General features: G+C 36.5%; 2 protein-coding genes across 2 annotated transcripts in view; one reads left to right on the top strand and one right to left on the bottom strand.

The window, feature by feature from the left end:
- Positions 1-369, top strand: part of LOC117314796 (1-deoxypentalenic acid 11-beta-hydroxylase-like) — a 9,630-nt gene extending 9,261 nt beyond the window's left edge. The window contains exon 9 of the mRNA XM_033868900.1: positions 1-369. This exon is cut by the window's left edge and continues 29 nt beyond it. Coding sequence (XP_033724791.1) covers positions 1-100 — 100 coding nt within the window. The 3' untranslated portion in view covers positions 101-369.
- A 17,274-nt stretch (positions 370-17,643) lies between these two features.
- LOC117345323 lies at positions 17,644-61,113 on the bottom strand. The gene is made up of 2 exons (XM_033908390.1): positions 60,727-61,113; positions 17,644-18,233 (listed from the first exon to the last, which is right to left on the bottom strand). Exons 1-2 carry the CDS (start codon positions 60,841-60,843, stop codon positions 18,021-18,023), a joined length of 330 nt encoding a protein of 109 aa, XP_033764281.1. The 5' UTR covers positions 60,844-61,113; the 3' UTR covers positions 17,644-18,020.
- Between the last annotated feature and the right edge of the window lie 1,272 nt (positions 61,114-62,385).

Raw genomic sequence — 62,385 nt, 5'->3', positions numbered from 1 at the left:
GACGATTACGGGGCCTTGGTTCGAGAAATACCACGTCACCAAACATAACGAACACGTGGACGCCTACAATACCGAGAAGGAAAACAAAACGAACCCCTGAGAAACAAACATATCGATATGGTGATTCGAAATATTAGAAAATCGACACAGACTGAATTTAAGCGTTTCAAGAGCTCCTGAAAACATTGATGATAAAACATAAATATAGTAAACCATCGAAATATAAAAAAAGGTACAACAATAGGAGTTTTAAATGTTGTGTGTGGGTAGATCATACCGCTTTATGTTTGTTTGTTTGTTTGTTTATGTTTTACGGCCCATCGACAACTAGGGTCATTTAGGGCCAAACAATATACTATCGTATTTTCCTATTTTTAACGTTAAAATCAGATAAAATTTGTCATTTTTAAAAGCATTCGAATTGTATATTTAGATCATTATGATAAAAAAGTTGGTTAAAAATGGTAAAATATATATATACCGTTTTATGAGGTGAGCGCAATTGTTATATGTGTAGGACAACAACATGGTTTATTACTTATGTGATGACAGCTTATACCTCATTTTACTTTCAAAACATTGTACAAAAGACACTTGGATATTAGCACTTTTCGAAACAAATTGAGAGTTGAATAAAAACAGTCAAATAGATAAACTCCATCATAGAGCGGTATCAAAACCAATTGACATTAGAGCGAAAATGGACTAAACTTCACCATACAGCTCCTTCGTCTTTCTAGGCCACATCAGGGAGGAATGATGAAATCTGGAATCTCAATTATCAAAAATGCTCTTATAAGACACTATTAAGAACTCTGAACAATCCAAGAAGACCCATTTACGAAACATTGTTAAACGGCTGAGTTTGAGATAATAGATGCAAACTTCTATGTCTCTTGAAAGCATCTTTTTTTACTATGAGCAGATGTCTTAGTAGAATTCAACAGGCTCAGGCTCAAATTTGTGTAATATTATTCACAACTGCCATTTGCATTTTAAGGTCAAAATCTAATTAGTGTTTACCCGTATATAAAGTCAAATAAGGTAAAGCAAGTGTGTTTATTTAAGCATTGAACTGTTATCAAATGGTAGTATACAGTCGATATGAATACAATTTGGGTGACAGATAAATAGAATGTCGCCCGTTAAGATTTTTTTATATATATAAATACTGGACTTTTAATGTTGTCGTGTCTTATTACATTGATGAAAATTCGGAAACGAGCCCCTGTGAGTGTGACGACATTGACAATTTGATAATTCCTAGATCAAGAACGGCGCTTATAGTTATTTTGTGTTGACTACATTTTGTTTTAATTATAAAATATTACTCTCATTACTTATGAAGTTGCTTTATTTTTTATGTTGTGGATTATAAATATAAATGCTAGCATTCGAAATCTCTCCAGGCCGAAAGTAACTGGCGGCCATTGTTTTGACCAGCAACACCTGGGGCTGTATTCCTACTCTGACCGAATCACTGTAAATTGAAGCATACAGTCTCATGAATACAATTTAGTTTACTAACGGCATATAGGCAAATGCAACACAGAGTGTAAATATTGTATAACCTTATTAACAAAAACATCGTTTGCAAGTGTGTAAACATCAAATTTGACGCGTAGGTATACATGTTTAGGTCACCTGTGACGAAGTCTTAGTTGACCTATTGCGATCGCCTTTTGTCCGGCGTCGTCCAGCGTCCGTCGTGCGTCGACCATCGTAAACACTTGACATTTTAAACTTCTTCTCAATTCCCAACAGGCCTAGACACTTGATATTTGGTCTGAAGCATGCTGGGATGAAGGGCTACCAAGTTTGCTCAAATGTATGACCTAGACCTTCATTTAAGGTCATATGAGTCAAATTAGTGTGAATGCGCAATAACTATGTTTATTTCTGTTTGACTTTTTTTCCATGTCTTTTTCTTCATCGCATAAATGTCCACGTTTTCACCATCACTCTTGTTGGCCCACGTGAAAGCGAGGTCCCGGACACTTAAAAACACAAGTAGTCGGAACGTTGTATCGTCATTTAGTAAAAGGCGAATGTGTTCACTTTACCGCCGGACCAACCATACGACTTGTTATAATAAGGTGTAAATCTGGATATTATATGATAATGTGGTATAAACAATACAAGGATATACATCATGCTATAGACACATCAAAACAATACAAGGATATACATCATGTTATAGACGCGTCAAAACAATACAAGGATATAACTATTATTATAGACACGTCAAAACAATACAAGGATATACATCATTATTATAGACACGTCAAAACAATACAAGGATTTACATCATTATTATAGACACGTCAAAACAATACAAGGATTTACATCATTATTATAGACACATCAAAACAATACAAGGATTTACATCATTATTATAGACACGTCAAAACAATACAAGGATTTACATCATTATTATAGACACGTCAAAACAATACAAGGATTTACATCATGTTACAGACACGTCAAAACAATACAAGGATTTACATCATTATTATAGACACGTCAAAACAAAACAAGGATATATATCATTATTATAGACACGTCAAAACAATACAAGGATTTACATCATGTTATAGACACGTCAAAACAATACAAGGATTTACATCATTATTATAGACACGTCAAAACAATACAAGGATTTACATCATGTTATAGACACGTCAAAACGATACAAGGATATACATCATGTTATAGACACGTCAAAACAATACAAGGATATACATCATGTGATAGACACGTCAAAACTATACAAGGATATACATCATGTTATAGACACGTCAAAACAATACAAGGATTTACATCATTATTATAGACACGTCAAAACAATACAAGGATTTACATCATGTTATAGACACGTCAAAACAATACAAGGATATACATCATGTTATAGACACGTCAAAACAATACAAGGATTTACATCATGTTATAGACACGTCAAAACAATACAAGGATTTACATCATTATTATAGACACGTCAAAACAATACAAGGATATACATCATTATTATAGACACGTCAAAACAATACAAGGATTTACATAATTATTATAGACACGTCAAAACAATACAAGGATTTACATCATTATTATAGACACGTCAAAACAATACAAGGATTTACATCATGTTATAGACACGTCAAAACAATACAAGGATTTACATCATGTTATAGACACGTCAAAACAATACAAGGATTTACATCATTATTATAGACACGTCAAAACAATACAAGGATTTACATCATGTTATAGACACGTCAAAACAATACAAGGATATACATCATGTTATAGACACGTCAAAACAATACAAGGATTTACATAGTTATTATAGACACGTCAAAACTATACAAGGATATACATCATGTGATAGACACGTCAAAACTATACAAGGATATACATCATTATTATAGACACGTCAAAACAATACAAGGATATACATCATTATTATAGACACGTCAAAACAATACAATGATTTACATCATGTTATAGACACGTCAAAACAATACAAGGATTTACATAGTTATTATAGACACGTCAAAACTATACAAGGATATACATCATGTGATAGACACGTCAAAACAATACAAGGATATACATCATGTTATAGACACGTCAAAACAATACAAGGACTTACATCATAGTTATAGACACGTCAAAACAATACAAGGATATACATCATTGTTATAGACACGTCAAAACAATACAAGGATATACATCTTTATTATAGACACGTCAAAACAATACAAGGATATACATAATGTTATAGACACGTCAAAACAATACAAGGATATACATCATATTATAGACACGTCAAAACAATACAAGGATATAAATAATGTTATAGACACGTCAAAACAATACAAGGATATACATCATATTATAGACACGTCAAAACAATACAAGGATATACATCATTATTATAGACACATAAAAACAATACAAGGATTTACATCATATTATAGACACGTCAAAACAACACAAGGATATAAATAATGTTATAGACACGTCAAAACAATACAAGGATATACATCATTATTATAGACACATCAAAACAATACAAGGATATACATCATATTATAGTCACGTCAAAACAATACAAGGATATAAATAATGTTATAGACACGTCAAAACAATACAAGGATATAAATAATGTTATAGACACGTCAAAACAATACAAGGATATACATCATGTTATAGACACGTCAAAACAATACAAGGATTTACATCATTATTATAGACACGTCAAAACAATACAAGGATTTACATCATTATTATAGACACGTCAAAACAATACAAGGATTTACATCATTATTATAGACACGGCAAAACAATACAAGGATTTACATCATTATTATAGACACGTCAAAACAATACAAGGATATACATCATTGTTATAGACACGTCAAAACAATACAAGGATTTACATCATGTTATAGACGCGTCAAAACAATACAAGGATATCACTATTATTATAGACACGTCAAAACAATACAAGGATATACATCATGTGATAGACACGTCAAAACAATACAAGGATATACATCATTATTATAGACACGTCAAAACAATACAAGGATATACATCATGTGATAGACACGTCAAAACTATACAAGGATATACATCATGTTATAGACACGTCAAAACAATACAAGGATATACATCATTATTATAGACACGTCAAAACAATACAAGGATTTACATCATGTTATAGACACGTCAAAACAATACAAGGATTTACACTATCAGTATTACCCATGGGACTTTGAACTGGTGATCGACTCTGTATTATCACAGGAGATATTACATAATACACCGACCCCTTGATGCACCTGAACTCGATCTAGATTACAATGCTTATGTAAGTATAGATAAGATATGACTTGGCTAGATCGATACCCCACGTTTATATTTTCCTCTCAAAGTGATATGTTACTACATTAAGCTAGATATTATAGTAGAAGAGTGTTTATATTGAGACTTCAATCCTGCTGCTATCTAAATATGCCAACAGGACTCCAAATACCAAGAAAGAAGAATTAAACAAGCATAGAACCTCTTTTATGACTCTGTCATCAACACACCGTATCTTACAATCAGGGCGATGGTAGTGATAAAGGTATTTTAAACACCATCTTAGATCTTGTTGTGGGTAATCACACTAACTGCATCCTGCATCACTCAAATAATTGTCTTCACCAATTAAATCTGTCTGGGTATTGTAATTATCTAATTGAAGGCGGCATCTAAACACAATGGGTTTAGAAAGCTGGATATTTCTCTCTAGAAATGGGTTTGGCTTTGTTTGGTACTTTTGTACTTTCTAGCATTACAATAATTCCATTTAAGGAAGGTGTACACGAACGATGGGGTTACTGATGAACTAATACATGTTCTTCACATAGAACTGCTGTACCTGGACACTTAAGAGAGATAATCCATCCTGCCACATCGACTGACAGCGGACAATTTCAACCTTACTGCCACATTGACTGGCAGCGGACAATTTAACTCTTACTGCCAATTTTGGAGGTGAACACCAACGTTTTTAGCTTAACCAGTTGTCAAAAAAGACAGAAAGACAACAGACGTTTAGAAAAGGATGGGATCCCAAATATAGTCGCCTTTGATGAACCATGCAATGTATTCAGCAGGTACATATATTATTAAATAGAGCCGCCATCAAAAGCAGCAATTTAGAGAGATTTGCTGTTTGTGATTATTTATTTTCCTTTGAGCTTATGTATTTATCAAAATGTTTCGAAATTTAAAAAAAAACAAAATACAAACTGTGGTACTTTTCACGTATATAGCGCAGTGTTTCCACAGTCAGGTTTACATACATATATACCTTGTGAGACAAATAGCTAATGCCTGTTACTAAATTGGAAAAGAATAATCTTTGATAAATGGCACACATTGTATTAATATCACCTGTGAATATAAATACCCCATTCGAGTGAGCATATATCATCAAAATTATTATGACAGAAAAACAATCTATGGATCCAGACTGACACAAAGGCGATCGGCAGACGTTGTTATATATCTGATACCGCCAGCTCAGTTTCTTTCAATTTTGATTTTGAACACATCATCGATTTACCATTGTGATGATACAGTTACATTTAATGAAAATACTTTTAAGGGTTCCAGAGTTACCCCCCATTAATACAACTATGATCGTTGATTTCATGGACGTGTTTTTTTTTTTTTAATTTCCAGTATTTTTGTTTACGTGTTTAAACATTACGCACACAGGCCATCAACAAAATTACTAACATCAATAACTTCAGTATCATTCTCTTCTATGTTAAAAACTGTTGATAATTTTATTAATGTACAGTTAAAACAATATAATTAAAGATCCAAAATACATGTTTTGCCTATGATTAGAGGTTTACTAGGGATTAACAAGTTGACATGAGTGGTAGGGTGGTGCTACACATGTCCCTTATATCATGACTGTCGGGGTTAGGTTCCTTAATCAAATATCTAAATGCATTGGTTCATTTATCAGACTATATGGGTTACGTCTGGTCCTCGAACACCAAATACCCATGCACACTACCGTCCGTGGAAACAATGTGTAAAATGACAACACGTTTGTTGGTTGATATTTCTTTCACATTCTAATCAATTGCACTAGGACGAAATAAAGCATATTAACCCATGAGTGCAAGGTCGTGTGCTGACATTTTAGGGCAAACGGTATCTGGAGCATCGCGATATATCTTTGTGCTGGCGAATCTTTGGCTTTTATCAGAGTATTATTTGGTTGTGCAATTATCCATTTGGCATCTAATTTTCAAAAGCAAATATTATAAATGTATTATTGTACAAAAGAGATACGTAGATGGCCATTTTAATGATACATTCTGTAAAACAGTAAAACATATATGTCTAATACTGTACAGCTGATTCGTCCTATAGTAGCAGGAGGCCGCGGTGGCCGAGTGGTTAAGGTGTCCCGACACTTTATCACTAGCCCTCCACCTCTGGGTTGCGAGTTCAAAACCTTCGTGGGGCAGTTGCCAGGTACTGACCGTAGGCCGGTGGTTTTTCTCCGGGTACTCCGGCTTTCCCCCATCTCCAAAACCTGGCACGTCCTTAAATGACCCTGGGTGTTAATATGACCTTAAACACAAACAAACAAACAAACAAACAAACAAAAGTAGAGTAGCAGATTGTAACGATGTTAATGCGGTAAACATGACTTTTCAATTCCATAGCTGATACAAGAGCTTAATTCCCAGCCACTATTAAAATCTGTATCATAGATAGTAGTGCAAAACATGTGATTTTTCCAGTTCAAATTTAATATTTTGGTAGATTTAATAGTCTTTCTTCAATTTGATAATTTGATAGATTTTGATAGTCCATGTTCAATTTAATAATTTGGTAGATTTTGATAGTCCATGTTCAATTTCATATTTTGGTAGAAATCAATCATTTCATAGTACTTCCCCATAATCGTATTTAAGCCCATTTATCGTAACAATGCACCACCAACCGTCTTCAATAGTAGTTATTTTCAAAGATGACTGTGATGGAATATTCTCAGACGATTTCTTCTTAAAATGGTTCTGATGATGCTTATTTTTGTCCTTTAATCTCTTTATATGTGACAATTTGGTTTGGTTAGATTTGTCTGAGATTCTACGTCGTCATAGGAAGAACATAATGATTGTTCAGTGTCGGGAGCTTGTATTGTGCCATCAGTCTGACATACCTGGACACGATAGCATGACACTCGTCATACTAAAAAACAGGCTAACCAGTCTGATCTTGATCTTGTTTAAGCTGAACGTGAAGAAACAAGTGCCATTGTTAAAGATTTTTGTATATTTTTGTTTGTCTTGGTCAGGGGACAACGGCATTCCCCACAGGTGCAAATTCTCAGCTGAAGGCAAGACAATAACAGAAGAGATATAATAATTGATTGATTGATTGATGGGGCTTAACATCCTTGTTCGGGTTATAATCGAGCCTGGGACACAGAATAGATATTAGGGAGGGGAAGTTATTTATAAATAAGACTCTTACGATCACACACTTAGGAGCAGTAGGTATGATACTTACCTGCATGACTAATTGTAGATATATAATGCCAATACACATCCTAACAGGGGATACCTGTTGTATTAATAGAGATAGACAAACACGTCCCGGTTTCAACGTTCCTTAAATGAAATTCCTTAACTTAACCATGGGGAGATATTAACGCATTTAAGAGGAGAAATAGTCACATAACATTACTCAAATATTGTAATGCTTTCCAGTGGGAAATTTGAAGTTAAGGAACCTGGATGAAACTAAAAGATAAAGCATATGATTTACAGCAAACGCAAATATTTTCGCGGAAATATATATTTATATTTTAGGCATTTTCATTGGGAAACCTTCCGTCGAATTAAGATTGCGATTATTGACGTTTGTGTGTATTGTTTTCTACGCCCAGTACTCGTCATTGGGTTCATCTGAGTACATTTAGATATGCGCTGAAATTTGAGCGCGCCAAATAGGTACCTTTGTAGTAATACGATTTACGTTGTAAATGAAGTGAATTTTGCGTCACATTGCCACACACTATGAGTAACGCTGGAGGGGAAGCTCAAATGAAGCAGATGTTTTTCTCGGAATATGTCCACGAATCAGAAAAAAATCATCAGCTCCACTTTATCCGCATGGAAAGGAAACACCAGATGCCAATCACACAGCCAAAACTGTCAACCAATTCACCAAGTGATACTCGCACTACATGTGCACATGTCGCTATGTCATCTTCATCCTGAATAGGCTTTTAGTTATCAATGATGTCATCTGTCACCTCTTGAAATTTAACGAACACCATGTTTTCTGACTGGACATTTAATTCCCATATTAGATTTAGCACCAATTAGCACTTAAACTAACCATTTCCTTTCCTACTTCTAACATTCCGTCTAATAGTGTTTGTATGAAAAGTTTCGCCTTTATCTGGAATAATGCTTAGCATTAATTTAACACACCGTAATATATATATATATAAAAAAAAAAAAAAAAACAGTGGTAACGACACGAAAATGTGGACAATATATAACTTTTCCATCTCGTGAACTATTTTTGTTTATTGACTTACTGGCATTTTCTTGGGAATTGGTAACATCATATGAAGCCTATTTTCGAAATCCTGTAAAACTCAGACAATACTATTCAATATAACCTCTGTGATTATTCTAAAGTCTGAATCAGCTAGGACGGTTCATTTAAGGATTAAATTGTCTTTCCTGTGGATTCGCTGTCCATTCTAGATATCGATACCATACCACAATTTATCATTTGATAAAATCGCCAAAATGACACTTTAATCCTTAAATAAATCAATATACGATGCATCCTATATAACAACCTTCATCAAATACAACTTCGCATGGTTTTATGCACCTATTCAACTGATCAGACTTTCGTAGGTTCTGATCGAGACAAAAACTAGGGAATGCTTGCTGATGTATCATTGTCTTTGTGATTTTTTCGCAAAGTGTCAAGCATGTGTGCCAGTTATTGTACACCTTTGCACCGAACGAAAACATTTGTATGGATGACATGTGCTCTAAACACGAATACTCTTAATACAGATGGAGAGCCGGGTTATCTGTGACGAGGAGACGCGACCGTCGCGTGCTTTCATACGCCATCGTATGTCGTATATCAGCTGTAGTGATAGCACGTGATGGCGATTTGCTCTCGTGCCAGCACAATGCACATAATAGGAAATTGGACTAAATCGTGAACTACGTCTTGCTGTGTCTTAAATGTAAATATGTATTAAATGAATAAAGTTTTGAATAGATTATTGACTTTCTCAATTTAATCTTGGTCAATTTCTGCGATTGAAATGAAACGTTGACAGGAACTGACCGAGGTATCATTCATTGTTGCGCTGATCTGATCGAGGACTTAACGATAGATAAGACTCGGAAGCCACCAGCTTACCTCACGGTTCATATAAACACAACATCTGTATGTTCACAATTGACAGGTCAGCTTATTTTTCTGAATGAAACTGTTTCAATGTTGTCCTCGAGATTTTTCAAAGGACGTTCTTTCGTAGGAATGGTGAGCCTTTTGTCAATTGTTAAAGATTGGGTTCTTTTGAGTATCTGAGTAAACACCACAAACATTAAAGTACATGTTTTGTTGTCTGGAAAGTGTAACCATACTTCATACTTACTAAATAATATTTACATGTAAGGCTCTTCTTCAGTTAATGACGTTTCCTCTATCCGTTATATAGCTTTGTGATGAATCGATTGAACTCAATATTCACCAGTTCACTATAAATTTCCCGAGATATTTTTTCATATATGTACAATGCTATTTATAATAACAACTGTATAAATATCTGTATTGACATACGACGCGGACACTTAATCTCGCTACAATTTACGCTATATGTCTTCAGAAGCTTATAATGTATATCCAAACCTGATGTGAAAATGGTATTACATTCGTATATATTTCCGTACAGTTCTCATAATTGACAACAACAGAAACAATGTTTCATTAGCTATGTCTCGCAATCGTTTTGTTTGTTTTGCCTTGTTTTACAGCCTGTTGACATATTAAGGTCTTTTTCTGACGGTTTCCATGAATGAATGCGCGATTAACGAATAGTTTTACAGTGGTATCATACCGAAATGCCACGACCTAACACTTTGGAACATGATCCGGTAACCAATTAGACCAATTAGCAACAAGCGAACCATTCACTATTTCCATCATCAACCAGAAAGCAGTAAGCACCAATTCCATAAACATTTGGTGTATGGGAAACCAAAACAGAGACTATATAGTTCTTACTTCGGTATGTGTTTACATCAAACTTCTCAAAAACTAGTATTTATCATCGAGAAAGTTAAAAGGATACCATTATTTTTGCTAAAATGTTCATCTAGAGAAGCCTACGAAAGAAGGAGACAATGTAATAGCTTATTTTGTATTCGAAATGAGTACATGTTTTAAGTTCAATACAGCTACGTATTGTTGAAGCATCGTCTCTATAGCACGTACAGTCTGCCAGAGACAAATAAATGTAATATTTTAACATTTAGGTGTGGTTGGATAAAGATTCATGAAGTCGTTGGACGATTCTGAAGAGGCACTGAAAAGTATCGTAGACTAGAATGACATAATCCGCTCACATTATACAGAAAATGTTCAAAATAATCCATACCACTTCATATTGAGATCTTAATGTCACGTAGAGAGTAGTAAGGTTCATTTTTACAGACTTTCGTTTGTTCTTGTCACGTGATATAACTCATAACTTTAATTCTTTAGGCGAACACCGAATGTTTCCAACATGCGCATTGGGTGAATACATAGTAGATAGGGAGAGGAAAGAAATCACGCTTCTTTGTCCGGTATTTCGTTGGTTTTTTTTTGTGTGTGTGAGATGATGGGACGAATAGTTCTATCAATGTGAGAAACGGATACATCGCCTCCTGATCCCCAAATATGGTGTTTCAATATTGTAGTCACTATGACCTGAATTGTGATCTGCTATTTCACCAAATAAAATAATACTTGTGATCTCTATATTTGTCTATACATCATCTTTTTAGCACGCTGCTGGTGAACTGGTACTGATTCTGGAAATACGCACACATTTCATGCTGTTTTTAAGTTTCAGCGATGAAAGGAAAGACACAAAGAAATTGATTGTTATTTAAAGAAAAAAAAATTGCCTCTCCTCTGTTCTTCTTTATTCCCCGACATCGCATATGGATTAATATACATTTCTCTCCTTGGATCACTGACGAGTCCTAAATCCATCTCCACGGAGCAGCTGTTGTCTCCTAGGATCACTGATGAGTCCTGAAAATACCTCCTTGTTGCAGTTTTTGTCTCCAAGGACAACTGACGAGTCCTAAGATAGGTCGCCATGTTGCAGTTTTTGTCTACTAGGAACACTGACGAGTCCTAAAACATCTCCGTGGCGCAGATTTAGTTAACTAGAATCACTGACAAGTCCTAAATATATTTGCAGATTCAATATTCGGTATTTTTCTATTACTTAAACCGTTATTGGCTCGTAAATAGTTGAATGATGGGAGCAAGTGTATTGTTACTATTAATGATATATTTGACACGTGTTCAAAATAACAAGGCTAGGTGCAGTGTTAGCACCTCATATTTATATGAGTATATTCCGCACAAATCGGAAAGTGTCTGGCCACTCTATTTGTTATTGTCAGCACCAATTTGTTTTCTGTGGTCACTTCGGACAAGCGAAATTGGTGGGAACTCCCCGGCAAGTATAAAATTAGACCACCTAAAAATCCGGAACCGGCATCACAGATTCTTTTGGAAGAATGGGGTAAATACACAGATGTGCACGCTGTTAATTTATCATTTAAGTTGGGATCGCAATTTTGTTACGTGTATATCTTGTCATTCTAATTGTACACAAATATTTTACACAGTTCTACTAATAAAACGTAAACTTGTTGTGACGCAATGAGGGTGGGCATGACATAAAATCCATGCTGTGTGGAGTATCCCTTTAAGAGTGCTTACATGTATGTGCCTTTTGTAGCATCCTTTGTTGAGACTGGCCCGATTTCCCTATGATTAACCTTTGTAGTTTCAATATGTGAGGTTTAATTTGTGAAAATAGAAATGCGTTTAAACATGTGAACTAATTGGGTGTCTAGAGTCGCTACGAGCTATGATACGTGCGTGTAAGTTTTCAGTCAAATCCCTAGTAAGTACAACATAGCCACACTTCATATATTTTTTCACTCATGCTTTGTAATTTAATAGGAAATATGGTCCTTGATTATATTTTGTACCTTAGAAATAGTTCATGCATGAGAAACACGGGATTTTTGGATTTATGAAATTAACATTAGTAGACTTGAGACAAAATGGCACCTAAAACTTGTTTATAACAATTTGTACAACGTCACGCGCTATAAAAAACAATCATTCTGATGCTATGGTTACCAGACATGGAGGCACCACGCTCTTGTAATCCATTAATGGTATAATTGTTTCTAAGTCTTATCTACTACTTACAGTGTAAATGTCAACAAATACTTTGACGCTCACATGCCTTTCTAAACAGGAATACGTCTGCTCAAGTCGATGAATACCTAATATTGGACCAGTAAAGAGCACGAACGATGTGGGCCCGAGTGGATCCAAGTGAGACATCTGTTGACATAGCAAGCACGTACATGATTCTATTGACGACTCATTCATGCTGCGGAGGAGAGAACAAACACTAGTACTGTTGAAAACCGTATACGTTTCCTCCTAAACAGTGAGACGGGGATGCCTCCTGAACAGGATCTAATGATTGAAGTTTCTCCTGGTTATCGTATGGATACATGACCTATATACAAAATTGTAAAAGATGATATTTATTGACTTTTCTTTTCAATCGTGCCATTTAGGCATATAGACGAGTATGATGCGTTCGAATGAGGGGTCATATTACCGTTTGTTTGTTTTTGTTTAACGTCCTATTAACAGCCAGGGTCATTTAAGGACGTGCCAGGTTTTGGAGGCGGAGGAAAGCCGGAGTACCCGGAGAAAAACCACCGGCCTACAGTCAGTACCTGGCAACTGCCCCACGTAGGTTTCGAACTCGCAAGGAGGGCTAGTGATAAAGTGTCGGGACACCTTAACCACTCGCCCACCGCGGCCCCTGTCATCATATTACCGTACCACGAACTTAAACAACTGATGTTAGAGACCTTATCCTTTGTGGACACTCTCTTCAAATTGAGTTATTTGTTTCGAAAAATGAAAGCAAACACGTAATCAGTGTTCGTCATCAGTGTTGGAAACAAGTGCCGATATGGGGGAGAATGTCGTTGTTGCATCAAACTGCGTGTTGTATGTAAGAGCGATGTCAATGTACCCCAACCGTATTCCTGCGGACTTCTGGGAGGGTCCCCTTTCACAACTGGAACATCACAGAGAAAAATCGATGTGATGCCCTAATTTCAACATCCCTTTTGCCTTTACCTCCTTTTTATGTGTTTCCATCTTTTCATGGGTATTCCCCTGTTTCTGTACACACAGCCACTCGTTATTCAATTACATTTGCAGTTTGTGGCGGCGTAAAACTTAAATATACAAATGCCCTGTCGAATATTAGAGAGCTAAAATAAAACAGTAAAAGCTTTTCCCTCCGATACAAATTATTTCAACGGAGAGTCGCCATTACTTTGGGTGTCTGTCAGCCAGTATCTAATTTCATTATGTTTTCAGCATTTTACCTTGTGAATGAGCAGTCCAGTTATAATGTTCATGGAGAAGAATCTTGATTTGATGTATCATTAATGATTGTTAGGAATACAGCTCATTTCATTATCTGTATACATAAAGAAAAATTCCCGAAATTCATATTTCTTTCAAATAAGAGAATATATATGAATTTATCTTAATAGTATTTAACAGGTAAACGTACAATATACTGAGAGCGGCATCATTTCCTTATTTTCCGTACCAGCTACCAATAGAACAAAATTTAGGTCAAGGTCTTAAGTGTTTTAAACAATAGTTTGTTCTAGGGAATGAAGTTATTGTGAAAGTTGCTAGCCATGTTAATGGAGTTCGAATAACAGCAATTTCATTTTATCAATTAATTATCACTAATCAATAAAATTCACTATGAAATATCGTTCGAACACATTCATTGACATTAAAACTTGGTCAGGAGAATAATAAATTAATAGAGAACTAAAACAATCAAAATATATAAACAATCATATTGTCAAAATAAAAAGTCAAATATTTCCTAAAAAAAAGGTGAAAAATCATTTCAAAGTGCGTCTCCAATTCCATCGAACGACTGATATGAAATAAATTAAAAACTCTGTACGCTTTTCCCTTCCGGAATCCAGATACTCATAAGTAACAGAAACTCACTATTATATATGTAGAATGCGTTCCGCGAAGTCTGTAAACCTTCGGGATTGCAGAGGGTGTAAGTGACTGCGACTCACAACTGGATCTGTGAACCTAATGTGACAGTCAATAAAGTATTGTTGATGGTTTAACAAGTGGCCAGAAAATATCAAGTTTCCATTGATGCCATTTCGGGGAAATGATAGACATGTTTATCACTATTAAATTCCACATAGTATTGCTACATATTACAGGAAAGTGTTGAAAAGATTTCAAACATTCTTCCCGGGGTCTTCTATGACACCTTTATAGATAAAGTTTTGATTAAGGTTCTAAGTATCGGTAATATTTTATGTTAGTTAACTGTTTTACGACAGAGAGAACCTCGATGGGGTACCTTGGGGTTTTAGTAATCGAGACAGTCTGTGATAAACGGAATGTTATAGCGATTTGATTTGTGAGGTATCCAGTAGTATAGCAAACGTTAGTCTATACAGGAAGTACCTATTGTTGTTCTTAGGTTACTAGTCAACTAAAATAGGTTACGGCAAGGACTGATTGGCGCTATGTTAGACGTTCCAAGGGTGTTCTGAACAAGAATTATAAAATAATAAGAGCTACTTAGTGTGTATCCTTTTAACTTCAGTAAAATGTAATTTTCTGGGGGAGGGGGTGGGTGGGAGTGGGGGAGGGGGTTATGAAATGTGTACCTTTGATTTTAATTTCTTATTCATTTCAAAGTTGAAAAAATTAACATTGTTAAAGGAAAACAAAGAATACCGACATAATTACGAAACCAATTCAGAATCGATAAATAGGAGGAACACCTGAACATAGATATATATTTGTATGAACACCATTAAAAAGTACCAGAATAACTTATGACTCTGGTTGTTGGGAGGGCGTTAAACCCCTAAACAAACAAACGTGGAGAATTAGATAAGGTGCATCGGAACAGTAAGCGTCCTCTGCTTCATCGACGACACCCGCCATGCAAATCTGGGTCAAATCAACGACACCCGCCATACAAATCTGGACCAAATCAACGACACCCGCCATACAAATCTGGGTCAAATTAACGACACCCGCCATACAAATCTGGGTCAAATCAACGACACCCGCCATACAAATCTGAGTCACGACGACACCCGCCATACCAATCTGTGTCAAATCAACGACACCCGCCATGCAAATCTGGGTCAAATCAACGACACCCGCCATACAAATCTGGGTCACGACGACACCCGCCATACAAATCTGTGTCAAATTCGGGTAAACGATCCAGTTTGGTCCATTTTCAACTTCATACTTCATACTCAGCCCTAGAGTTTACTAAAAAAAATGAACTCATTGTGTAACTTAATAGTGCTTTATAAAAAAAACGTTTATACAATGGGAATGTTCACATCATGAAGTGTTGATATGATTTTTGTTGATTAACGCTTCCATAGAAGTGCTCTTCGAATTTTGTGGAATAACATCTAAGCCATAAATGACATTGTGTTTTATGGACTTTGTCAAATAACACCTAAACCTTGAAAGTATTCATGTGGCCTGTGTATACTATCGCATTTACCATGAAAGTTTCAAATGGACTTTGTTGAATAACATCTTAGCCATGAAAGTGTTCATATGGACTTTGTAGAATAACAACTATACAAAGAAAGTTTCATATGAACATTGTCGCTTATTCCCTGCAATGCATGATATGAATGTTTTTTTTTAATAATGCCTTAATCATGTAGCGTTATATGTAAACATTGTTTACTCCCACCTGTGGTTGGAAAGAGATTATTTCGTGTTGAATAATAATAGAGCCCATATTATATATATATAACCCTGTGGAGGAGCAGTAGACTGGTATTATTTTGATAATTAGTGGAGGTATTGATGGATTGAAATTCGAACGTGAATCTGTGGTCTTTAGTGCAATTGAACAACACATCAAATTACTTCATTAAATGTTCTTTGTACGCACATGAAACCTCACGCACACAGCTGGTCAAAGACGTACTACGGTAATTTCTTTAAGACTTTAGTGTCGACATAATTAACACCTTCGTCATAACACAATGCAGCTGAAATTGGAGATCAGGAAAAATGTGAATGGCACAATTACTTCAAAGCCAAACTCAGGAAAATGCTTTGGTAATTCAAATCGTGCTTATATGATCATTTCAGTTTATACAAAGATGTGTTTCCAGTAAAGATAGAACGAAATGATGGATTAGCGTATTGATGTATAGACCGAACGGAACTCTGAATAAACCTCGAAAAGTGTGTAGAGGATTTCAGTTTATACATAGAAAGACTGATTTAACATCTAGTTCCATCAAAATAATTCAATCTTGCTTGTAACAGGCATTTTCATTGACTTAAAATAATCAGTTCATTATGTAAATCGCCATCTGTAACGCCACATTTGATTGGCTGATACAGCAACGTAATGATTTCTAAGCGAATAGAGTTCGTCAACAAAAGTAGAGTGAATTAAATTATGATTATTAACCTGACTATCTTAATGTTTTGGAGCTATAACGCAAAAAATAAGTGTATTCTTATCATTATCTAGAGGACACTCCGTTTTCATCTCCATAACATAAAAAACAGTCAAGCCAATCCTTAGATAATTCATTTTTATAAACAGTCAGAAACAAAAAATTCAAAGACAAACGACGTATGTCAATGTTCAACAATATCTGTGTTTAGAAATCTCAACAATGATAATATAATGAATTGAATTTTTATTCAATGTTACACTTGAAGCAGACATGTGGCTTTTCTGTAGTGTGATGACATTACGATAAGATAACCATTACACCCACACTTTAAGAGAAAGTACATACGTATTAGGATAGTTCAATAACAAAGCTAGGTTGAAATCACTCCTTTGGTCTTATATCAACAAATAATCACAAAGAAAGTCAGTATTTGGTCTTACTTAGACTGAAAATTCAGTTTGATAGTTAATGGAGTTTCATTGTCACTTGGAAAGTAATATCTTCTTGATTCAAAAGCTCTAACTGCATGATAAAATGTTTTGTATAAAAAAATATCGGCTGTATGAATAGGGCAACATGTCCAATCATGCACCATTCCGAAATTTACTTCCTCCCGTAACACGCCACAAGATTCACGAGACACTGGATATGACCCCTCTTCCGGACTTTCACATGTTCCATTCTGGTTTTTAGATTATCCATCATGCGTATTAATGTATCTTCCTCTTCCTGTATAAGTGCTAATTGCCGGTAGGCATATGCGGCATCCCGTAATCCCCCTCGTCCTCCCACGTCCATCATCCCGCCTTCACCTGCCTGAAACACGTTAATACATGCCATATTTAAGATTTGTACAAAAGACAATTGGGTACAATTTCAAATCAGTAATAGATAGACCATATGTAACAGTATGAACCGATTGATCAAAATATAGCTGCTGTTACGTCCTCCTTGCGAAAACTCAGTCCAGTGTTGCTAAGGGAAGACAGAAAAAATAAAAGAAAAAAAACCCAGCTTTAACAAAAAAAAAACCATGTTTTCAATTTCTGATTTGGTATATTGGATAATTTGAAAACTTTCATGAAAATGGTTTGTCTGTTTTGAGCCAATGCCATTTTCATACGAACTTGGCATGCAGGGTAACGACAAACCGCAGACTTTAGAGTATAAAGTTTTCCACTAAGACATAGCTATGGATACAATGAATGAATGAATGAATGAATGGTCATATAGTGTGGATTTATCAATAGATACATACGATAATAAATATTTAGTAATGAATCGGAGGGAGTAGATCATGTATTGCTGTTGTTTCTTTGTTGTTATTTCTTTATTTGAAGGTAACCATCAGATGCAAATAAGGACTGGTGCTTAATTTGACGTAAACAAAAAGCAAAAAGAACATATTTCGAACAACAATTTTATTATGATGTTTGTACAAATAGTTCTTTATATTTTATTACACGCCACAAATGAATGATATTTCAGAATTGGGTTGATAGGAGTGTATCGTTCTCACAACATCCGAGGTCATAATAATTGTGAGGATGAATGACACCGAAAAAAGAGTAGAGGGGAAAAAGCAGATGCAAAGTGCAGTAAGACATCATTTCTGTTGTCCCCAAGGCAAAGAAAAGTAAGGCGCTCCAACGTTTATCATAGACGTCTTGAAGACCCCCACACGCAGAGCAAAGGGCAGGGTAGACGGTATTAGAGGCAAATACGCAAAGCATCTAACGTATGATGTGAAGTGAGATAGATAGAGCACGGGCTGAAGGATTGTTGCTGAGTAAAACAAAAATATATCAATGAAACATTGATTTTTTATTTTATTTATACTGTGACTAGTCTTGAATTTTTATCTAAAACCTATATACATGTATCACAGCCAGTGTATATATAGTATGAGTTTCACACAGAACTTGTATACATTATTCATTCCTACAGGTAATCTTCTCTGTTCAAATGAAATGTAGGAGAAATTCATATTTGCCTGACCAGGAATTTACGAGATAAATCTACAAAATCATTTACAGACATGGTGACAAATCAATAATTTAACAATACCAAAGTATTTGATAGGAGAATCATTGATGTTAGATTATCATGGCCTTTCCCACAAGCACGTGTTTCTATTTTCGTGTCTACTGATACCCAGACCTATCCTTTTACACTATAGACTACTGAGATGTAAAGTATTTACAGATTATACAAGCCATCTAATGTAGATATAATAATTATTTGTTTAAGTATGCATTCTAGTATTAATTTTTTTTTCTTTTTGGTGAGGTCTTCACCATATCGAAAATGGTGATTTTTTTGATTTTTTTTTTTCAAATTATAATCAAGCCATGTTCTGGTTTTGCTTTTGGGATTAAATTAATTGCAGCAGCAAGGGTCAGAATAAGACAAAAGTTGGAAAACACCAATAAAGTAAAAAAAAAAAAAAAAAAAAAAAAAAGTAGTGAAGGATAGAGGACGAAAATGTAATTCAGGTAAATATCTCTGGATGTGTAACATTGAGGATAATAGAGGGCAACCAATGGGACAGAAATGTTATATAGGTAAACATCTCGTGAGTTTTAAAAAAAAGGAAAACAGACGGAAACAAACAGATCGGAAATGTCATTAAGGTAAATATCTCGGGAGTTGTAATATAAAGGAAAATAGGGGGAAAGAACAGGACAGAAATGTCATTAAGGTAAATATCTCATGAGTTGTTATACATGCCAAGGAAAACAGGGAAATGGACAGGACAGAAATGTTATTAAGGTAAATATCTCGGTAAATATTATGATGTCTTCAGTATTCCTTTAAAGGAAGCCACAGACGATTCTGCAGTGGCAAGTCCTTTGGGGTTTATCATGCTGGATAGCAACCAACAGAGTGACAGTCCTTATCTTACAATAACGAAGATGAAGTCTATTCACGCATTTGTCGACGGAGATGAAAGCAGTGTTTACGTGTTAGTCCTCATCATTTGTTTTTCACATGTTACTATTAGATCGATTAAATAGAAATCAAAGTAAATACTTTCTTCATATTTTTACGAACACATTCCAGAGGCAGGAGTGTCGAAAATGCATTGCATGTTTAGTCTTATTTATGAGACAAATTTTCTGCCAATCATGAAATAATATTCGTAAGCTATATGTCTACTGCAACGATCTGCCATTTATATGACACTATAATGCCACACCAAGACATTTTCATCTCATACACCTTTCGCTACCTTGTATAGTTCATGATTTGATTTTAATGAATTTATTTAGTATAAACAGTTTGAGCTAGCTGAGCCATTTTACTGTGCACCATCACTATACCTATCGGTATAGTTATGACGGCTCCCCTACAGGATCAGGAGTGGTTCCACCGATAAACCTGCTGTACCCCCAACGCATATTGATAGTAGGAGACAATTATTAGTAGGTCAATTGATAATGATTCTCTACTGACGTTAGGAGACACGCGAGATGACAAAAGTTAGCCTTATCTCCATTACAAAACTGATTAATTTCATCCTTATATTTTGTCCCTGTCTTCTCTTTATGTCTGTGTTTTAATTGTTGTTATCACGGTTGATATCCGCTTTCCTTTAACCATATATGTCGTGATGACGTCAAACCCGCACAGACAGAAAAATTGTTACGGTATAATGAAAATACAATATACTGTTAGTGTGCCTAGTGTCATTACAATACAATTGTACATTTGTATGTCTTTGTTGGAGATACTATGGCAAATTTAATGGTTCATTTTTGCAAATGTGTTTGAACCCTTCAACAAGGCTAAATATGTGACGTAGCAGTATCTTAAGTGCGACTTGGGTGGGTGTACATTATACCATAAAGGGACGTGTTTAATTGTATTGATATTGGACAATTAGCTGAGGCTGATAACCGATATTTCTTTTGTCCTTGCTATAATGGCGGTCTGTGTACATTTATGTATAACTGTGCGATACATGGAATAATTTATCATATTAACAAAACAAATTGGTTGCTATGATAAAGTTTAGATCATTAATAAGCGAATTAACATGTGATACAAAGACACAGGTGGTCAGGCAACTATAAATGACACGTCATTACAGTTCTATCTTTTGTTTTGTCCAGTTAACTAATAAAACTAACCCCTTATATATATTATTATACGTGTACTCACCATGCCCAAAGAGCCGCTTTATCTTACAAAGACATAGGATTGATCGGCCTTTTGACCAGTACTTACAGTTGTTGCCATTGTTAGCTATCTAATTTTGTATCCTGTAACCCAATAAGATAATACCATTATCTATTAGCGCTTCTGTCAGGTAAACAGCAATAAACATTGTCAAATTAGATGCTAACGAAAGGTTGTTTACTTCAGCACAAGAAGGATGGCCAGAATGATTCTATTTCCTACTTTATCCACACTCAGAAGCTCTACTAACTTGTATAAGCACAAGCTCTAAAGTTCTGTAATACTTGTATGAGCGCCATGTACAGACATTCCATGTTACATTATAAGCGCTACGCTCGGACGCTCTACCACACTTCTATAAGCGCAACATCCGTGTGCTTTACAATATGGTATATACGCCACATACAGATATTTCAAAATTCTTACCTAAGCGCCACGCTCAGACATTCTAAAATACATGTACAACCGCCAACCTAAGTCACTCTAAAATACACATACAAGAGCTTCACCAAGACATGTAAAGACGCAGTAGTAATCGTTTTTACGGCGTCCGTTCGTGTTTTACTATAGACGTTTGGTTCTTTAAATACTGAAAATGCACTATATGTATTATAGACAAGGCGGCCTCATATATGTCTGTACGAGGTTGCGAACTATCATGCTATTACTTATACAGTTATATTTTCAATGAATGATTACAAATTGAAGGAAACTAATGGTAAAATGTAAACTTTATTCATTTTATATCAATTTTGAAACAAGTTATACTAACTTATATAAATCACTCCTGATGGCCAAGACGAAAGCGTGTCAGGGGTCTTGGTGTGGAAGGAAACCAGAGTACCTGGAGAAAACCCACGTGGTCGAACAGGTGACCCCATACCTTTTACCCAAACCCCGGTCGCAAAAGGTGAAAAGAGAGTGTTAACACTGTGCATCATCTGCAAAGGGGTTAGAATGAGGCCAAAGAAGTAACATAAATGGACAAGTAAGTAACAAACGAAATAGATAGCTATTTACATATATATTTTAAGTTGTCTTTCTATTACCATGTTATATATACATATAAGTATAGTATTATTTCCGGTCATTTTAAGTGCATCATTTATACATTGGTTTGACCGTGTACATTAACATGATAGTGCCCACTAAATGATATCGTTATTTTGAGAAGCCCGTATCTTCAGTACAGAAAACAGCTATTAATAATCAGATTTACAGATAATTTTAGTCATAAACATGTAACAGTCGGTATAAGAGCTTACAAAACAGAAGATTTCTGTTACTTAATTTTAAATTCTCTATCATATCTTTAATTTATTTAATTCCATGTTAGCAACCCTTATCACATTTTTATCCTTTTCAATGTTGACACTAACGTTAATGCTGTGTTTAGATACGATGACGTCAAGATTAGCTTATTGCTATTCTTTTTCATATACAGCGACATGACTTTAAATGGAAATACATACGAAGAGATTGTATCATAAAAGTATGCAAGTGTACATTCTTGAAAATAATGGATAAATTATGTCAACTGTAAATTTCAAAGAGAAACTACACATCGCTTTAGTTTGTTACAATTAAGATATTTATCTGTGATTGTTTTGTTCATTTTCTAATGGGCATTATTGGATGATGTATAAGATTAATGTTACTCAAACCTACACGTAACGATCAATAGCAATGTGTCGTCTGTGTTTAAGTCATTTGTTCTTTACCGAATCGTAATAATCTGGAATCTGGAACCCCACTGCCCTAATGAAGTCACACAACCCTAATGAAGCCCCACAACCCTAATGAAGCCACAGAACCCTAATGAAGTCACACAACCCTAATGAAGTCACACAGCCCTAATGAAGTCACACAACCCTAATGAAGTCACACAACCCTAATGAAGTCATACAATCCTAATGAAGCCCCACAACTCTTATGAAGTCACACAACCCTAATGAAGTCACACAACCCTAATGAAGTCATACAATCCTAATGAAGCCCCACAACTCTTATGAAGTCACACAACCCTAATGAAGTCCCAAAATCCTAATAAAGTCACACAATCCTAATGAAGCCCCACAACTCTTATGAAGTCACGCAACCCTAATAAAGTCACACAACCCTAATGAAGTCACACAATCCTAATGAAGTCACACAACCCTTATGGAGCCCCACAACTCTTATAAAGCCCCACAGCTCTTATGGAGTCCAACAACCATAAAGAAGTCACACAACCATAATGGAACCCACAACTCTAATGAAGCTTCACAACACTAATGAAGGCCAATAACTCTTATGAAACCCAACAGCCCTAATAAACCCCATAACCCTAATAAACCCCATAACCCTTATAAAGCTCAACATCCCTAATGAAGTCAAATAGCCCTAAGGAAGTCGCATAACACTCATGAAACCCCACAACCCTTATGAAGTCAAACTACCCTTATGAAGTCCCACAACTCTAATGAAGCCCACAACCCTTATAAACCCACAACCCTAATAAAACAGACAACCCTATAATCAACCCTTAAACCCCACAAGCCTATTAAACCCCACAGCAATAATGAAGTATTTAAAGATGATTTAATAACAAACATTCTATCTTTTATCTAGTTATGTTTGAAAGGGGGACTTAAAACTTCGAAAATAACGGTTTAGTATGTGAAAATGTAAGAATGCCTTTTGTTGCCTTTTGTTGTCATATGAATATTTATAGCATTTTACCGCAAAAATGTAATATTACCATTTCAACTTAGAATCGGTGTAACAGAGATCACCATTTAACTGATGCTCGAGTTTAACATTACATTTAACATTCCATCAATCATTTCTGGTCAGGTCATTAAACAATGAATCTTTTTTATCCAGTCATTAAAAGTCATAAAGTAGTGCAGGATTGAAATACAACCGAGTAAAAGGCCTATTGGAGAACAGATAACATACGATTTCTTCTGTTTTGACAAATCGCTAACAGTTATACCTTTTACGTGATGAGTTATAATGTCTAAAATGAGCTGGTGTTTTTAGCGATTCACACTGGTCGCTATTTGGTATTCTTTTCGAAACGTTAAAATCTAATATAACATCAACATTCACTGTCGATGTACTGGTCACATGTTGAAGACAGCCGTAATGATAAATTGTAGGATAATCAAATATTGCAAGGTCGTAAGCGGCTGCGGTAAAGCATACGAAGTCGTGTTATATCTTTTATGTTTTTGAACAATGATTGATGTGTCATATCTAGCGGTCATGTTGCAGATAACAGCTTTGACACAAAATTGTAGAATAATCCTTCAAATATTGCAAATTATATAATATTGCTGTTCTTCCAGTTTGCTGCTGTATAGCACATAAAGTCGTGTTATATCTTTTGTGTGTTCATATTTCATCACTTATATATATCCATATATTGAGATGGTGTACTCAATAAAACTGAAATGACTTTGTTAATTCTTTTACGGAACATGCTTATTATCAACATCAATATATTAAAATGTCACGCTGTCAAATATTGTCTTGAATTTAATTCTGGGCATCAGCTATCATTATAATTATAAACTATTTAAGACAGAAGGCAATATCAATTTGCAGCCGCAAGAATCCGCGATATTAAACAAGGACTTCTTTCTCCATACTAACCTACCAAATATGATCAATACAAGGTATTTATAAATGTTTCAAAACAAATAAAGTAATGTATTCATAGTACACTGGTAGTATACATATACGTTGAAAACCTCACATAACAGCTTTTTCTTAGTTTATAAAAATGCATTGTAAAATATATTATATGTTGTCCTAGCGGTTGTCTTACCATCTAACTAATAACAAAACGTACGTTTTAATATCCGGAACTTTAAAATACCTTTTAGGTAGAAGCCGTATTAAGACATGTGTGTCACAAGTAACGAGACGTATGTATATTGCAGTCAGTGGCGTTCATAGTAGAAATGCAATCATAAAAAACAAAAACCCCATGCTGCTTTAACGAGGTACATAGAAGCTAAAGCAGAAACACCAGTATTACAGTATTACAGCTCCACTGTTATACATGCACTGTAATGGGTTTTGATAATTGAGTTGCTATGAAGTGGGAGCAGTAACGATAACATCCATGCTTTAAAAACTAGATCTTGTCTCTGCGGCCCTATTCAAGCAGGCCTGTTTCCGGGAATGTTCTTTCACACATTCCATAACACCTTAAATCTCTTTCCACTCTCTCAGGCTATTTGGTGTCTCTAGACGCCTGGATTCTAGGATTAGTATTAAGATGACTTCCAACACCTGAACAGAATCATCAGGATAGCATGTGACAGCTATAAAGTTTGTACCATTCGAGCCATTATTCATAAAGTAGTTCATTGCACACATTGGAAAACCAATATATTGATTCGGCTGTCATTAAATCCAGTAACATGTTTCAATGTTTTGTATAATATGAAGAATTCTCCATGTAAGGTTTCCCTCTTAATACTTCATAGACGTTTAATGGATGTCGTATATGCAAAACTTCATCAGGAACATAATATTCTGAAGATAATCTGTTATTTGTGACGGTGTTAAGTAGCCGGATTAAGTTGTGAACAGTTTAATGTAAAATTAGTATTTATTATTTCAATACTCGTTTTCATCCCAAAAATCCTTAACATGCTGCATACAATTTCTTAAAGATAAGGGGTTAATGTCAGATTTTATCCTTTAAATTTTCCGGACTTCCTTTCTGGACTTCAATAATATCGGCGCCTAGCATCACTAACATATCCTAGAAAATGCAACAAAAACTGTATGGCAGTTTTATTCTCATTATCCTCCCTATACTGCATCTATTGTTAAAATCATATTTAATTTCAATTGCTTGTTCGCCAAATCTACCGTTGAGAAACAATAATTAGTCCTATATATATATATATCTATATAATATTGTGAGATGTTTTTCCCTCCCTTTCTCATTTGTTTTGGCAGTGACACATCATGATCTGCCTTAATCCCTGAAATGTTTGCCAAGTGCGACCACGTACATGTAATTTATCAACTAGCTTCTAAACTTAGCTTTAATGGATGAAACATATGTATGGTGTAGTTTAATTTATTGGCCCTATCGTAACTAAATTCATATTGAAATTTGCCAATATTTTGTGTGTCTTTTGTACCACCCTTTGGGATTATTGGCGGTAGACACTGCTGATGGACTTCAGTACTCGAGGCTCAGCGTAGCCTGGCATCCCACATTTGTATTCATTCGAATAGTATCAAGGCTAAAAAGTTTTGTAAGGCGTTCGAATAAAACTAAACTTAAAAAAAAATGTTTTAGATCTGATGAGAATAATTTTGCTGGAAACTGTGAAACTACTTAAGTCCATAAAACCAAACAACAATCAAACATGTACACAAACAATCAAATCAAATTATGACACTACTTTATGTTATGGCCAACGCATTAATCTGATAATGAACTTATAATTAAAATATCTAATAATTTTCTATGGTGTAAAGGCCGATTTACATTTAAACTCCATCGTTAAGAATTCGTTGGCACTCTGATATTCTTCATCAAAGACATACGTTCGGTACGGGGCAGCGGGTGAAAATTGAATTTTCTTATTTCATATCATGGATTATTTTCTAGTAATATCCCAAGAGAATTCTTATTGTTAAATATTCCGAGGTTGATACCGATGAAGGCGTATAGGGATCGTGATTGTTGATTTTCCTTTTCCCCAGTGTATCAGCCAACCTACATATATGGAATAGTGTTAAATTGAAAATGTTATGCCCGGTGACATAAGAGGTTATACCATATGATGTATATTCTGATCCCAAAGTTCTTTTGGTTACATAACACTCTGAGATTTACATTGATTTATTCCTTGATCTATTGTTAAAGAATGTCCCTGTTGTTACCAAAACTAGTTTTATATCCCACGGAAATGCTTTAACCTTTAAAAAATAATCAATGTAGAACAGTTCATCGGGGACTTGAGAAGGCTTGATGATTTAATGTTTTCTTTACCGTTTTAAGATTTGATAAGAAAAATAATAATGATAAAACACATCAGGTCACAAGCATGAAAGTAACAGTATAATATCATATCCCAAGACTACCTAACCAACATCCTTGCAAACAATTAGCCGTATTCCCATACTCAAACAATCAAACATTTCAGGTAACGAGATGGACAAACGACACATACGACCCTAAAAACATTGCATGGTAATACACTGAACATTGAAAGAAATCATGGTAATACACTGTACATTGAAATAAATCATGGTAATACACTGTACATTGAAATAAATCATGGTAATACACTGTACATTGAAATAAATCATGGTAATACACTGAAGATTGAAATAATCATGGTAATACACTGAAGATTGAAATTAATCATGGTAATACACTGTACATTGAAATTAATCATGGTAATACACTGTACATTGAAATAAATCATGGTAATACACTGTACATTGAAATAAATCATGGTAATACACTGTACATTGAGATAAATCATGGTAATACACTGAACATTGAAATAAATCAAGGTACTGCACTGAACATTGAAATAAATCATGGTAATACACTGAACATTGAAATAAATCATGGTAATACACTGAACATTGAGATAAATCATGGTAATACACTGAACATTGAAATAAATCAAGGTACTGCACTGAACATTGAAATAAATCATGGTAATACACTGAACATTGAAATAAATCATGGTAATACACTGAACATTGAAATAAATCAAGGTACTGCACTGAACATTGAAATAAATCATGGTAATACACTGAACATTGAAATAAATCATGGTAATACACTGAACATTGAAATAAATCATGGTAATACACTGAACATTGAAATAAATCAAGGTACTGCACTGAACATTGAAATAAATCATGGTAATACACTGAACATTGAAATAAATCATGGTAATACACTGAACATTGAGATAAATCATGGTAATACACTGTATATTGAGATAAATCATGGTAATACAATTATATAATGTCATGGTAATACCTTGTTATAATGTTATAAAATCATGATAATGCATTGTTATAAAGTCATTGTAATACCTTGTTATAAAGTCATGGTAATACATTGTTATAATGTCATGGTAATACACTGTTATAAAGTCATGGCAATACCTTGTTATAAAGTCATGGCAATACCTTGTTATAAAGTCATGGCAATATCATGTTATAAAGTCATGGCGATACCTTGTTCTAAAGTCATTGTAACACATTGTTATAACGAAATTAATGCTGAATAAAATCATAAGAGGCCATGGCGTATAGAGAACAGTTATGAATACAATTTTGCTAGTAACGGGTCCCCTACCCTCCCACAACAGTATCACTATCCTCCGTAATGTTTGATCAAATTTGATTAAAATCGTCTTTTAAGAGAAATAAGGAGTATCACTTAAAAATAGCACCCTCCCCCGTCAACAACTTGACCCCCGAGATCAAATCAATGCTATGCAAGGTATGTCCCCCTCCCCAGAAATAATGAGACAAGGTATGTCCCCCTCCCCAGAAGTAATGAGAAAAAGATAGCAGTTTGGAGGGAGATTTAAAAACGCCTCACAACGATGGACGGTGCATAATTGCAATATGTCAATTGCGAACATTTTTATTCCCAAAATGTTAGTTTTTTATTTCTAGTAAAATATACTATAATCTCTGATTTACTGATGATTTTTATCGGTCAAGATGAGTGAAATCACTTATGGAGAGGTATTAGCCTCTTAACTATAGGATAAAAATAGCAGCATCATCATTATTATTATTTAACCATTGTCATGTCTTGTTTACTAAGAATTGCTTTTGTAGCAACTGTATGTTAAAGATTTTACCGATAATGGAAAGTGTGATAATGACATAACTATTTTATGATAGTGCTATTGAAAAGAGTACGTAACTTGATGGCAATCTTTATCATTATAACTGTTGGTTTTTTTGTTGTTGTATTTTTCCAGAAATGGAGGGAATCTGATATGATGTGAGAAAGGCAATAGAGTACGAATATATTTTAACAGCAGCAGGAACCTTAATCATTTCGTTGGATTACAGGGTTCCAATTTATCAACCCAAGGAGGACAGAAAACTTTTTCGGTAAAATAAGATTGGACATATTATTTTATCAGTTTCAAGGATCGTAAGCAATTCTTCGAAACACAGGTATCCAAACGACCTTTCCCAGAAGGACAAAGGGAATATGAGACCAAGGCATGTGTCCCATTTATTAGTAGATTCGACAGAATTATATATCAAAATTTTAGCAGCCCTTTAATTTTAGTTTATTTATCCCGAAATAGGTAAGATTGCTGGACCCCGAATTAGTTAAGTGATAATTCTTACGGTTATAGCCGCACACATGAGTCTTCGCTATCTACCTGTATAAAATCCTTCAATATATTTCATAAAACTACACATCCCTTTAACGCAATGTGATTTTACCAGCTAGTTCAAAGTAAGCTAGGTATCATTACCACACGGCATGAACAGCCATGTGGGGATTGAGGATGGTAAGAATGCCACATTAATTAACTGGGGAGACCCGAGCGATTTCTAGTAACACATTACCACGAATCATATGCATTAGCATCACACCAACTTTGTGCATAATTCATTGTATTATTGGCGCAGATTTCTGTTCACCGACACGGAGATCCCATTAGTTGAAATAAAACTGCCATACCTGGCGAATTGTACACATTTGGATAGCAAACAGTGGTAGTTATCTCCGCAAAAATATGATTTAAATGTTGCAAAGAGGTTGAAGTAACAACTAATGTGTTTCTTGTTATGTGGGTATGATGAGGATAGGGAAGTGTGCTTAAGAGTTCTTCTTAACAAAAACATATTTCAGTTATTTCATTTCATATGTCACGTTTCATATTTTAATGATCTCGTGAGGGTTTCAAATCATGAACTTAACATTTTCAATTAATTTTTAGGATTACTGTTGTGTTCTGTTACTTTTCTTCATCAATAAATATCATAGAAAATCTCCCGAAATGTTTCATGAGATGCATATTGAATGTTTTGCTAAAGTTGGTAAATTTATAGGGCAGCTATGTCTAGGGAAAGACAAAGGGTTTAAAGTCCTCACAGTTACAGCCAAGGTCATACAGGAAAGAGGGCAAAAGGCTTTGGTTTGGTTTATTTTGTTTAACGTCCTATTAACAGCCAGGGTCATTTAAGGACGTGCCAGGTTTTGGAGGTGGAGCAAAGCCGGAGTACCCGGAGAAAAACCACCGACCTACGGTCAGTACCAGGCAACTGCCCCACGTAGGTTTCGAACTCGCAACCTAGTGGTGGAGGGCTAGTGATAAAGTGTCGGTACACCTTAACCACTCGGCCACCGCGGCCCCTGGGGGTCAAAGGCGACGAAGGGGAAAAATGAAGAAAATGATAGCACACACGAAAGAAAGAAAGAAAGAAAGAAAGAATACCTGATACTGCGATTGAGGCACCATCGGTACCCTACGGTCCTGACGCTCTCAGATAATGCAATTGCAGTTGTGGCAGCATATCAGTTGGGGTTTTACGTTTTTGTTTTAATTGTTATCTCGGAAGAAATTGTTTGTTTAGTATTTCATATCCTCGAAACGCCAAGGTTATTATAGAGACGGCATTCACATGGGCCTCTGACGAACATCTGAAAATATTGAAATTCTTAGTGTCCCTTTGATAATGGACACTCTTTTATTAGCCAACACGTTTAAAGTGCTACATATGAAATAAAAAGGAGTTCCATTTTGCTGAAGTTTATTCCCTCAGTCGACTGTGTAAAAACAAAAACAAAAAAAAACTGGATTTATTATCAGTCTTTAAAAGCAATAGTCTGACTTTCAGGTCATTGTGCAAAATATTTCCGCTGCCTTTAAAGATTTCTAAACAGTTTAAACACCAGCTTCCGATTTTATATGGAAACACATAACAGGTCTTTGTACAGTGATCGTGAGTGGTTCCCTATCGGAAAAGAATGATAATTGGTGCTAATTTCGATAGGTCTGGTGATATCGATTTCCAAATTATGTGTCAAATATATGTCATATAGCCGTCTATTTAACCGAACACTTCCAATAACTAATGTAATAATCAGCGCTAATGCTAGAAGAACTTACCGATAAAAACGCCAATTTACCAAGTGTCAACAAGGGGTTGTCGACATATCAATATTGTACTTTAAAGGAATGGCACCACAGCTTAGTGTAACAACAAGGTTACTCTTGCTGGTTAAAGACACCAGGCAGCTAAACCGACGTCTATCAAACCTAAACACTCCTTACTTATCCTTAACGTATACATGCGTGGTCCTAAACATCAAGTATACAAATGTGGCAGTAGGGATGGAATATTAAATTCCAAGAATACATTTGTATCCCTAGAGAAACGGTCATGTAATGTGCAATTTTCAAATCGTCTAACCAGTCTGGAGATTTTTTATTTCTACCGTCTATGATAAATGGATTTTTTCCTGTAAAATTAAACGGAAAAGTGATTCCGTGAAAACACCATGGACACTCCTTTCAAAAGGAAGACACAATGTCCGATATAATCATTTTCAATTTTATAAGATATTTATAAAACGCCACATGATACCAGTCGGTGGGAGAAACACGCCTGGTATCAAACACTGCATGTGCAAATCAACACATTTGACCCCCTCCCCTACAAACTACTTTCGGTTTAGAAGACATTTCAGAAACCACAAATGATTTGTTACTTCCATTAAATTATAAAAAAAAAAATCATCTTCAGCTTCTCATTGAACCACGAAACACGATTTTCCAACAGTCCCTTTAACTGAAGACTCAGAAGTATAACACGTTTGAATGTTATTCCATATTCTGCAATGGCAGAAAAACTTTTGAATTTGCCCATTTGAGCTCCTTATACGAGAAGTAGAAGGACGATATAGCTTCATGAAGCAGATTTGAAATAATTAATATTCGATAAATGCTTTTAAATATGTTTGTGTATTTCTGATTCCTATCTGAATGTGTATTCATTGATGCCGTTTATATAATCTTTGTTCGTTCACCACTAAATCACATTGTATGTCGTGTTATCTATACAGTCGCCTTTGATGTAGCTAACTCGCTGATCTGAATATATTATGGCTATATATGTACAGGGATATCAGTGATATCGCCATTACGGATATGCTTATGACCGTTACAAATTACACAAATTGGTTTCATTTTTCGGAACAAGCAGAAGCCGATGGTAAGTGTAGAGCACTTTTGTTCGATATTAAGATAACTGATATAATTTGAAAGTCTTTATTAACTGACGAGTATCTCACGTGTTGCCAATGTTCGCAATATCATCATATATGTGATGAGCGTCAACTCATAGATACGGTTTGATGGAAAACATCGGCAATTTCCAGGACTACAAGCATGGCCTCACGTGCTAGACTGACAAGCAGTCCAAATAAAAGAATGGTCCATCTATATTTGATACTTGGCCAATAATATGATATCTTCAACAAATTCAAACTGAAAGTTTTCTTTGTATAGTAAGCATTATGAAAACATCGAAATTTACATTTTAATAACGACATTTTTCTCAATCTAGTTTTTATACGTTGCGATTATATTGATATTCTACATGAACGATCGCCTATGTTGATCGCTTATACCTTAAAATCGATGACACCAGAGGCTATTTTCAGGCGCTATTTTCTCACAACGTTACCAGGAGGTACATATTTCACAACAGCAAAGCTGTGATTAAGTTCCAAATTTGTTAATTTTCCATTTCTAGACAGTTACATCCCTGCTTCCCCTTCCTTATGTGCTAACATATCTCAGTCTATTCATTATCCAATGGCTTGTTAGCAAGCAAACTGACAATGGAGGCTTTCGATTGATGCATTTTCAAATACATAGTCAGGATCCATAAGCAGAAGCATATATATCTGATATTTTGTTGTCCTTACCCAGGTTTTCAGTTTTCAAAACGTTGCTTGGATTTGACATGCATGCACATTATGGGCGTCGCCGATGAACAGAAAGGCTTCTTACTTCGGAACGCATTATCTTCGCTATTTTGTCGGTATATGTCTTAAACACTTTACAAGTTTCCTGAATTCTGAGATTATACCGTTGATTTTTTTAAACATATTTATATATTGTAAAATCCATTATCTAATGATTCAGGGATTCTTTTTTCACAATTGTAACGACATTGTGGTGTTGATAATGCCATAACGTGGGGAAAGCCATTACTTGTGATAAATGTCACGCTGAGGAAAATAAACATAATTCTTACACACTCTACACCTTACATATTACACACTCACACCTACATATTACACACGTACACCTTACATATTACACACTCTACACCTTACATATTACACACTCACACCTTACATATTACACACTCACACCTTACATATTACACTCTCACACCTTACATATTACACACACTCACACCTTACATATTACACACTCACACCTTACATATTACACACTCACACCTTACATATTCACACTACACCTTACATATTACACACTCACACCTACATATTACACACTCACACCTTACATATTACACACTCACACCTTACATATTACACACTCACACCTACATATTACACACTCACACCTTACATATTACACACTCACACCTTACATATTACACACTCACACCTTACATATTACACACTCACACCTACATATTACACACTCACACCTTACATATTACACACTCACACCTTACATATTACACACTCACACCTTACATATTACACACTCACACCTTACATATTACACACTCACACCTTACATATTACACACTCACACCTTACATATTACACACTCACACCTTACATATTACACACTCACACCTTATATATTACACACTCACACCTACATATTACACACTCACACCTAACATATGACACACTCACACCTTACATATTACACACTCACACCTTACATATTACACACTCACACCATAACATATTACACACTCACACCTTACATATTACACACTCACCCTTACATATTACACACACACACCTTACATATTACACACTCACACCTTAAATATTACACACTCACACCTTACATATTACACACGCACACCTTACATATTACACACTCACACCTACATATTACACACTCACACCTTACATATTACACACACCTTACATATTACACACTCACACCTAACATATTACACACTCACACCTTACATATTACACACTCACACCTTACATATTACACACTCACACCTTACATATTACACACTCACACCTTAAATATTACACACTCACACCTTACATATTACACACACCTTACATATTACACACTCACACCTACATATTACACACTCACCTTACATATTACACACTCACACCTTACATATTACACACTCACACTTACATATTACACACTCACACCTTACATATTACACACTCACACCTTACATATCACACACTCACACCTTACATATTACACACTCACACCTTACATATTACACCACACTTACATATTACACACTCACACCTTAACTATATTAACCACCTACAACACACCTTACATATTACACACACACACCTTACATATTACACACTCACACCTTACATATTACACACACTCACACCTTACATATTACACACTCACACCTTACATATTACACACTCACACCTTACATATTACACACTCACACCTTACATATTACACACTCACACCTTACATATTACACACTCACACCTTACATATTACACACACACTCACAACCAACCTTACAATACACACCACTACCTACTATAACACACACTACACCTACTATAACACACTCACCACAATCACCTAACTCAAACCATAATATCACACCACACACTCAAAACACACCTTACATATTACACACTCACACCACATTCACCAACACTCTACAACAACTACACTACATATTACACACACCACACCTATACACCCTACATATTACACACTCACACCTTACATATTACACACACACACCACACATATTATTACACACTCACACCTTACATATTACACACTCACACCTTACATATTACACACACACACCTTATATATTACACACTCACACCTTATATATTACACACTCACACCACACATATTACACTCACACCTTACATATTACACACTCACACCTTACATATTACACACTCACACCTTACATATTACACACTCACACCTTACATATTACACACTCTACACCTTACATATTACACACTCACACCTTACATATTACACACTCACACCTTACATATTACACACTCTACACCTTACATATTACACACACACACCTTACATATTACACACGTACACCTTACATATTACACACTCACACCTTACATATTATACACTCACACCTTATATATTACACACTAACACCTAACATATTACACACTCACACCTAACATATTACACACTCACACCTTACATATTACACTCTCACACCTTACATATTACACACTCACACCTTACATATTACACACTCACACCTAACATATTACACACTCACACCTTACATATTACACGCGGTTGACTCGTGGTCGGTAGGCGCACTGGTACAGCTGTGGTAAGGCACATGCTTTCCACCTAGGTAACTAGGATTCGAATCGCTGATCGGACCTGAAAAGAAACGGCGTTACTGCCCGACTTCGGGGTTTACTTCGGTTTCTTCCGACAAGGCCCTTCAATTCGTGTAGAGATTGACATAAAATGATATCACTTCTTCCGCAAATAATTTTAAAATAATTAGTTGGTAGTTTTATTTAATGTTTAATTAATAGAAAACACGAAGGTACTCGATAGAACTAAACCCTTATAAAATATCCTGTTCCATTCTAAAACGCCTACCGACTTATATCAGACAAGGCCTTGTCAACGTGTTTACATATCTGGGGTTTGATCTGTCCCTGTTGACTAGGTTGACAAGAGCGTATTATTATCTGATGCGACTGCTGATAAAGATTATCTATACAAATGATAGCAGTTATATCCGCTGACAGTATTAACACAACATTTAGTTTTATTGTTTAACATTTTTAAATATTTCATAAAATATAATGACTTGGCGTATCCGCCACAACATTAAATACAATTCACTATTGACATGCGATCATATCACTCAGACCTGTTCCGGAATGAGCTACGCCTAACCGGTTTTAATTTTATATTTATATAATGATTGAAAGTAAAATGCAAGCGACACCTGGTGCTTGGGGCAACCGGGACCATCACCATGCCTACAAGCACCAATTTGTCGGATATTGAAAGCACTAAGTCAACCGAGGCTTGTATAATCTGTCATCGGTTAGGATTTTAGATTGTATTGTTGACAGTTTTAACATACGACCTACAATAAATAAACACTGGAGTGACAGTATTGACACATTAAGTGATTTATATAATGTCGGAGATTAAAACATGCTGAAATATTTAGAAAAAAAAAACTCATATTGCAGCGGTTAAAATTTCTCTATTTTATTCCTCTCGTTGGATGAAAAAAATAAATAAAAAACTATGCATCAGATCATTCATCAACATATTATATCAATCAGAAGAAACAAATATAATTGTAATTCAATGTTGCCTGTAACTAAGAACGCGTGGTCTTAATATAAAAAAAAAGACTTCATTTTTAAAACTTCCCTTACAGGTACGGTTTAATATCAAGAAAGACTTCATTTTAAAACTTCCCTTACAGGTACGGTTTAATATCAAGAAAGACTTCATTTTTAAAACTTCTCTTACAGGTACGGTTTAATATCAAGAAAGACTTCGTTTTTTTAACCTTAAGTAGACTTATCTGTTTTTTTAGCATTAACAGGCTCGGAATATACACGTATACCAGTAGTATGCCCTTTAAATTATGTATATTATTCATGGTATTAGTATACCCCCCCCCCGTATAACTGTATAATGACTATAACTGTATTATGGCTATAACTGTATTATGGCTATAACTGTATTATGGCTATAGGCTATAACTGTATTATGGCTATAACTGTATTATGACTATACCTGTATTATGGCTATAACTGTATTATTACTATAACTGTATTATGACTATAACTGTATTATTACTATAACTGTATTATTACTACTATAACTGTATAACTGCATTATTACTATAACAGCATTATTACTATAACAGCATTATTACTATATGTGCATTACTACTATATGCATGTAGTATAATCCTTGGTACAAAATGTAGTTAACCATTCAACGTAACAATGTAAGAGGTTGCCATGATAGGCTAGTATGTGTGAGTATCAACTGCAGTTCATCACTTTCCATAGTGATGAAACCTTACCGTGAGGTTCATTATCCCATGAACTGCAGATATTGATAACATGTGACTATATTAACAAGTTAAATATAACCAGGTTGTCTTTTTCATACATTCCTTTAACAATTAAAATGTCGACATCACACAATCATTATTGTACCCGTGCATTACACAATCATTATTGTGCCCGTGCATCACACAATTATTAATGTACCCGTGGATCACACAATGGGTACATGAAGGTCCGATTGAAAAATTTAACCAAAAGTTGAACCGCGAAATTTATATCTGCAAACTATTCAAATCGTAATATGAAACAGTTACGCACTGAATCATCGAAGCGCATGCTATTAAAATAAATCTTAAACATGTGTTAAGACTGTTATAAATCTGATATCGTATCGCCATAGCGTTACAAGGAATCCCCCTTTCGAAAAAGTATACGGTTCGTAATTGCGAACTCTAGATAAAGAAATATTTTTCTCATCAAACCTATTGAATCAAAATTCATGAATTTGAAGAGTTAACTCACAGCATTAAAGTCTTTTTTATTTTATGTTGTTTTTATTTAGGGAAGGCGGGGAAGGGGGTATCAAATCAATATTTTATCAAATAACGTATATTCAAAAGGTTATTAAAATATCTAATCACCTCTTTAGAAACTTGCATCCTTGTTAACTAACTGAGCTTTCGATTCTCCCAGCAGAGAATCTCAGCTACAGATACCAGTACAATCCGATAATCAGCACCATATTGTCAAAGCTATAGCCGATCTCCATTAAAGCTAATTCCATTCAGCAAACCAATGGACATACAACCCCAGAGGTTTACCACTCCTCAATAAACTCTAACGAAAGATTATCTCGTCACTGCTGAAGCTTATTGATGTCTCTGTCGCAAGCTTTCCTCGTCTTCCTCGCCGTTGTATTTAAGACACAACATCATGTGTATATCTCAATGACGCTCAAAGTACAATTTAGGTACTTTTGATTTTTTTTTTACCTGTGTCGTAACTTCTGTCATTTAGTTACCCGGATGATGGTCCTGACAAATGTGCCATTAATCCCTCCCAATGAACCAGCAGACACGTGATTGCCTGTATTACAACGTTCGATAGCCTTCTAACAACACTGATATAACAACGAAAGTTTGGTCAGCTTCATAAAATATCTCAATACCGATTTCAAAAATATTAGAAAATGAAATATATAATAACATCAGAATTGTTGATTTGATTGTATGATTTGAAACAAATGGAGATTATTTATGTGACTTGATGAACTTTTTAACGGTCTGTTTATGTGATCTTACGAAACTTTCTCTATCTGAGTACATGTACGTACGTTCCAGCCTCTGTCCATACGGATGCACGGACAAATTAAGGGTTATATGTACTTCTCTAGGATAATGCGACATCGTAATAGAATGAGTTTCATAAAGCATTCCTAACGGAATCATCCTTATATTTACATGATCTAGACTTAATCCAGTGGAAAGGTACTTTAATTAAAGTATTTGACAGCAGAATTAAAGAGCTAGACAACAGTTGTAGATAATTGAAAATTATGGCGTTTTAAGGAAAATGTATATTGTTACTCAGACGACGGAACACAAGAAAGTAAATGCCAAATGTATTTATTTCACAACAATTACGAAACAAGATATAACAACTTTTATTTATCACTGGTGTTGGCCCGGATAGAAGTGCGCGAGAGGCCTCACTGTGGTGGATACTGGAGTACCCGGAAAAGGCTCGCATTGTCGGGCAGGTGACCCCCATACCTTTTGCAAGTCCGATCGGGGAATCGAACCCCGGCCGCCTAGATGAAAGGCATGTTAACTACCACTTTATCACCCGACCAACCAAGACCTTGAGGAATATAATGTAAAATATGTTTATTGTGGTAAATTTTTAGACAAAGGACTAATAATATTAGATAATATACAACATTTATACAGCGCACTATCTAATTGGGTAACTTAACTTTTACTACTATTATTATACATATATTATACTATTACTATGTGCTTCACATTTCACAATATACTAATATATTTTATTTCAAATGTTACACAATGTACAGAACATATATAACCTTTATATAGTAGTGATGGTGACGGCGGCTTGTAGAGAGTGACAAGTTCCTGTAAATATTCCGGAGATGTTTTACTGACTTGTATATGTACATCAAAATTGTATACTGTGATCTGAAACGCACAGGTAGCCAATGCAATGAAAAGCACACTGGTGTGATGTGATTCCTCTTTTGGTTACTGGACACCAGGCGTGCTGCAGTGTGCTGAACCCTCTACAGGCGGCTAATCACAGCATCATATATACCAGCATAGCCTAATTACCATAGTATAATACAGAAGGGACAAGCGAATGGACCAATGCTTTGCATGCATTTGTAGTGATGAATTGTCAGATACACCTCATGTTTCTGATTTGGTGATAATCTTCAGGGAGCTATCCAAAGGTTTGCCAAGGTTTCTCACAGCTTGGACAGTCCCAATAGTTTGGACATTCTCACAGCTTGGACAGTCTCAATAGTTTGGACATTCTCACAGCTTTGACTGTACCAATAGTTTGGACATTCTCACAGCTTGAACAGTCTCAATAGTTTGGACATTCTCACAGCTTGGACAGTCTCAATAGTTTGGACATTCTCACAGCTTGGACAGTCTCAATAGTTTGGACATTCTCACAGCTTTGACTGCCCCAATAGTTTGGAAACCAACCTTTAGCTGGAGACCTTTAGTGTGCTAACACTTACAGGACAAAACTGTTAGTTCTGTCTTTTCCTAAAGTAGCTGGAGAACATTGGAGTTCATTCAAGAACTGATTTCCTTTAGCCATGCTTCTAGACTTGCTGTTATCGTGTCCCAGCTGTCTTGTGGTCTGATAACCATGTAGTTTTCGTCGGTATAACCATGGTACCGAAGGCTTTGACGAAGACAAATCTCCCCGATTGGTTTTAAATAAAGACAATATTTTCTTGGTTCCAGTCCGGACCCCTTGAGAACCCCGAAGTCTTATATAGAGTTATAGGAACATCCATGTAGTGTTTAAGTCGTAAAACAGAGAATGCGGACATGCAACTGAAATCGTAATTCTAGCTCATGTCGTTTAAAAGACGCTAAAATATGAAAAAATATAGACAGAATATAAGACTTCCGCGCTCGTATTGATGAAACCGTTCTCATGCTCAAAAAAACATTTTGTGCTCAGAATCGAATACTGTTTTTGTGATCAATCTGATATCTGAACAAATATTTTTTTTCAATGATTTGAAGGACTTTCGAAAGACTTCAAGTTTGGTATTATTTTCAATGTTAAGGATTTCTTTAAAGCTGTTAAACTCTTCTCGTGGTCTAGTCCACTTAATGAAGTCCCTGACACTCCCAGCTACCCTATATGCCACGTTTTCATTTTTTCCTCTTATTTTCCTCTATCATCTTGTATCAAAACATAAAAAATATTAAATTGTGAGGTTAATACTCCTCGCCTAATGGATATCACTTTTGTTATAATTATAAAAATCCTTTTCTACAATAACAATTTTCTACACCGCCGTACGAAAGCCGGTTGGGACCATTTTCGTAGAAGAAAATAAATATTTTTTCGCGTTATATCGCGAAACTAACGCGTTATATTGCGAAACTTTCGCGTTATTACGCGAAACTATCGCGTAATATCGCGAAACTTTCGCGTTATTACGCGAAACTAACGCGTTATTTCGCGAAACTTTCGCGTTATTACGCGAAACTAACGCGTAATATCGCGAAACTTACGCGTTATTACGCGAAACTAACGCGTTATATCGCGAAACTAACGCGTAATTACGCGAAATATTATTATATGACTGTGATTTCCCCCCTTTCCAGATTGGGCAATTCTAAACATTATCCCTTTGATCAAATATTATTATCAACCCCGAATCCGTGCCTCAGTGTAGGACAAAACACCCCGTCCCTTACCCCCACCCCCCGGACAAAAGCCCCTTCTATATAAATTTAGTTGGTATACGTTATATACTATTAGTAAATCTGTATTTTTTAATAGTATTTTATCAATAATCATCGATTACATGGTGCCATCAGGTTCCTAAAACATCTCCTTTTTCAGTATCTGTGTCTCAAGTTATAATATAATGACTGCCTTACCAAACATGTTGCTCTGTCTTGTAATCATTTTAATTTTAGAAATGATTAAAATCAAAGAAATGATATAAAAAACAAATTGATACCTGTGCAAATAAAGACATTTCACTGTTGATACACATGAAGACATTAATGATATATTTCTTTTCATGAGAATTTTTTTTTTTATATATAAAGGAGCTTTTGTCCACTTTTTGATTAGTATGAAGGGGCTTTTGTCCTAGGGGCTAATGTCTAGAGGGGGGGGGGGGGGGGGGGGGGGGGGGGGGGGGGGGGGCTTTTTGTCCGTACCCTCTCTCGCTACAGAGTGATACAACCACCCAATAACTCGAATACGCACCCAAATATAATAACAGGGACTCTCCCGCAAACCGTGACGTCAAATCCAGGGTGACATAACAATCCAACAACTTGATTACACACCCAAATATAGTAACAAGGGAATTTCCAACTATCCGTGTCGTACGTCGTACGTGTAGGTATGTACTCCCGGACAGAGTTTAATAGACTGAATTTTTAGATGTTTTAACATTTACATTTTGTTGAATTTCAAGCAATAATAAATAATGAAGTTTAAATTCATTGTTGACTTTGACTTTTTAAATGTCATTTTGAACCTTTCTCCAGTCGATCACTATTATTTTTTCAATCCTATGACAGGTAGTGATAATCATTCTGTAATATGAAAATGTTGCAGTTTTGTCATATAATAAAGCAGTTATCAACCTGTTTTCAGGTGAATACGATGACCTTCGGCCTCGGGAAATATCATTTTCTCGAGTTGTTTATAAATCATCATATTTACCTGAAAACAGGTAGATAATTGTATAATATCACGAAACTTTTGCGTTATAATGCGCAGCAGGTTATATCAGACAATGAAATGGTTTCAGAGTATCAGATACTGACTGTAAAGATGGAGGGCGAGAAACAAGATTTTTTTTCTGTCCAGAATTTTGTAATTCTTTGAGAATGAATAATGCAACATCGTATATATCCGAGAACTAATTTCCTTATTGTTAAACACTATCGTTTCAAAGTTCGTTTACGTGTTGAATTGCTTAAAACAGCACTATCCACTATTGTTAAAAAAAACCTCAAAATTTCAGCTTGGGATAGGAGGCTAAGCTCAAAATAAAAACTCACTAAACTGTCGTGCCTCATGTCAATACTCTTCAAAAGTAGCCGATACTTCTTATAACTATCAATATATATTCGTGATATAACGCGTTAGTTTCGCGTAATAACGCGTAAGTTTCGCGAAATAACGCGAAAGTTTCGCGTAATAACGCGTTAGTTTCGCGTAATAACGCGTTAGTTTCGCGTAATAACGCGAATTTTTTTTTATTTTCTTCTACAAAAATGGTCCCAACCGGCTTTCGTACCGCCGGAATTGTCGTATTTTGGAATATTTTTATATTTTCGACTTCAATTTTATTTCAAATTGCAATCAATATTTATTTTTTGTTAGTTTTCGTATGTTTTATATTATTCTCTCCGTCCACATTCATTTTCCTGGCGGCCACAACATTGGTCCTTGATATCGCTAGATAGCCATTACATAACGAAACACCTATAGGATGTAATTCGGCATCACCTGTATATGTAAAGGTGTTATTTACATCTGGCATGGAAATGTGTCATTTGATCAAGTGATTTCTCTCCTATTAATTTCTTTAAATTTAGAAATCACACAATGGGATCTTTGTTAGGACTGTCTTAATTGGACAGACACGAGATACGAACATCGTCATTAAGATGCTATTCCATTAGTGAAATAGGATGTTTGATATGGAAATAATGAACAGTGATGTAAGTATCCCAGGTTCCTAATACCGACCATCACATAGCATGTCATTACAGGCTAATGTGTGGCGTTAGGATGGGCGTCAATCTATGAACACTCTGCTGACAGTAAAATAGTATTATGATGTGAAACTAAAACGAAGCCTTTTACGTGCAGAACCGATTTGTGCACATTTTCCCCCTTGTCCGTGTTCATTTTTTAATTTCATTTTTTTTAATCAACCGTTTCAATTGTGTCATGCATGTTCGTCGATTTTAGATTATAGAGTCCAAATCGGTGAGTTATATAAAGAAAACAATTTATTTTGAAAGATGCCAATATATTATGTGTCTTTTGATCTATGTGGTCCTTAACGTGATCTATTCGGATAGATGGCGAGGACCTATGTAATTAATCTGGTAAGAAAGTCTTTGGCACCAATCTATGTTATCTTTGCTGGTATGTATTAATTGATGAGATACGCTAGTTTCGAGTATTTTTAATTGAATTCCTTAAATAGAAATGTTGTCATTATGATCCCATCACAGAACAGAGATATCATAATTTCAAATCAATTCCCATTTATGTCGTCTTTGATTTAACATTAAAGATACCGCCCCGCCGTGGCCAGTACACGATTTTAGATTTATGCCTGGCGTATTCGTTTCCTCGCGGCTCTGTGTTGTAATCGGAGTGGGATACTTAGTATCCTTCAGTTTAATCTGTGAATATCTCCAGAACAGACCAGATGGGTATTTCTCTCATGATATCCATCAAATACAAATTTATCCTTAATTGCCTGTGTGATAATAGGGAATGATAACTAATGTTACGTTAGGAACCAGATACAATTTTGAGGTATTTCATTCATGCGCACATCTCAATTCTAAATGGACGAACTGTTATATCTTATTATTTTCCTTTAAAAGCAATTAATCACGTGGAGTGACGTCATTTTTAAAGCTTATTACTCAATAAAAGTTTGCGACTAAAACCGTTCAATGCATAATCGTCCGTATAAAATAAAATAAAAGCTATTAGGATTAAATGGCTGCTTTTACTCTCGGCCTGAGTGTTAATAGAGGAGATTTATGTGTACTGACTTCAACAGGATTGACACGTTATGGCTATTTTAGAAATGTCAGTTTATTTACATTGCACAAAATTGAAAAAAATGGCAAACGTATCGGTAAAGTTCGCGATTGTCCCTGTCAGAACTAGTCTGTTTGGTATTAAATTTCGTACAACACCGGTTTTGTTTACATTCTGCAATAAACACGTATGCCCGCTTGAGCACGGACCACCTACACCTGAGGTAGGAACTAAACCTGTTCCTGTGGTCTCAACTTTGTATGTCGTCAAAGGCAAGTAAAGAGGTCTGCCTGATATCCTAAAATATTTATATTCATATTGTTTCCCTTGGCTCTGTCACACTTTTATCAGATCTCTTCCCAGGACGTGCAATAACTCATTGAAATGGTACTTTTGTGCGGCATGAAAATATTAATAGAAAAAAAAAGAAAAGAGAAGCGATGAAGCGAAGAGAATATTATAGTCGCCACTTACAAATTACCCAATGAGGAGAGCGGGATTAATTATGTGTCCTACCCCGCGGGGAAGGTTGAGCGTATGTACATGTAGATGGATTATTATGAGCGATCTCAGGGGAGTCTTATGGGGATCTCAGGAGGGTCTTATGGGGTCTTATGGGGATCTCAGGGGAGTCTTATGGGGATCTCATGGGGTTCTCAGGAGGGTCTCAGGAGGGTCTAAGGAGGGTCTCAGAGGGTCTTATGGGGATCTCAGGGGGATCTCAGAGGGTCTTATGGGGATCTCAGGGGAGTCTTATGGGGATCTCAGGGGAGTCTTATGGGGTCTTATGGGGTCTTATGGGGATCTCAGGGGGATCTCAGGGGGTCTTATGGGGATCTCAGGGGGATCTCAGGAGGGTCTAAGGAGGGTCTCAGAGGGTCTTATGGGGTCTTATGGGGTCTTATGGGGATCTCAGGGGGATCTCAGGGGGTCTTATGGGGATCTCAGGGGGATCTCAGGAGGGTCTAAGGAGGGTCTCAGAGGGTCTTATGGGGTCTTATGGGGATCTCAGGGGGATCTCAGAGGGTCTTATGGGGATCTCAGGGGGATCTCAGGAGGGTCTAAGGAGGGTCTCAGAGGGTCTTATGGGGTCTTATGGGGATCTCAGGGGTTTCTCAGGAGGGTCTCAGGAGGGTCTCAGAGGGTCTTATGGGGATCTCAGGGGAGTCTTAGGAGGGTCTAAGGAGGGTCTTATGGGGTCTTATGGGGTCTTATGGGGTCTTATGGGGTCTTATGGGGTCTTATGGGGTCTTATGGGGATCTCAGGGGTTTCTCAGGAGGGTCTCAGGAGGGTCTTATGGGGTCTTATGGGGATCTCAGGGGAGTCTTAGGAGGGTCTAAGGAGGGTCTCAGAGGGTCTTATGGGGATCTCAGGGGTTTCTCAGGAGGGTCTCAGAGGGTCTTATGGGGTCTTATGGGGATCTCAGGGGTTTCTCAGGAGGGTCTCAGGAGGGTCTTATGGGGTCTTATGGGGATCTCAGGGGTTTCTCAGGAGGGTCTCAGGAGGGTCTTATGGGGTCTTATGGGGATCTCAGGGGAGTCTTAGGAGGGTCTAAGGAGGGTCTCAGAGGGTCTTATGGGGATCTCAGGGGTTTCTCAGGAGGGTCTCAGGAGGGTCTCAGAGGGTCTTATGGGGTCTTATGGGGATCTCAGGGGTTTCTCAGGAGGGTCTCAGAGGGTCTTATGGGGTCTTATGGGGATCTCAGGGGTTTCTCAGGAGGGTCTCAGGAGGGTCTTATGGGGATCTCAGGGGGATCTCAGAGGTTTCTCAGGAGGGTCTCAGGAGGGTCTCAGAGGGTCTTATGGGGTCTTATGGGGATCTCAGGGGTTTCTCAGGAGGGTCTCAGGAGGGTCTTATGGGGATCTCAGGGGGATCTCAGGGGTTTCTCAGGAGGGTCTCAGGAGGGTCTCAGAGGGTCTTATGGGGTCTTATGGGGATCTCAGGGGTTTCTCAGGAGGGTCTCAGGAGGGTCTCAGAGGGTCTTATGGGGTCTTATGGGGATCTCAGGGGTTTCTCAGGAGGGTCTCAGGAGGGTCTCAGAGGGTCTTATGGGGTCTTATGGGGATCTCAGGGGTTTCTCAGGAGGGTCTCAGGAGGGTCTCAGAGGGTCTTATGGGGTCTTATGGGGATCTCAGGGGTTTCTCAGGAGGGTCTCAGGAGGGTCTCAGAGGGTCTTATGGGGTCTTATGGGGATCTCAGGGGTTTCTCAGGAGGGTCTCAGGAGGGTCTCAGAGGGTCTTATGGGGATCTCAGGGGAGTCTTAGGAGGGTCTAAGGAGGGTCTCAGAGGGTCTTATGGGGTCTTATGGGGATCTCAGGGGTTTCTCAGGAGGGTCTCAGGAGGGTCTTATGGGGTCTTATGGGGATCTCAGGGGTTTCTCAGGAGGGTCTCAGAGGGTCTTATGGGGTCTTATGGGGATCTCAGGGGTTTCTCAGGAGGGTCTCAGAGGGTCTTATGGGGTCTTATGGGGATCTCAGGGGTTTCTCAGGAGGGTCTCAGAGGGTCTTATGGGGTCTTATGGGGATCTCAGGGGTTTCTCAGGAGGGTCTCAGGAGGGTCTTATGGGGTCTTATGGGGATCTCAGGGGAGTCTTAGGAGGGTCTAAGGAGGGTCTCAGAGGGTCTTATGGGGATCTCAGGGGTTTCTCAGGAGGGTCTCAGAGGGTCTTATGGGGTCTTATGGGGATCTCAGGGGTTTCTCAGGAGGGTCTCAGGAGGGTCTTATGGGGATCTCAGGGGGATCTCAGAGGTTTCTCAGGAGGGTCTCAGGAGGGTCTCAGAGGGTCTTATGGGGTCTTATGGGGATCTCAGGGGTTTCTCAGGAGGGTCTCAGAGGGTCTTATGGGGTCTTATGGGGATCTCAGGGGTTTCTCAGGAGGGTCTCAGGAGGGTCTTATGGGGATCTCAGGGGGATCTCAGAGGTTTCTCAGGAGGGTCTCAGGAGGGTCTCAGAGGGTCTTATGGGGTCTTATGGGGATCTCAGGGGTTTCTCAGGAGGGTCTCAGGAGGGTCTTATGGGGATCTCAGGGGGATCTCAGGGGTTTCTCAGGAGGGTCTCAGGAGGGTCTCAGAGGGTCTTATGGGGTCTTATGGGGATCTCAGGGGTTTCTCAGGAGGGTCTCAGGAGGGTCTCAGAGGGTCTTATGGGGTCTTATGGGGATCTCAGGGGTTTCTCAGGAGGGTCTCAGGAGGGTCTCAGAGGGTCTTATGGGGTCTTATGGGGATCTCAGGGGTTTCTCAGGAGGGTCTCAGGAGGGTCTCAGAGGGTCTTATGGGGTCTTATGGGGATCTCAGGGGTTTCTCAGGAGGGTCTCAGGAGGGTCTCAGAGGGTCTTATGGGGTCTTATGGGGATCTCAGGGGTTTCTCAGGAGGGTCTCAGGAGGGTCTCAGAGGGTCTTATGGGGTCTTATGGGGATCTCAGGGGTTTCTCAGGAGGGTCTCAGGAGGGTCTCAGAGGGTCTTATGGGGTCTTATGGGGATCTCAGGGGTTTCTCAGGAGGGTCTCAGGAGGGTCTCAGAGGGTCTTATGGGGATCTCAGGGGGATCTCAGAGGGTCTTATGGGGATCTCAGAGGGTCTTATGGGGATCTCAGGGGGATCTCAGAGGGTCTTACGGGGATCTCAGGGGGATCTCAGAGGGTCTTATGGGGATCTCAGGGGGATCTCAGAGGGTCTTATGGGGATCTCAGAAGGTCTTATGGGGATCTCAGGGGTTTCTCAGGAGGGTCTCAGGAGGGTCTCAGAGGGTCTTATGGGGATCTCAGGGGGATCTCAGAGGGTTTTATGGGGATCTCAGGGGGATCTCAGAGGGTCTTATGGGGATCTCAGGGGGGGATCTCAGAGGGTCTTATGGGGATCTCGGGGGGTTCGCAGGGGGTCTTATGGGGATCTCGGGGGGTTCTCAGGTGGTCTTATGGGGATCTCGGGGGGTTCTTAGGGGGTCTTATGGGGATCTCGGGGGGTTCTCAGGGGGATCTAAGGATGGTCTCAGGAGGGTCTCAGAGGGTCTTATGGGGATCTCGGGGGATATCAACGTATCTCGGAGGGGAGGGGTCTTAGTCCAGATGGGGAGATTGTAAAGTTGTCAAACACGAGGTAAAACTGTGGCTATCCCTGCAAAGGGTAAGAGGATACTGTATTGATATTTACAGAACACATAGAAAAGGACAGTTAAGCTGAATTAGATCTGTTGTTTACAATGTCACAGATATGTCAGTTATTTTCTGTGTACATAACAAAATCAGTCGAGGTTTAAAATGTAGTCGACGAATAAATCTGATTTTCTGTGTTAACAAGTAAACAAACGACTTCCTAAGAGTATCGATAACTGTATGTACAACACCTACAGGGAAATAGAACGTGTTAAATAACCATCCAAATAGGAATTGTCCAATCAATTATCGTTACATATTGTAAAAGCGTAAAACTTAACTGAACAATGTCAATTACAATATTAAATATTCAATATTTATATACAGGCAAGCAGTAATGGTGTTGAATCTACAATTCGGCGTCACATGATTCGTTCTTAGATTTAGCTATATTCATAACAGAATCTGTAATTGAACCTTACACGAATATCATAACATCTGGACTGATTATTTCTTTATTTCCTCCAAATTGAAGAGTTACAAAAAGAAATATACATTGTTGTCAAAAATAAACATATCAATTATTTACAGAGATGACCGGGTAAATGAATACATAATGAAATAGTTAAATAACTACATAATGAAAGGTCACGAAAGTAGAAAATGATACTAAATCATTGCAATGCATGTGAAGCCTGAGGTTTCCAGCGGTTGGAGAGAGCCCTACCTGTTGTTTGTAGTACCCACGCCTCATTCCAAATTTCTGATTCGTCACCCACTTGGTAGAATTACTTGCCAATACTTCTAGGTATTTCGCAAATGATATTGATTCCAAATGTAAAAGTTCAACAGGCATTCATTTAATTCATGAAATGCACTTTGTTTTCAAGATATGTTTTAATGTACATCGAGTTAACTGCCTAACTATACAATATAATTGTACACGAAGTAATTGAAATCGACAGAAAAATATGTTTATGCATGGAAGAAAATGAGTTCGTCTGGCTTCGTCACTGGTAGTGTTGACCCATCCACGAAGGCAACGTCTGAGGTAAGGTCTACAGGGTGTTTAACAATTTCACCCAGCCATCGCGAGACAAATTATAACAATCATGTCTCTTTTGTACAATCTTGTCCGAGACATACCGAAGTCGATATAATTGATAAATGCTGATCTCTGTCTGGTGTTCAGCGTTCAAGTCACGGCGATAAAACCTTAGTCGCCGAATGTCAGTTGAGGGTTACCGGATGAGCTATCACGCCAGAAGTTTCACTTGTTGCATTTCAAAATGATGGCACTATAGAAGCGTCCGTCAGTGTCCGTCGGTGTCCGTCAGTGTTCGTCAGTGTCCGTCAGTGTCCGTCAGTGTCCGTCGGTGTCCGTCAGTGTCCGTCGGTGTCCGTCGGTGTCCGTCAGTGTCCGTCAGTGTCCGTCGGTGTCCGTCAGTGTCCGTCAGTGTCCGTCGGTGTCCGTCAGTGTCCGTCAGTGTCCGTTAGTGTTCGTTGATGTCTTCACTATATCGCCTTACTGTGTCAACCGGGCACAAAATGATATCCAACAAAACGAAACCAGTCAAGGAGAACGGACGCCGCTACGTAAGAATCTAACATTTCTTTACCCAAAATTGGCAATGTGTGATAAAAATAGCTCGATGATTATGAAATTCTTCACATCATTATAAACAAAACTCAAAACGTTAACAATTCTGAAATATTAATTTGCAATCAGTGACAAAGCATATTTAATTTTCTTGTGCATGAGCGACTGGTATAATGCGACGTCACGTGGTGCAAAATTGAGTAGAGTGTCACTAGTTGTCAATTTCATGGTCTCTTGACAGACTGGCGGTATTTTTACCACTGGGGATTAATCAAAGTCTGCCATCACCGAGTTATCATTGATATGGAACTATCATGAATGACGACGTTTGAAGGCAATATGTTTCCGCTATTTCGAATTTTGCTCGGCGATGAAAGAGTCATCTGGTTGTTCTATGTCACATTTGTAGAATAAAGAATCTTAGATATATTATTATGTTGTTTGTCATCGACGTGGCTCCGATTGTTCACTCTGGTGATTACGTTGGACGGAGGAATATTATAATGGCAGAATTATTTGATAGCGTAGAAACCTATTCACAAGCTAAGCATGAGTATACCTGCTATACATCACTACATGTCGTAAGAGATTACAAACTTCAGACCTTCCAATCGGGGATGGTTTATTCGATGTCCCCTTGGAGGGATCATAGGATGGCTAATTGATAGGGTCCGTTATATTCCTCGGTATGTATTGGTAGCTTTAGGCGATTTAAAATTTATCAGAATCGGGGAATGTCTTTTGTGTCTTCAAAATAGGGGACATTGGTGCTTCATGAAATAATTTCATTCCCAACACCACTTTTCCTTTCTTTCCAATCAACTCTTTAATTATATTTCCCTGTGTTGTTTTCTTTTCTAGATACCCGTCGTCATAGACGTTAAGCTCTCATCAAACAAACATTTCATATCGTAGATCCAATTTTTTTCTTAGTGAAAAATAGATCTTTTCTTGAGTGTCTGTTATTGTGACAAATGAACTTACACGTGTGTAATGAATACAATCTGTGTTTTCCTCATTACCCATCACAACAGGAGACACCTCATGTGTTTTGACCTGTAGACTATACAATATTATACATATATCAGGTCAAGAGGACGAACGCGAAAATTCTTCAAAATTGATTGAAGTCTTTCATGTGGAAACCACAGCCAAGCACAAAGTTATCAGGACGCATCTGTCTGGAAAATGATAGCTTATGTCAGTTCTGGCATTATGTCAATTGAATGACAGGACATACAAAACAAATCTCATCTTACTACAAAACAACTCATCAAGCCGTGTTCTATACCGACCCCCGTTATATGGCCGACAGTCTATTGAGACATTATTTTACCAAATTCAACATTAAATTTTGTCGGAAGCATTGACCAAATATATAATTTCATTGACCCCTCGTGCTTATTATACGGCTCGTAGAGTAAGGTCAAAGATAAACTACGTCTACACTAAAATGTGGGCTTGGGGTTCTTCAGTATTGTTTGGAGGTTTGATAGCTGTTGTTCCTTCTATCAGTAGCCTGTAAGCTACGTCTACACTAAAACAGGGATTTCCAGAATTTCTGTAGTATTGTTTAGAGTTTTTGCAGCTGTTGCCCTTTATAAAGATGACATTTAAATGCTTTGCAGCCTTTGCTAACAACATGTTTCAAATCCCAGGAATTTAATAGTTTAAGTTAAAGACGGAAGAGAAAAAGGTACAGATAATTTTATTCTTGAGCTCCGCCCTAAATGAAGCAAATTCAGCCCGGCATTTGGAGAGGTAGGGGTACAAGAAATCGCTTCGCGTGACATAGAGTAGACTTATTATATCCGTGTGATACACCGATGGTGATAGTGTTTGAGAAACCAGTCCTGCGGACTGGTGTGAAGACACTGGTATTAATTTCGACCTTGGTCAAGTAATTTCGTCTTTTAATATCTCTATCGAGGATTCCCTATTGTCCGTCGAATGAAGTCGTTTCCCCGACATAATGGAAAAGTTGAAGATTTTGAGGTGACCTAAATCACCAATGGTCACCTTAACTGTATAGTAGCTGTAATAACATTATAAAGTCTGGCTAGAAATACCGATAGACGTACGCCACGTATACCTGGGGGCCCATCATCATTCAGTCGGAAAACGGAGAAGGATTTATGGCATGTTAATTTCACATTTTATGGATACTTGAAGATGTCCTTCATGCTACAGTTTCCTCGTTTCCCCCCAATTTATCCTCGTATCAATACATTACATCATATCTGCTGCCTCGTAACCTCATGTTCCCGACCTACAGATGGCTTCATGGTGTCTCGAACAGTTGAACGATCGTAAAGTGCTGTCGTTTCGTGGCTAGTAATCATTAGAAGGCGATATTTGTCGCCATTTCAATGCTATCGCCTTACAAAGTACTGTGGAACTCACATTTATGCAAATATAGCATACTCAGTTCTTTACTAACGTTTTTATATCTTTACAAAATGTTTACAAACACAAAAAGTGTTATTTATGTAATACATAGCGATGGCAAGTATGTTTAACAATGGTATGTTAGCGATGGTAAGAATATTTAACAATGTTATGTTAGCGATGGTAAGAATATTTAACAATGTTATGTTAGCGATGGTAAGTATGTTTAACAATGGAATGTTAGCGATGGTAAGTATGTTTAACAATGGAATGTTAGCGTTGGTAAGTATGTTTAACAATGGTATGCTAGCGATGGTAAGTATGTTTAACAATAGTATGTTAGCGATGGTAAGTATGTTTAACAATAGTATGTTAGCGATGGTAAGTATGTTTAACAATGGAATGTTAGCGATGGTAAGTATGTTTAACAATGGTATGTTAGCGATGGTAAGTATGTTTAACAATGGAATGTTAGCGATGGTAAGAATATTTAACAATGTTATGTTAGCGATGGTAAGTATGTTTAACAATGGTATGTTAGCGATGGTAAGTATGTTTAACATTGGAATGTTAGCGATGGTAAGTATGTTTAACATTGGAATGTTAGCGATGGTAAGTATATTTAGCGATGGTAAGTATGTTTAGCGATGGAAAGTTTGTTTTGAATTGGTAAGTGTATTTAGAGATGGTAAGTATATTAGCGATGGTAAGTGTATTTAGAGATGGTAAGTATATTAGCGATGGTAAGTGTATTTAGAGATGGTAAGTATATAAGCGATGTTAATCATGTTTAGCAATGGTAAGTATGTTTAGCAATGGAAAGTTTTACCATTACCGATTTTAAATCTATAAGACGCTGGATATTAGCGTAGTATCTACAGAACCCCGAAGTTTAACGATCAAGGTTTTACAGGACGCCGAAGATTAACTATTTAGGATCTGCAAGATCACTAGAGGGGATAAATTTCACCGATTTAAGGTCAATTTCTTTGACTGTAAAGTCCGAAAGAAGTCTAGAATGGATGTGTGAACAATGAAGTACTCGCCGCCAAAGCTACTTAGATAGCATAACCACGAGAATGTTGTCGCCCGTCTTCAAAATCAGTCATTCATTTCTCAATCATTTGTATCCTCTATTAGGAAAGCATTAACTTAAGCAATGAGCAGAGGTTTTAGTGTTGTTATAGTCGATGTGACAGCAAGATATATGGTGGGTAAATGCCGTTAGGGTTCCGATACTGCATTTCCCCACCATGCATCTTACTGTCATATCGACTATAACAACATTAAAACCACTATTCAATGCTTCAGTTAATGCTTGTCTTACCATTTTCGTCAACTTTGAAAAAAAATGAACCAACAAAAACATTCCCGCCTTTTTCAATATCTCATGATTCACTGGGTGTTATAGGCGTATGGTGATAACTGCCTCGTAGCATTGTGTCAATGGGAAAATGCGGAGCAAATGCAAATATATTGTAATGAGACCGTAATGAGCTCCGCCCACCTGATCATTCACAGGGTAAAGCTGATATAGTGTTCTATACATAAAATGTAAATTACAACAAATTTTATTATTGCATTCAATGTTGCTGACTCAACATTTAAGATAAGTTTTTGTATTTTCTGCCTGTACGTTATATGTGGCACGTGTCGTGTCGTAGCCATTTTTGTCATTCAGTTCTGAGTAATTTTCCAGACCCACATTACCTACTGAATAAGTGTATCAACGAGACGATAATAACGATAAATCACCAGGAAGATTACTACTAAAAGTGTACTCCTAGACTTATGACTTCCGGATCCCGACCAGTAATATCTTTTAAATACCATTCTTGATGCATCATTCACTAACAACATCTATGTGGTTTAAGGTGATCATAACCATTTTCTTACATAATAACAGGTCCACATACGTGTGAGTAGGTGGGAAACAGGATATCAAGGTGTAAATGCGTTGAAATGTGATACAACGATAATCGGCAGTTAAAACGAAGGAAAATCATATTAAAACTTACGACTGTCTGTCTGTTCATAAAAGAAAGAAAAAAGAAAAGACAACCATCTCAATTGTTGCAATGGAGACAGCATATCTATTTGGGTATATTGGTTATCCCTTTATTAGAAGACACAGATAGAAAATCCCTAATTCTGGAGGGTCCGACTTTTATTCGTCTTCCACGATCAACATGTGCTGGGATACAGATGACCGTACTCTAGGGCTCTCCAATATCCTCCTGATCAGAGGACCTAAGATAAACACCACCACCGACCCTGCAAAGGGCGGGAGGGGGGCACACCACGTAATCGCCTCTTACGATATAGAGTAGGATACAGCAGGTATATTTATTCCCCCGAGAACCTCTGTTTCTCTAAGACTTGATTGCCTCGTTGCACGGTATCAAATTGACCATTCCACTAGAATTGGGGAAAATAACAGGCAAACAATGCTTCCGTTTCCACCGTTATCCATTTATGTGCCGTTGGTGTTCTAAATGGTACATCTATATTATCGCCCACTCCTCATTTTAACAAATCAGGGCTTTGCCTTGGTTAGGGTTAGCAGACCTACAAAGTTGGGATCTATGGGACACAAAGCTCTTGGAAATTTAACAATCGATTAGTGGCGTGTGCTGCATTTTTAAATGCCAATCATACTAGCTATTCTGCAGACATTGCAGTGACCGTTATCCTCAACTATTTCTTTCTCGGCAGCAATGCCATTTCTGAAATAACTGTCCTGCCTTGTCATATTTTTCCTTTAACTTCAACTTTATCCTTCTTTTATCTGCCTGAAAACAATGTACAATGTTTGTATAGTATACCTAAAGCGAAACCAGCTTTAATGTCGGTGCTTGATTCAAATTAGTTCTGAAGCTTTATTTCAGCATTCAAATGTATATCACTCGTCAGGAGGGCATACTAATCATCAATATATATACAAGTCAATCTTTGGCAGGTTTTGTTTAAAAGAAAACCTTGTATCTAAATATTTAGATATATTTCCAGTCTGCCAAGGTTTTGAACAATTATGGTCGTGCCAGGTTGTACGGGAATCATATATTGACAGAATTTGTTGAATGGCCTTTATCTGTTGGAATAATAATAGCCATTATCACCTCCTTGTATTTCGGCCACTGACGGATGTTTTATATTACCATCAAACATAATTACTATACCTGTTAATGTAGCATCACCGTCAAATTTAAACTGACAAGTGAGAGTACATTCTCAAACACACTATCTTTAATCCTCGAAGAGTAACCATATCTTACAGTGGGATGTCAATATTTCCTGATAATGTTTAACCAACTAATCATTATGGACTTTTGGTGAGGTCAATATGGTGTAATGCCAACCTTGAGAGAATCATATATTGACCGAGAGCGAATCCCGAGAACATTTTGTAATAATGTAATACTGATCAAATCAAAGTTCTTAATCTTTATATTAGATATAAAACTTGCTGAGAAAATGTGGAATTGCAGGATATTTATCTTGATAACAGGACATTTATATTGGGGCATTGTGACGTCAGAATGATTATGGCGGCGTAAACGTAAGATTGACAAGGTGTTCTAAAAATAGAAACATTGGATAAATATCACAAAAGATTTACCACCCGTGACCATGGTTTTAACCAATGAGAACTTTGGAATGTCAGACCATATATACTATACCTGTTTACCAATTAGTTTTCATCATTAAATGGCCATGATTTATTGGTGACGTAACTGCTTCTCCAATATTGATTATATGTCTCTACAGTGTTAATTAAAAACACCATTTTAATTCTTGTTTCAGTTGATATCCCTTAGCTAGCTAGATTTCAAAGGACAAATTTTCACATAAAATATTATTTGAACATTTTGATCAAGCTGATTATCTATATATACAATCGTTTGAAGCATGTTTTCCCCTTTCCGCTGTGGGTGATGCTATGATATTAACTATATATTAATGTATAAATCATCTGATTTCAGCATCTAATTGAATCGCGAATACCGTTAATGCGTCAAGTGTTTATTTTGTGAATGCATACATTTTGTTTTCCGCAATAACTTATCTGATTTCTGTATTTTACACTACAGTAATTTCATTCGCTGGTTTATAACCAACATTAAGTTTTGCAAAAATGACAATAGCACATTGTTTAAAATAAGATATGTTTCACCAGAAAACTTTTTGGATAATATTTTATTTAGAACCATTTAAACTTTGTTGTCGGCATCATTATAAGAATTTTATTGTCTGTGATACTCTGTAACAGATCAGTATTGTGATAATATGCTCTTTACTTTGCAAAGTTATCGCAACATGATTGTACATGAACGATTCAACGTAACACATTCGATAAAGAAACATCACTTTGACTAATATTGATTAAACATTATCTGTAATAAAGCAGCCTTTGGCCCGTCAGAGAACAAATATTCGTTGACATGTCGCTTTTCCTTTCAACATCTAAATATATGACGATCATATAGGCTCGTTTATCAGTGTTCAGCAAACTATTTCTAAACATTAAATGAATTGAATTTTGCTTTCATCATTTTATTGACTTTTTTTTTTTTTATAAAATAAAGCTGTATGCCTGTAGATGTTCTTATCTTAATATGACGGTATACCCTCTTTTTTTTTTGTTTTTTGTTGTTTTTTTTTCGTTTTTTTTAATCTATCATAGCAGCAGGCTGTTTCAAAACCACAACTGTGTAGGACAAAAATGTATTGAAATCCTTAAAGGGATATTCCATACCAGTTGGTAAAACATTCTGGCTGTTCTATGCCTTTTAAGAACTCCTTCCAACGTCTTTTAAAAATATTTTCAGCATCAAAATATAGTTCCTGCCTCCAATTTGGACATTTTGGGAATACTTCCAGTCAATAAAAACTAGATAGCCTAAATATTATCAGGGAATCCGGAACGGAAGGCTCAATCATGATCACATATTTTATACAAATTATTGGGTAAATGCACGAATGTGTAAGATGTTAACCTTCACTTTCTGCTGAGACGACAATTGTGGATTTTATAATGTACACAGATACTTCACACTTTTCGTCTAATAAAGCGCAAAACTGTTGTGACGCCATCAGGTTCGCGCAATCGTTTGTAAATCGAGCTAGTTAGATCTATATAGAATTTCTACAACTTTAATGTCTTATTATTTGTTTATATGGTAATTTATTGTAAACTGAGGCGTACAATTTGCATAAGAACATTAATGCGTTTGCACATTTAATATAATCAAATGAAACCCTACCGTGTACGGAATACCACTTGAAGTAAAGTAAATATCATCTGAAAATCAAAGCAATGTCAAATGGCATAGAGAGTATTAATCTTCAACATGAACCTTGTAGAGGATGCTGTGATTAGAAACAAAATCATTCTTCTCCCAGAAGTTACTCGTATCTGATATCTACATTCATTATTAATTTGCTTGCATTTCAAATAACCTTGCTCCTACTTTGATTTTCACATTGAGAGTACAAACAATATACGTTTTGATTTGTTTGTGTTACGCTGCAGACATAAAATAAGGCCTTGAACATGATGATAAGTAATGGCTTATTACACACGATAATGTGTGTTAAACAACAATTAGTATACATTTCACCTGTAGGAAAACAACAATTAGTATACATTTCACCAGTAGGAAAACAACAATTAGTATACATTTCACCTGTAGGAAATTACCCAAAATGATGTACAATGACGTCATATTACAGATGATTATTTTATGTTTGATAATTACACTCAATAATACTTTTTAACCCCGTGATCTGCAACATTATACGACATACGTTTACAATGAGTATGTGAACTAGATTAAACCGGTTAATACCTTACATATTATGCATTTATTATATATGATGCATTTAATCATTTACTTTCATGGTATCAACATAACTTCAAAGATTAACAACGTCCGTGTTTTGAATATGAATAGACCATTATACATGTACAGACTGTATTCATATATACTGTACAAGACACCATTCTGTCAGTTTTATTCCTATCCTAATCTATCCATGTCTAAATCAACCTTCTCTAAACCAGCCAAATATGGATGTAATGCGTCCGTTTGAAAATACATTATGTTATGTTATGATAATATGAATCTATACTCTATAGGGTTGCATCAATACATATTTAAGTTAATGAGTTTCATTTTTATATGTATATGTTGGATATCAACATTGCTTGCGTCTAATAATAACTTAGTTGAATAAGATTTGACGACTTAGTAAGTGAGGATACCAAACCAAATCACGCTATAATGATGATTAATCCCGTTACTGTTTATTCCCGATCTGCGCGTCGCTATAAACCTATATTTTGTCAATAGCATTTACGTGTTGAAACTTTCTAGGTTTGTCCGTTAAAGTCTTCACCTTAATATTTTCTATTTAAGGATGCGACATGTGCAAGTTTTGCCATTATGATGTTGGTTTGCTTGCGACTCGACATTTCTGTAAAATCACATTGAAGAATTGCGCGAACGTTGCCTTTCATTTTTCTGTTGTTTTCTAACCGCGATTTATAAACATTAACTGAGTAATAAACTTCACCATGAATCTGAAAAAAAGTGCTTGTTTTTTTTTGTCAATTTTCGTTTATGACAATTTAACTTTTAAAAGTATTACTGTTGTAATATACATGTATATCGTGTATTAGCATACCTCAATGTCTCAAATACAAATATATTATGCTTCTCTCTCAAATGTATTGCGGCGAAAGCATCCAGTAAACGTCTATAATAAGGCGATAACTATCAAATCGAATCATATCTATTCATGTATTCGATTACGCTGTTACTCAGATATGCTTTCATTAGATGTTATTGTTGCGGTTACGTATATTTTAGTACACGTGTACCTGTCAAACAACTGCGACCAGTCTAGAAATGATAAATACCACTGTTGAAAAAACAACATTCAGATTTGTATCTACTTTGTTCATCACGCGCCGACACATTGTATATTATAATAGACCTATCATTCCTTTGTGATTTTGACCTCTATTTATCAGCAACATGTCATCATATCCCATGACTTATATGCTGAGAGTTGTCGAGTCGCAGATTTTGAACTACCAAGCCTAAGTTACGGAAAGCTTCTCTGTACATACCAAGATACAGCAATTATGTTCTCTCTTTGTGTTGAAAAAACAATTAAAACCATAATCCATTTTAAAGAATACGTGTTATTTTACTTAGTAAGTAGTAACTGGATGTGCTTTTCGTATTTATCATCTAATCAATGATCAATGATTGGTTAACAAAGATGTTTAGCCGTATCTGATAATAGATCTGTATACATCTTATATTTTTGTTTGTACTTTTAGGCGTTAGACATCATTTAGTTTGGTTCATCTTTCAATGAACATAGTTATACATTAACCAAATAATGGTTATCGGTACACGAGTAATAGATGCAAATTCAAAAATAAATAGATGAAACTGTCCGAGTTTAGCTTGATTTCATGTATTATTGAATGATTAAAGGTATCGCAAGCTTTTTACTTTTATATCTTTCAGGTATTATAAAAAAAAAACATAGGTGACAGGTACCAATAGATTTTAAAGTAAGTTGTAAAAATCTGTATTCTAAAAAGTAGAAGATGCAGAATTCGCTTTTGAACCTAAATAAATGAAGTATTTTAAAGATAAGAAATATTTTACATACCTGGAGTGCTGAGGACAAGTTCTCGTCGGCTGACTGGGCATTAGCTGTTAGGAGTAATGTACAGAGAAAGACCGTTGCCAACATGAAACATAATCGGTAAACGTCTCTACCTAGCATAATTGTTGAATGTAAATTTCTACTCTCCCAGGTTTAGGTAATTGGCGGCTGGTGCTCAACAGGCTTTTGCTCGAGAAGTGACGAAGCTTTCTCTTTATATAAGTTTGCTAACCTGTATGAGCGCTCCCTGCTCTTCCGCCCACTGAACGTACGCCTGCAAGCAACGATATTATTGGCAGGAACACGGCTCAGTTTGGCTTCATTTGGTATCAAAGCAGTCCTTTATTAGCGAGGTGGTACTGCGTCAGACTCGGCGGAAGAGATGTCCATGCTAGGTAGATATTGATTATAATCATAGTATATCACTGGTTATCTGAACGATTTCTGGTACGAAAAGACGTGATTTAACTCATTAGTATTCCAAAAGCGTTGACAAGAATTACTGATTACCTGTAATCGGATCGAAATTTAGTACAACAAATATACCTTACAAGAGTTAAGGGTATCATTTCATGAAGCAGGCTTTTAATAAATCAAATGATACCGTTAACTTTATATGCATTGATCTGCGATTAGTTCTGAAATTATTTATACAGCATGCGACCAACCTTTATTGTCAGAGGAAGGAGAAAAGAAAAGTTCGGAAGTTTGTGGTTTAAAACCTTCGCATGTTTAAACGGGGAATCCTAGGCTACAATCGGAACAAAACAGTAGACTGGAAAGGGGGAAAATGAGGTACTAACTTACCGCTTACTGTATAGCTGGTAAAATTCGCGAGGGATTTAATTTCGCTATATCTGTGGTCATTAAATATAACTTGAAAATGAAAACCCAGCGAATATTTATCTATCAAATGAATTTTAAAGAATAGTTTACCGCATTATCTTTACAACTTCAATAACCGCGATCTGGTCCGACAGGGACACCCGCGAAGTGTTAGCTCCGCGAAATTTAACAGCTATACAGTGATTTTCTAAAGAGCAATTAATACCGCTGATAGATCGTGAATATACTTGAGTGACATAGACATGGTAATTAACGACAACAATTCTTCTACTTCTATTACAACATTTGGTACCTTATATTTTTCTTATTTCAATGTTTTATTTATGTTAAACGTATTGTCCCCTTAATGGTGACTTTATTGTCTATGCCCGTGCACATTTATAATTTTAATGCGTTACTTCAATGATACCTTTGTAGCATTTCCATTTCTTTTTTTCCAATGAGTATTTCTGAAAAAAGCTTATAAAATCGAAAAATTGTCAATGTTTTCTTTCGGCAAATGTTCAAGTATTCGCTCGATTTTGTTTTCTTGTATTTTGGAGATTGAATATACTGTATTTGCAGTCTTACGCGAGCTCGCAGTGTAATACTAATTTCTTAAATGTAATACTCAGGGTTTTGGGGGTTTTGTTTTTCATTCACAGTGAATTTAGTCCCTCTAAAATAGGGTGATTCCCCTTCTAGATATTGGCAGGTACCCCACCGTTGATCCCCATATTTTCTTTTTACGTTATACTCATGTTTCTGAAATCTTTCACATTTTTTTTTTTTATCTTTTGCTCTTGATGAATTTGTTGGTTTTTTTTTTTTTTTTCT

This window comes from Pecten maximus, chromosome 16 (genome assembly GCF_902652985.1).
Source record: "Pecten maximus chromosome 16, xPecMax1.1, whole genome shotgun sequence".
NCBI lineage: Eukaryota > Metazoa > Mollusca > Bivalvia > Pectinida > Pectinidae > Pecten > Pecten maximus.
This window is presented reverse-complemented; position numbering and strand designations above follow the sequence as displayed.

What these genes read in the sequence shown, in the direction of transcription:
- LOC117345323 (XM_033908390.1), bottom strand. Translation starts at nt 60,843, where the DNA reads ATGCTAGGTAGAGACGTTTACCGATTATGTTTCATGTTGGCAACGGTC. An exon ending in ACTTGTCCTCAGCACTCCAG is followed by an intron (nt 18,234 to 60,726) that starts GTATGTAAAATA and finishes AACGTGTTTCAG; the next exon opens with GCAGGTGAAGGCGGGATGAT.